At 44.4% G+C, this 72,089-nt stretch overlaps 1 pseudogene across 1 annotated transcript; it reads right to left on the bottom strand.

Annotated features, from left to right (window-relative positions):
- Nucleotides 1-28,541: 28,541 nt before the first annotated feature.
- LOC147736843 (uncharacterized) lies at nucleotides 28,542-71,353 on the bottom strand (annotated as a pseudogene). Its single transcript, XR_015307583.1, has 2 exons — nucleotides 71,219-71,353; nucleotides 28,542-32,936 (listed from the first exon to the last, which is right to left on the bottom strand). The product of XR_015307583.1 is annotated as an uncharacterized LOC147736843 (transcript).
- Between the last annotated feature and the right edge of the window lie 736 nt (nucleotides 71,354-72,089).

The following is a 72,089-nucleotide window of genomic DNA, read 5'->3' as shown; positions in this document are numbered from 1 at the left end:
GACACGAGTGAAGAGTAAGAACACTGAAGTACCATTAGATGCCAGAAATCCAAAACAAATTTACTACATACTACCGAGAGGAACACCACACAGTAAAGGACTAATCCTGGACGGTTCAGGACTAACCCAGAATCAGACCATCTACAGGAGATAAATAGCGATGACTCCTGATGATGGAACAGAAGTGGGTGTACAGACTAAAAAGCCACGTGGTGGGATTGACTGATGATATTCCTTGGAACACCCTGAATATATAAAGTTGACCACTATATAGACTTCAGTTTTGATTAGTGGCCCCCTTGTCCCTTGAGCATCTATCTGTGAATAAAACTAAATAAAATATGCGAAATACAAACAACTGAACATGCTAGGCGGCCATAGAAAAAACTTGATGAAGGAAAACGTAGGAGAGATACCCGTTAATGTGAACCTTAGGTGTAAGGTTCCCTACATTTAACATTATCTATATATTGTATTGGTTTAAACATGAATAGGAAATATCCCCTTGTTTGTTTAACTAATAGACTTAATTACACACCAGGTACTGTTCTTATAATTTATAACACTACGATGGGTGACCCCCTGCCAGAAACAACATTCCTCCCGAAGGGAATCTGTATATTACATGCACGCTTCCAGCTGATCATAATTTATAGACAATGAGCTGGGGTGCATATATGTTGATATATCGCCATGCAACCTTGAGGAATAGATAAGCATTCAATAAAGTTATCTTTCAAATAACCTGTAAAAAAAAATAATCACAGTATAGATCTGACGATCGGATGCATGACGCCATAAACGTTGAGATCATGTGACGCCTACGTCCCACACGTGACTGGAACTTCTCCCGTCTTAGGGTAGGAGGAGGACAGAAACTCGCCACCTACATGGCAAGAGTTGGAGAATTTCCAGGAAGTGTACCCACCTTGACGAATTAAGGAGCTAGGGGTGGGGTTCTGTGGGATGGAACATCTACAGTATGTTCACAAAGATTACGGTACTGGGTGTGCACATACCCAGACAAAGTAAATTCGTGATCGCTTACTTTAATTATGACTATATGTGGTGGTATACGCATGTGTATCGTGAACTGGAGCATTTCCAATGTAATCTAGGTCTTTTTTCAGCGTCATGACCCTTACGACTGTGTGAAATTACACTATGAGTTGCTTCCGAATTGATTTATTTTCCACATTTATACTGGGTGTGCAGTTATACCGACAAAGTTTACAAGTGATCGCTTACTTTAATTTTGACTATGTGTGGTGGTATACACATTTATATTGTGAAATGGAGCATTTCCACTCTAATTTAGGCATTTTTTCCTGAGCCATGACCCTTAGAACTGTGTCAAATGGCACTACGAGTTGCTTCCAAATTTATTGATTTCCCCCATTTAAACATATCAAATAATCATGCCTATTTATAACACCATTATTTATATGTTTTATCTCCTTATAGAGTTTGACTATAGAGGGTCCCTCCCAACCCCTCGCTAATTCTAGCGATTCACTTGGTGAAACTCAGTGAGTGAGATTTCCTTGCTCAGCCTTAGTGGGTGCATTTGATTGAAATGGATTCTGGTGATGGTAAAAGTGTTTCCTGAGTGTTATGTGGTGTGGACACTGTTCCATGATGAATGTTTAGACCGATTTGGACGCGATGCTTGAAATATTATTCCAGTAGGGTACTGTGAGCTTTGAGGTGGTGCGTGGATGTGGTGCAAAGAGGGAAGAAGCACCCAGGGGTTTGGATTTTCCACTCCCTGATACTTTGCAGAGGATCAAATGAAATCTAGTAATAATTCCCTCCCCTCCGTGTGCTTTTCCCACAGATTACGAAGTGTGTGTGAAATAGGGAACCCCATGTTGGAAGTAATGCATTCAATAGATACCTAAGACTGGATCAGAGGGTACTACATTTTGGGATCTGGAGGGTCCTGATGAATGCCGGAGTGACCTGACAGTGTGGGCACGATTTAAATGCCAGGAACATGTTGACGCTTTGGCAGTAAGGAGGGGTGAAGGAATCTTAATCTTCTCCTGTCATCACCATATTTCATGTTTTAAAAACAAGCCATACGACCCAGGAATAAAGTTTCGAGTGGGCACACATCCAAACTACTTTTAACATTCACTAGCTGCTCTTTTCTTCAGTGTTCCCAAATTTGTATTGTTTGTATTGCTTTCCCCTCCCCTTGGCTCCACACCAGGCGTTGGTCTGCGCAGGGGCGTTAGTAAGCAAGCCCAATGATGAAGCACTTCACAATTTTGTGAGTGAGGGCATTTTTTTCTCACTGAGCACGTGCCACCTTTTATTATCCACTTCCCCACTCCTTTGTGTGTGTTGCAGTCATAAATTGGGGAGGTCGGAGTAGGGATGTCACCTCTCCCCCTTCCGGTTGTGTTAAAGTGAGTGCTGTCACCATCGGAGTGTGTACAGTGGCTCAGGACCATGAATCATGCAGGGTGGTGTTGGATGCACCACAGGCCCGGGAGTCCACGGCGAGTTGTTGCAGGCTGGCCATGCAGGGGTCCGCCTGTTGCAGCAGCGCCAGTGTTCTGTTGTAGAAGTAAGTACCTGAGAGCGAGCCAGTATTCATCCGTCTTCATATAACCTTGTGCCACATCTGTTATTTACTTTTAAAAGACTATCCATACATAGCTACCAAGGTTTCAGGTTGCTATGTGTGACATTTTCATAATATCAGTGTAATTATAAGAGACATTTCAATGACTACGAGTGACACTATCTCTGTCACCACTGACCAGAGTCACCCGACGTCACTGGCACGGCCAAAGACACTTCTGATGCAGACAGATAAAAAATTAGCATTTGAACGTGGCATTTCTTGAGACCAGTTGTGAATAGCCCCGTAGCTCGTCTGTAAAGATGTCGTAATCAAGGTGTATGAATAAAAGTAGTCTTTATTGGATAACAAGCAGGTACATCTTCTCCATGTCAGAGACGTCACAGTTCGGGGATGGAGTTGGGTCCACGGCGTTCTCAGCGCGGAGCCCAGCAAGAGAACACTCGCTCCATTTTAAGAAGGCACCAAGTAAACGAACACTGTACAGGTACAGTTGTAAATGACCCGTTGGATCCTTATCTCGATCACCAGGTTTTAATTAAAGCAGCATCCACTTCATTTACCATGCTCCAAGATTCATTCAAGGATGTTAAAAGTGACACTTTAAATTAAATACTGCACACTATTCCAGATATATCGGAAGAAATGAAAAGAACCACTTAATCCTTTTTTCGATCATAAGGTTCGTAATGCAGCACCAACCAGCTCTTTTTGCTCTCCACGTTTCATTCAGGAATGTTCAACAGATTATTGCTCAAATATCCGACTTATCCACAGAAATTTCCGTTTAAAAATCAAAAGCTACACGAGGTTCACTGTATATTATGTCAGATATATTCATTAAAAATCAGACGCAATCCAAATTCCATGCGCTTCTCATATTAAACGCTTCGCTTGTAAGTCTGTTATGTTTTAAGCACTCCAACGCACAATTTAAACGTTCCTAATTACTTGAGGAAATCAATGCTAGGAGTTCTGACTTCAACGCGGTTTAAAATTTGAAGAGAAGGTTTCTTAAATTCCTTGACTAGAGAAGACGAATGAACGAATGAAGGTAAATGTGTCCATGTAAAATAATTATGATTAAAAATTGCCAGTCCACGTGGGTTCTTAATTCATCTGCTTGTTATCTTCGTATCCCATCCTAAGTCCCCAAAATGTAAAGATGTCGTAATCAAGGTGTATGAATAAAAGAAGTCTTTATTGGATAACAAGCAGGTACATCTTCTCCATGTCAGTTTCTCCCTTCAACTAACTTCCAACCAATTCTAGAATCTCGCAGCAATGCATCATCCTGTTACCATGGAACCAGGCAACTAGAAGGATGCATTACGCAAGACACCACATTGTCCCATTTATCCTCAGTGAAATGTTTGCTCTATGTTTCCTCCCATGTTCTACATTTGTATCACCTGTTATAATTTAGTCACAGCGTTACATCCAGTGACGAACCTGCAGGTGGGCTTACTGCTGGGCTTTTAGTAGGGTATTTGTGACACATAAAATAAAGGCATTTTTTACTTAGAAAAATCATGAGTATCCCACCAGAATCAGGTCTGTCGATATGTATGTTTCTGTTCATTAGTCAGCGCATTCTGCCATGTTGACTTCCGTTAATTTCAACCTTCCCTCAAGCATGCCATGGTACTTGTGTGTCCTTCCACTGTTTGGGTTGTGGGATCTACTTTTCCCTGCTACCTTGACGTCTGCTTATAAACACTTTTAGCCTCACAGGGATACTCTATGTGAATGTATTTCGTTAGCAGAGGCTTTTTTTCTCTTTTTAAAACTTAATTTAATAGTTTTCTTTTAATGACATTCACATATATATTTTAAACTTGCCTTGTAACTATGCCCTTAACAGATGCACATCCAGACCACATTCTTTAAATACTTTTCTCAACATGCTTTGTTTATTTCTTAATTTCAATCACACTTACACTATAAACTCTCCCTGTGAATGTATGTCACTAACAGATGCACATCCCGGACGCATACAGTTCTGTCAACCATTTAAAAACAATTTTCATATAATATATTTTTATAGACTTTAATTGCAACAGATTTTTACTTTTAAATATATATACATACACAGCTAACTAGACTTATAAAGATACATCTTACCCCCACACCCATACTACCAACCTGACGTAAGAAAATAAAGAGCTATGACGCAGCCAGTGCTTGACACGTCAGAGCGCTTTTTTCCAAACTGTACTATTTGGTTTAGTTTTTCGTGAAATCGGTTGATGTTTGCACACTTTCTAGACAACAGTGTTGCGTAATAAAAGTGGTTTTCATAAACTGATATATGGTTTCATTGGCTGCTATACGATAACTTACGTTTGTTTAACGGACTCAATATATTTTCAAAAGCTCACAAAGTATTGCAATCTGTTCTTTCATTATCTTTTCCTTTCATCATTTTAACTGACCTTACTGCTGCAAAGAACCTGAAATATAAGTAAAAGCATTAGTTAGAGACTCCTACGGTGAGCGGGCCTGAGCCAGCTTTATGAAACTGAAAAGAACTCAACTTGTTGTGCAGACAGGCCATGACTGCAGAGCTCTGAGCTGTGTCACTTTCACAATTGCTTTAGGGGCTCCCAGCTGTGAAGTTACTTTGTGCAGCTGGGTGCATATAGGGAGAGGCAGAGCAGCCTCTCAGCTAACCTAACAGTTACGGGCTGAATGAAGACGTGCGTTTGGCGTCCGTGCTGCAGGAGCCAGTCACTGGATGTAACGCTGTGACTGAATTATACCAGGTGATACAAACGTTGAAGATGCGGTCCCTCCTCCTGCCCCAGCAGACAACAGGTCTCCTTGGATTTATAGTCCCTTTACCAGGCAGCTGCAGTGGTGTGGCGTCCAGCGCTGCATTTGAGAGTCCGACACTATATAGCGTGTAGAAGATGTGGCCCCTCCTCCTCCATCAGCAGACAAACAGTTCTCCTGGGACTAATAGTCCCTTTAGCAGGCAGTCTGTTGACAGTGCGCATGGCTCTTTGTTGATAATTAATGCTTGGCACAATGGGGTGCTCTCCAGACCAGGCCGAACAGGGCTTTTGGGGTGATCAGTCATAGCTCCGATCCTGTGCTTTCCTGTCTCCTCTGATTCCGTACTCTTGCATGGACACGTACTGACTGAGCTGTTACTACTTTGGCCTTTTACCATAGGAGAGCAGAGCCACAGAAAGCACAGTCCTTAGAGACTGCCCTTCCTTAGGGGCGAAAGCCAAGCTAAGGTGTCAAGCACAGGAAATACATGCCTACTAAGAAAAACTTTGCTTCGGGGGCGTTCCCACCACTGGTCCAAGGGTTCCTTTGCTATCAGTCCACTCTCTCAAACTCAGTTGCCTTTTGCAGCACCTTTAGTACTACAGCTGCCTCCAGGCCTCCTCCCTGTCATGCTGGTTCTCTCTCTTCCTACAATGTAGGGTACGGAGTTGGTATACATAATACCCCACCAAGTGTCTTTTCAGACACTGAAAGCCTCAACCCTATTAAATACAGCATTACTCCTCCACCCCTGTGATTTATAGTCATAATGCGGTCCTTGTTGTTCAGAAATAAAGACTTGATAATAATTATGTGTTTGTCGAAGACTGAGGACGTTATCCTGACAATATATGTGTACATTAATTAAAGGTATACTTATCTACACTAATCGTAGGTTGAGACATTTTGCAATGATTAATGATACACAATATAAGTTTGAGACTCTTACATTGATTCAGCACAAGTATTGTCAATTAAATGAACCTATAAGAAACAGGTATAGGAAATATCCCCTTGTTAGGATTTCTCTTTTAGCAGAGTTAATATTTTTTTACTAGAAGTTAGGAGAAGGAATCAATTTTTAAGATTCAAAGACCTCTTTTTTTTTTAATTTGTTTTTATTGATGCATCAAGACAAACAAAGTGACAGTAGTGTACATTCGTCGGTGCAGCGTCAACATTCAGCCACATCCGACCGTTATCGCAACTTTTCCTTTTATTACATAACTTTCAACTTTTAGGTTCCTAGATTGGAAAATTAGAAGCAATCAAGATATAAATCACCATCTTTAGTTGTATTAGTATAGCGGTCAAGGCCTTGTATCCCACAGGTCGCATATCTATTGTCCATGCCAGGAGGGCACGGGAGTTCCTGGAATCTTCCTGCTGTTGTGTATCCCCATCCCCCTTCCCACACCTACTCCATATCATCTTCCTCCTGTGAACTATCCATATCTTCCTCCTCTGGCAGTGGTTCACAAAGCTCCCCCCTATATAGGTTCCATGGCGACCATATTTTATTCCATTTACGTGGATTAGCTCTTTGTTGATATACCGCCCGCTCCACCACCATGAGCATGTCCATGTTTCTGCACCACTGCGCTAAGGTCGGTGCCGCTGACGCCCCCCATTTTTGCGCTATGTCCCGTTTTGCTAACATCATTCCGATAACCACCCATTGCCGTCCGTGTGGTGTCAGGTTGTTCGGGCCCCATACATTCAGCAGACATACTCTAGGGTCAGGCGTGATGGGGAGCTGCAGAGTCTGGGCGACAGTGCCCGTTACGCGCCTCCAGTACTCTACCATGCTGGGACAGGACCACAGTGTATGGAACAGTGTGCCTTCTTCTCCACAATTTCTCAAACAGGGTGATCTGCCCTTTGGATTTTATGTAGGGTAGTGCAAGTGTAGTACACCCGGTGTAGTATTTTAAATTGTACTAGTCGGAATCTTGCCGAGATTCCAGCTTCTCTAGGCGACGCCATTGCAGCATTCCAATTCGTCTCATCCAACTCCCCGATCTCGTCCTCCCATTTTTCTTTTAGTTTCTGCAATGGGTCAGGCAGGTTGTTTACCAGTTTGCGATATGTGAGGGAAGTAGCGCTGGCTTCCATGTAGTGAGTAGTCGGTCTTCTAAAGGAGCCGACTCCGGGATCTTAGTGCCCGGTTCAATTGCAGCCATTAATGCATGTCTAATCTGTATGTAGCGGTATGTCTCGGTAATACCCAGCTCGTATTGCTCTTTCAGGGTCTCGAACGGAACCACCCTATCCCTTGTCCACATATCACCCACCGTGGAAATCCCGATGTTGTCCCATTAGATTACCTAGGGATTTGGAATCCCACAAGGATGTAAGCCGTGTGATCACACCCCCCATTTCAGTCGCGTTTGAGCTTTGTGCCATAGTGTCACTGTGTGTTTAGTTGCTATCAATCCTTTGTTGTAGAGCGGGGCCAGAAGGGTGTTAGTGCCTAGCTGCCGTCTGTCTGCTAGATATGCCGGGTCATCCTGCGGTGCATGTACCCATTGGTTAATCCCCTTGAGGTGTGCCGCCCAATAGTACAATTCTAAGTTTGGGAGCGCAATCCCTCCACTGTACCAGTCTCTCACCATTTTCACCTGCGCGACCCTAGCCGGCCGGTTTCCCCATAATAGGCCTGATAGCTGTCCTGATATCTGTCTAAAAAAGGACAGTGGGACCATTGCCGGTGTGTTTTCCAAGACATAGAGGAAATGGGGCAACGCCATCATCTTGAAAAGCGCCGCTCTGCCCAATAATGTTAACGGGAGGGTCTTCCAGTGTCGCACATCTGCTCTTAATCTGTCAAGCAGCGGCCTCAGATTCAGATCCTGAAAGGCCACGTGGTCTTGTGGGATTTGGATCCCTAAGTATCTGAAGGAGACAGCCTCCAATAGTAAAGGGCAGTCCCCGCTTAAGTGTGGCGGTGTCCCATGCAGCATGTAAAGCACCGATTTCGTCCAATTGATTTTATAACCTGAAGCTACACCGTGTCGTTCACACAGCGCCAATAATACTGGAATTCCCTCTGCTGGGTCTGTTAGGTATATTAACATATCGTCAGGGTATAGTGACACTCTGTCCTCCCAGTCGTCCCCCCATTTTATGCCCCGCAGTAGCTGAGTGGTCCTAATGATAGTGGCCAAAGGCTCCAGTACTAAGGCGAACAGTAGCGGCGAGAGCGGGCAACCTTGTCTCGTGCCCCGCGCTAGCCGAATGTCTCTCGAGATGTGGCCATTTGCCGTCACTCGGGCCACAGGGTTTTTATACAGTAGCCTAATCCAAGCTATGAATTTTGGGCCGAAACCCATATGCTGTAGGACCGCGAAGAGGTACCGCCATTCTACCAAATCAAACGCCATTTTGGCGTCCAGCGAGAGGATTGCTGCAGATTCTGTCAATAATGGGGGCCTTGCCATCACACCATGCAGTCGTCTAAGATTCATCGCCGTACTTCTGTGTGGCATAAATCCCGACTGATCCGGATGTATTAGGTGTGTGAGGTGAGGCAGTAACCTGTTGGCCAGTAGTTTCGCTAAGATTTTGCTTTCGGCATTGTATGTGTGTATGTATGTATTTGAGCTTATATAGCGCACAGCTACCCACAAAGGGTTTCCCGGCGCTTGCTTAGGGAACCCGTCCTGGTATTCCCCTGTGAGATAACCCCGGCAGGGTATCCACAAGGGGAAAGCCAGGCATCCCGCCGCGAGGGGCCGTTGTGGAGATTAAGCAAGCTATTGCCCAGAGTCGCAGAGTGTGAACCCATGAGTCGAGTAGGCACCGGCGCGAGAATTATCGAGTCCGTGGAATTTTTGAGCCCAAGACCCGCCGAGGCGGGGAATTGAACCCTGGTCCAGGGCCGATCTCAGCTTCCGGGTCTGCCGCCACTAACCCCTGAGCCACACTTCTCCACATTAAGGAGGGAAATCGGCCGGTAGGAGCCGCAATCCTCAGGTGGTTTGCCCTTTTTCGGGATTGCTACAATGGTAGCCATACGTTGGTCAGGCGGCAATTGTCCCTGTTCCAGACTTTCCACAAACATGTTAAGTAGGGGTGTAGTAAGCGTCTCTGACATGGTTTTGTACCACTCGATTGGTATCCCATTGGGGCCCAATGCTTTCCCTGAATTCAGCGCTGCTATAGCCGACTGCACCTCCTCAGCCGTTAGGTCTGCTTCTAGTTCTTCCACCTTGTCCTGCGACAGAGTGCGGGTGGGCACTCCCATGAGAGCTGTCTCTGCCATTTCCTGCGTAACTTCTAATTCAGGGGCATACACTGTTTGGTAGTGATCAGCCAGTAGTTCGACTATCAGAGAAGGGCGGGTTTGCATCACCCCCGTAGAGTCCTTCAGTTGTAGAATAGTCCTCTGCCCCTCCTGTTTCTTCTCTAGCCAGGCTAGGAGCTTGCTAGCCTTGTCCCCTACATCGTATATCCTGTGCGCCGTGGCCGCTATATTTTCAACCACTCTACGGCGTATAAGATCGGTATGACGTTGCTGACACAGCTGGAGCGTGTGCAGCGTGCCCCTCGTCGGATTAGCCATATGGTCGTCGTTGGCCTTAGCGAGTTTGTCCTCTAAGTCTAGTAGTTCCTGTTTCTGGGTGCGCTTATACCTCGTTATAGTGGAAATGGCTTGTCCTAGAAAAGAACCGTTTTGTAGGCTTCCCACAGGACAGAGGGGGATGACACTGAACCTTCGTTCTCAGCGAGGTAGCACCTCGTTGCTTTTTTAAGTGTTTTGGCCACTTGTGGTACCTTAAGGTACCCCGGGTAGATCGGGTAGATGCGCTTTTGGGATCGTTCTGGGTTGGAGAGAGTCAGCGTCAATGGGGAATGATCCGAGATACCCCTCGGCCAACCTGTACGTCGTCGACTGTGAGGAGCCTGTGGCCCAATGTCAGGAAATAGTCGATCCGTGATAGACTAACATGGACCGCTGAGTGGTATGTGTATTGTTGGTCGGTCGGGTGGAGGCTTCTCCAAAGGTCTATCAAACCCTGCGCTTCTAGGAAGTCATTCAGCCGGGAAGGCCCGGGAGTCTGTGTTCGTACCGGGAATCTGTCTAGGGTATTGTGTGCCACCGCATTAAAATCCCCTCCTACTATGAGATCTCCTTCCGGGAGCTCTAACAGAAATTTCCCCAATTCTGGGAGAGCGACTGTGTGCAGTGCCGGCGGAATATACACCGAGACCACATTCAGCGGCCTCCCTTCCCACTGTCCAAGTGCCGCTGCAAAACGCCCCTGCGTGTCTATTTTCGTGGATTGAAGTATGTACCTGGAGGATTGATGCATTAGGATCCCTGTACCACGGGACCCCCTAGTAAATTCTGAATGAGCAATCATACGGTAACCTTTTCTGTCTAGGGCACGTATTGCTGTGCCTGTTAGGTGCGTTTCCTGTAGTAGGACCAGGGCCGGATTGAATCTCCTTATACTTTGTAATACTAAGCCTCATTTGACCTTGTCTCCCAGGCCCCTCACATTCCAAGACAAAAGTTGTAGAGGTGTCACTGGCCCCATCCTAGGTTCCCCCCTCCCTATGTCATTCCGTGTGGTGTGTGTCATAGCTTCTGTGGTTGAAAGTACCTATGTACCATATTGAATGCGCTCTAGTAAATTGCCAGGAGCTCGCTATACTTTGTACGTGTGCCTCAAGAGTCCAATCTTGACCTGTGAAACAGTCTGAAAAATGCAAAAACCCCCAACCCCCAACTCCCCCCCTCCCTGCCCCCCTGCTAAACGGACTTAGAACTGCCCGCCCCCCCAACTCAGCAGAGTGCCTGACCCAAACCCAAAACACAGTACTTGCTCGCTGGGGTGAAGGACTCTCCGTAGTCAGCTGCCCCTCTCCTTGTCCACGGAGGACCTCCGCCCAGTGTCCTTGGCGGCCCGTCATTTGGTCTATCATAATAAGCACGGGAAGTCATTGTTCTTCGTTATCTTCATTTTCTTGAACCTCGCTCAGGGGTGAATGTAGATCCATCTCTCCACCGGATGCCTGGGAGCTCGGTCGAAATTCATTAGTGCGGTGCTTGTTCTGTGGTAAATTCTAATTACCCATGCTTAATTTATGCGGAAAAGTCAAGAAGAATAACTCAGATAAATAAGAGGCAAAATCCGTGATATTTGAGGTTACTCAAAAAGGGTTTTATTCCTTAGAAAGGAATTGGGTATTTGGCTCGAGCCAAGGTGGCATACCGTTCCGTCACCACATAGGTTCGGGAAGGGACTGACAGACAACATTTTATTGACAGTTATTCATATATATAGTCAATGCATTACAGTAGAGGCATATGCAGAAGGCGTAACAGCTGAGAAGAGAGATAAAATGTTCATACGTAACAGAAAAGGTGTTGCAATAGGCGTGCATGAAGGCGTGTACTAGAAACGTCATTTATCATGAGGTCACAAGTAGGTGGATCCATAAGAGAATCCTGCAATGTCAGCAGATATACATGGCAGAGATGCGCGCGCAGCAGCATGACGTGTGATTGACGTGTAACTGAAGGGTGGAGGGGACTTGACACTTAGCCCTACAAGTGTAGACATAAGTCTGGGATGTCAGATCAACCTAATCCCAAATCGTATCTGATATCTTATGTTTAAGGAACTGTATTATCTGGAAGGGAAAGGTCTCTCGGACGGAGGCTATTCTATACTGGTTGCGAGTGCGTGTATAAGCGTTTATGTGTCTGCATGAGAGGCGAGGGGGGCATGGGCCTACCATGGCAACAGAGTCTATGAATTACATGCACGGAGACAGAAAGGCCGGGCCCGTTGCTCCTGCAGCTGGGAGGATGTTTACCTGAACTACGAGACAGGAATGTATTTTCGAGGAGTGGAGTAGATAATTCGAAGGTTGAATACAGTCTTGGCAGGCAGAAGGCTGAGCTAAGCGCCGTGAGCCGCGCAAGGAGTAAGGCAGGGGTCACTGGTACAGAGGCAGCCTGGGCTGAGGCTTTCAGAGTCAGAAGGCAGGAAAAAAAGAGGCTCGATCGCAAAATCAGGGCCTACTTCGCCAGAGCTGAAAAACGTGTAAAGTATACCACAAAAAGACGTTGGCATAGCATAGGTAGAAACTGAATATTCAACTCGTTCATAGCGGATCTGAAAAAGGACATGTTAAAGTTGGACGCAAATGTATTTGCGTCTTCATAGCAGGCACAGGAGGGAAGTTACATGCACTTCAAGCTAGTACATGGAGACGGTGGGGTACGCGTTAGGGAACACTACTTGACCAAAAATGTATATTTCCTCATTCCCTCCTTGTTCCCTACGGACCCTTCATGATACATCGATCCTCATTAATCGATCAATCTGTTCACGTAACATCATTTGCTCTTTTTTCTTCTTTTCGCGGTTTGAATGGGAATTTGAATGCGGCATGCATGATGTGACGCACAGGCCACAAATCGCCGGCCCACATTGTAGACACAGGCAGCAACTAAATACTATGAGAAGGGCGATGCCTAGGAAGGATAGGATCTTCCATCCCCAAGCGGTCAACGTTGTCCAAAACCAACCGGACCAAGTCCAGGTGCCTGGATTCTGGTGTATCAAACTTGCAATTTTATGAAGACGTGTGATAGCTTTATATACAGTTGGCACGTTATCTGGAATGAAAACACAACAACTTGACCCGATGACCTTACAAGCTCCACCCCTATCTGCCAAGATGACGTCAATAACAAGACGATTTTGAAGAACAACAACCCGCATGGCGGACTGCTCCTCTGTTAAGTTGCCTAGAGCTGAAGTAGTCTCATTCACTACTGCTTCGAGGGTTCTGGTTAATCTGCGTATCAGTTTACTATTAAAAACAGTACCTAGATAGGGGAAGAAACCTTTATTGAAGTCAGTATATTGCTCCCATGCCGTTTCAGTGTAATCGACAAGCGGGAGATCTCTTCGGAGTCAATGGTTCACTAGATTAGTATTCCTATGGTAGTCAGGAGGGGCTAGGAAAACAGGTGGCAAAAGGAATGCAATGTAACATGTACCATCCCAATCTAGAGGTAAACGGATGTATGCGGTATGGCCGCAAACAAAATAGGAATGACGTGAAGCTCTAAATGTAGATTTACCTTGGTCACTGAAATCGACCACAGTAGTGCATTTACTATGACCTAAGTGTACGGAACCCCTTTTTCGGACACATAATTCGCCTGTGACTGGTAATACTGTCATAGCGGGTAAAACTGGTGCAGCTTCAGATTCGACAGTTAGAATCATGAAATTAACTGTGTAATTACCTAACCCATGCACTTCATTTTCTAGATCAGTGCCTGTCTCAACGGGAAGTCCCTCCTTGTCAGGGTAGCAGGCTTTAAGCAAGACTAAGTTCAGGTCTCCCCAAACCCAGCTTCCTTCATATACAGCAGTATCAGGATCTAGGGAATTAATCAATTTAAACCATGCACCACATGTACCATTGTGAGTGAACGGGTACGGAAAGAGGGGCAGAACTCCCTTGTTTTTCTGGTAGGGAGGGAGTCGGCCACATATCCAACAATTGGTAGCGTTAGTAGTCTGATGGGAGTGATGTAACATACTAATGAAAGTGTTGTTGCGCAGCGCAAGTCTGTAAGACAATTCATGAGGAGGTAATTCACTAAAAGAATGTTCAGCAGTGACGTTATAAGCAGATTGTGCACGCTTGAAAATAGGGTAATAGATGTGCAGTAAAATACTAGCAGCAATAATCAGAAGACTTAGAAAAAACATAACCAATAGCGTCACTATACAGTGACTACGAAGTGATTTACGATATGCACGTTTCTTGAGTTGTCTCTGTCTATCTCTCTCTCTATCTCGATCTAGGGGATACATGTCAGAAACTAATTTAACCGATTCACCTAGGGGAGGACTTAAACAATTAAACTGTCTGACTTGCTAGATCGTAATTTTAGTCTATATTCTTCAGAGGCGGATTTCTCAACCAAAGGGAGTTTTGAATCAGTTTGTGTAGGAGGGCAGGGCTTAGAGTCCAAGTCCGAAGGGAGTCCGTGGAATTTCTTGACGTGGCTGGAATGCAGCCACCCCTTCCTGCCCTCAACTTTAACAGCTGTCCTCGTTGTTAGAAGAACCAATTTCGGGGTTTGCCAGCGGGGCTCCAACGGACTTCTCCGATCGAAGTTGCGCACGAAGACAAAATCCCCCGGGACCACCTCGTGGGGCTTCACCTCGGTGTTGTCGGGAAAAGCTGCAGCTACCTGTGAACGACAAGATTGTAGTGCAGACATCAAGGAGGCAAGGTAATCTGTCAGCATAATACAGTCAACATCTGTAATTTTACGGGGGATAGGCGTCCCCCACATATTCGGCGGCCTACCAAAAACCACTTCATACGGGGATAGCCCGGTTCGAGAATGTGCCACCATCCTCATATAGAAGAGGGCAACCGGCAAAGCAACTATCCAGTCAACACCCTTCTCTCTACAGATTTTGGAAAGTCGGATTTTTAGGGTCTGATTATGGCGCTCCACGAGACCTGCTGCCTCGGGATGTCGGACACAGTGGAACTTCCACTGATAGCCTAACAGGAGTGTAATGTGTTTCACAAGTTCGGATGAGAATGGCTGACCGTTATCTGAGTACACGATACGGGGCAAACCATACCGTGGGAAGAATTCCCGAACCAACTGCTTGGCAGTGGTCGGAGCAGTGTAATCTGGGACTGGATATGCTTCTGTCCATCGGGAAAGAGCACATACGACTACGAGGACATATTTGAAACCTCGACAACGTTCCATCTGGATATAATCCATCTGGAGGACTTCAAAAGGGTGCTCGGGAGGCTGAAATCCACCTTGCTCTACGGGGATGCTTTTACCTGGATTAAACTGACAACAAATCATGCAAGTACGCACTTTTTGTTTGGCTGCTGCTCGTAAGTTCTTATTGTACCATATGTGTTGAATGCTGTCTAGCATAGCTTTTTCTCCTAGGTGCGCTGGACTATGTATCGTGTTAATGATGACCTGAACCATAGAGTCGGGGAGAAACCATGTAGATTTTCCCTTCGTCATCCATCCCTGATCTGTTCGGATCCCTCCTAGTTCAGTCCACTTCTTGATTTCATCTGGTGTGGCATGTGTCTGTATGTCAATTACATCATGGGCGGGATCCCTGACTGTCATGCAGTGTGTCGGTACTACTATTTGTGTCTGGTCAGTTACATGAGTTCGGTTTTGAGCGGTTTGCTTTGCTGTTCGGTCTGCCAGGTCGTTACCCCGGGAGACTGTATCGGTAACTTTTGTATGTGCCTTACATTTCATGATAGAAATTGCAGTAGGTAGATGTATTGCATCTAACAAAGCTTGAATGAGGGGACCGTGTTGGATGTTGGCACCGTGAGAAGTTAAGTAACCTCTCTCTCACCAGAGAACTCCAAAGTCGTGAACGACTCCGAATGCATAACGTGAATCAGTGTATATGTTGACTTTCTTATTCTTGGCTTGAATACATGCTTGTGTCAGAGCGATGAGCTCTGCTGCTTGAGCTGACAAGGTATTGATACAATTGGTTTCAATAACTTCGGTGTCTGTCGTGACTGCGTAGGCTGCCACTAATTCACCTGTACTTGTTCTCATACATGAACCGTCCACATAAAGTGTCAGGTCTGGATCTGATAATGGAACATCTGTCAAGTCTTGTCTGGGTTTTGTTGTAATAGTAATGACTTCAATACAATCATGCGCCAATGGATCTACTCCATTTAATGGCAATAGCGTGGCAGGATTTAATGTGCTACAGCGTCTGATTTCTATGTGTGGTTGAAACAATGTCAGTTCATAACCTGTCAGTCTTGCTATGGTCAGGTGTTGGGTCTGTGTTCGATTCAAAAGGACTTCCACGGAATGTGGAACCTGTACTGTCAATGGATGTCCTAACACTATGGAATCACTCTGTCTGATTGCTAAAGCTGTTGCTGCAACTGATTTCAGACACGCCGGGAGGGCCTGGGCTACTGGATCTAATGTGCTAGAAAAGTAAGCACACGGTTTGTGTGAACCTGCCTGTTCCTGAGTGAGGACTGACAAGGCAGTACCTTCACGTTCTGTGACAAAAAGTGTAAAAGGTTTACTATAACATGGTGTTGCTAAAACAGGTGCTTGACATAAGGCTTTCTTTAAGTCTTCAAAAGCTTGTGTATGTTCCTGAGTCCAAGGGAGGACAGTCGAAGTCGCTGCCTCCTGTGTTGTCAACTGAATGAGTGGTTTTGCTAGAAATGCATATTGGGGAATCCATTGTCTGCAGTACAAAGTGAGGCCTATGAAAGCCCGCACCTCCTTTTGTGTTCTGGGCGGTGACATGTTTACAATTAACTGAATGCGGTCAGGAGTGAGCTGTCTCCCCACTTTGGACAGCAAGTGACCCAGGTACACAACTTGCTGAACACAGAATTGCAGCTTCGAAGGGGACACATTGTGCCCCTTGTCGGCCAGGAAATTCAGAACTGTCAGTGAGGCAGTTTCACATTCAGGTTCACTTCGAGCGGTGATCAGCAGATCATCGACATACTGAAGTAGGGCAGTGTTAACTGGCATGTGGATACTGTCGAGTTGCTTTTTCAATGCTTGACTATAAATGCTGGGGCTTTCTGTGAATCCTTGAGGTGCGCGTGCAAATTTGAAAGATCGTCCATTTAAACTGAATCCGAACAGATATTGGCTTTCCGGATCAATCGGGACACTGAAGAAGGCGTTCTTGAGGTCAATTACAGTAAAGAACGTCGCTTCTGAATCAATGGCTGTCAGTAATGAAGAGATATCTGGGACCACGGGATACTGTGGTACAATGCATTTGTTCAATTCACGCAGATCAATAACTAATCGATAAACAGGTGATGCATTTGGGTCAGTACGTTTAAGGACTGGAATGATAGGAGAATTACATACATTGGAGTCAGTTTCCACAACCACTCCTTGTGCAATGAGCTCGTCAATGATTCTCAGTAAAGCCACGACAGCATCTGGGGGTAACTTGTATTGTCGAATCCGTGGTAATACCACTCCTGCTTTGAGTGTAACTCGATATGGTGTAATGTGCATACAACCTACATCAGTGGGGCCTTGTGCCCACAAATGTGCAGGGACATTCTGTAACCGGTGATCCATGTCTCTCAATACATAATGGCCTTTAAAGTCTCGCAAAAACAATCGTACTCCTTCCGGAGAACAGCATATAATAGCTCCTAGAGCTTTCAATGTCTTTATGCCTAGCAGGTTTTCTGGGCATGATTTCGTAAGCAATAAATCTGTAGTCCGTGTCAAAGGACCGACTGCAAGAGGAAGGGGTTGTGATACTTCATTAATTATGGGTTTTCCTGAAAATCCAAGGGACACGTTCTGTGAGCCTGAGAGGGGTGCCCCTGGAACCTCATGGTGGCTGATCGTAGTTCTGCTTGCCCCTGTATCGATGAGAAACTTTCTGTCTTTACCTAATACTTGACTGTGTACATAAGGACCCTCTTGATCTACAGGAACCTCAATAAGAGGCAAGCCAAACTCCCTCTCTAGGCTGTTTCATGTGTATCGTTGATAATCGGGGTAATCATTTTGTGCATACTGGTACATCTGCTGCGTCGTGTTTTGTGTTGCGGTGATAGGCTGTTGTTGGGGTACTGCTACGGTCTGTGATGAAGCTGGCATAGGCGGAATATGTTGTATATTCTGGGGTACTTGTTGTTGAATCTGATCTTGTCTAGGTGGACGCGGTCTCTCCTTAGTCTTACCCGTGGAGATATTATGTTTCAGAACTGCACAATCGTTTATATAATGACCTGGCTGTTTACAATAGTTACATACTCCCTTAACAGGAGCTGTCGAATTACTGGGCTGGGTCACACCCTTCTTGTGACCGTCTGCGGGAACCGACTGGGCAACTAACATTTTCATTTTTGTATCTTTCATACGTCTTTGTTCGTGTTCTTGTTCTTCTCTAAGTCTATTCTGATGGTACTGTAGCATTTGTAACATTTGTGAAGGAGTATTAGCTTGCCAAGTACTTTCTACTTCCAGTACTCTGTTCTTAACCTGGGGCAGGGAATTCTCGACTAATTTCGTTACAAAAAGATGTGGATATGACTCGCTACTTGCTTTCAGACCGCTATTAATACCAAAACATTTCTCAAATCTGGTATAGAAATCACTAGTGTCTTCATCAGGTTTCTGTTTGCAGGCTGATATTGCACCCCAATCTTCCTTTTTCGTACTCAATAAACGCGGCAATACTTGTACTAACAATCCTGGTAACGCCTTGACTTTATCTCCAAGCCCTAAGCCTGGAACTCGAGTATTTTCTTCATTTTCTAATACAGCTCATTCAATCTTTGCGTCTCCCACCTCCCACTCTTTTTCTTTGAGTTTCTCGTATATACCGGGAGGCAGTAATACTTTCAATATTTTCATAAGGTCTGGATAAGTGTAATCGCCCATTAATAACATATCTTTTATTTCACGGTGAAAACCTGCGGGATCTTTGTCATGACTAGGTACTAATTTTTTCATTTCCAATAATTCTATTTTAGTTATGGGTGTGTACACAAACACGCGTCTAAGCGTATTGTCTGCGTTCTGGACTGGGTGCACTTCTCGCAACGGATTCTGTCTGTCCATGTAATACATTTTTCTTTCCATGACATGTGCTGAGTCGGTCTGTGGACACAAGAAGGCACTATATCTGTGTCGATGTTCTAGAATTACCTTAATTAGATCGGTACCTAGACCTCTCCATTTGTTCATGAGCAGTTCTACTAATATATCAGGCAGGGGGCCTGGATCTGAATGTTGGCTTCTATACAATAAGAGTAGGTGTTGTATCATGTATGTACCAGCTAAACGCTGTTCATTCGGTGTCAGGTTCAAAAACGTATGCACTAACGCATCATCACCATATTTCTCAGAATTGTCAGCCCATTGCACGGCTGACCTGGCCAATTCTTGTTCGTCCATAGAATCGAGCACGTGGTACCCCATTCGTTCTCGGAGCCTGTTGTCAGTGGCTTGGAATAAGTGTTCAGGAGTTCTCGGGTTGCACATAGCTTCCTGGAAAAGCCTTTTGCTTTCTGGACGCACTGGACGCATTGAATTATTACAAGGTCTTCCTTTACCTACGTAAGCTATTATTTCTCTAGCTGGTAACTGTGTGTGCTCTGGTGTCTCTTCTTGTTCGGTCTCTCCTCTGAGGATTCAAGTTTATCTGACTCTATTTCCTGTAGTGGCTGTCTTTTTTCATGCATCTTTATTATTGCACTTCTGATTCTTCGGTACATATTATCTATACAGGCCTGTTTATCGTGATTCCCATCTGCTATATTCTGGCCCCACCTGTGGAGTGCTTTTACGTCATCCGGGTTCATACCCGGCCTATCCACTTCTCTTATTAAACAGTTTATCAGAAACCGTAATATCTTGGCTTGAGTATCTACTTTCTGGTAGGCCATGGCCTCCTTAATACTTTCAGGCCCTACCCCTGTTTGGACAAAATGATATATTCGATCTAGATGATCTACCATTCCAGGTAGTGTTAATAAAAAGTTCGTAACTCGACGCAATCGTACTGATGCGAGCAACATTCTTTCGTCATTCTTCTTTCCAGGTACTGGATCATATCTATAGTCCGCAAGACGATCTCCATAGATTGTAATATCACCTGTTCTAGGTGTACGTTGCTGTGCTAGGTCTCTATAGGTCAACCGATGGGCGGATGGCGGGGTCTGGAAACCTGTCGCTCCTCCGGACGCGCCTCCTGAGGCGCCGGCTCCGAAGGGGTTCGTTGGGTGCAAAGCAGGGGGAGCAGGTCCAGGAAGAGGTGGAAGGACAGCTGGAAGACCAGGAGGAACTGGGGGAGGAGTAGCTTGTCGGGGAGGTAGGAGCTGACCATCTTGGCCGCCAGGAGGAGGTGTGCGTGGCGGTGCGGTATTAGCATAATCGGGAGCTACATCATCTAGATAGGAAGAAAGGAAAATGTCCTTTGCTGTTTTCTGGTGGATTTTAGTTGGGAGCAGTGGGGGTGGTAGGTTTTTCGGTACTTCCGGGGTGGCCTTAGGCAAACCCTCAGTCAAGAGGGGATACATGCCATTCATGAGTGTATTTCGCTGTCTGTCTACTTGTTCTAATTTTACTCGGGTACCTTCCTCAACTAATACGTTCTCTCGGGCCTTTTCAGACTCCTCCTTACTTTTCTCTTCTAGTCTATGTGCCTTTTCTGTACGCCTATGCCATTCTTTACGCCATAGTTCAATGGCATCTTTCTGTGACTGTCTAGCTTTCTTTTTCCATAATGCTTCTTCTACTCTCATGATGCAATCTGCATCCCATGTCCCAGCAGCGGGCCATCTCTGATTCTCTGATAGTTCTTTAGTGTAGTCCACCCATAAGTCGAGAAATAAAACGGCATCTAGGCCATGTTTGTGGTACATAAAGTACCCTGGAGTGTCTCTAGGTGGAATGGGAACGGCTTCTTCTAGTACCCCTTTTCTGGTTTTTATTTGTCTTAATTTGGAGAATAACGGCATCCTGAAATCGGGCTACTTGGTTCTTACTCAGATATGAACACACTGAACACAATAATCACATGAAAGAAGATCGAACACTCACTCATACCACGACATTTGAATGACACATTAAAACATTTCAAAACGAACAACAATAATTATAAAAAAACCTACTAACTGCGTGAAACTGGATATACTGCTAAACAGTACAGATACACTGCTAAACAGTGCAAACAAGATATACTGCTAAACAGTACAGATACACTGCTAAACAGTGCAGACCAGGCTTGTGTACCCAAACCCGTCTTGACCGGCACAAACTAATGCGCACGTCTAGATGCGTCCCTAGCAACGGTACTCACCGGGAAGCACGGAAACAGAAGGCCTCGGAAACTCTGGACCGGACTGGACTCGGACTCGACTCGTGACGCAGATACTTCGGAACTTCGGAACCTGGTGGGCCTCCGTATACCTCGGATCTTGCGCTCTCAGCTAGGCTCTGGTCGGGATCCTCCGCACTCCTCACCGCCTCGTCTGGGTGTCGATCGCAGCCTCAGTCACCTCCGTAGGCCTGAGGGAGATACAGGAAATCCTGCTGGTACGCGTAGTTGTCCGTCCGGCTGTGGCAGGGGGCCAGGCCTGCAACGCACCGCCGGCGCGTGAGATGGGGGAGGGGTTCCTATTCGGGCGCCAGTTATGTGGTAAATTCTAATTACCCATGCTTAATTTATGCGGAAAAGTCAAGAAGAATAACTCAGATAAATAAGAGGCAAAATCCGTGATATTTGAGGTTACTCAAAAAGGGTTTTATTCCTTAGAAAGGAATTGGGTATTTGGCTCGAGCCAAGGTGGCATACCGTTCCGTCACCACATAGGTTCGGGAAGGGACTGACAGACAACATTTTATTGACAGTTATTCATATATATAGTCAATGCATTACAGTAGAGGCATATGCAGAAGGCGTAACAGCTGAGAAGAGAGATAAAATGTTCATACGTAACAGAAAAGGCGTTGCAATAGGCGTGCATGAAGGCGTGTACTAGAAACGTCATTTATCATGAGGTCACAAGTAGGTGGATCCATAAGAGAATCCTGCAATGTCAGCAGATATACATGGCAGAGATGCGCGCGCAGCAGCATGACGTGTGATTGACGTGTAACTGAAGGGTGGAGGGGACTTGACACTTAGCCCTACAAGTGTAGACATAAGTCTGGGATGTCAGATCAACCTAATCCCAAATCGTATCTGATATCTTATGTTTAAGGAACTGTATTATCTGGAAGGGAAAGGTCTCTCGGACGGAGGCTATTCTATACTGGTTGCGAGTGCGTGTATAAGCGTTTATGTGTCTGCATGAGAGGCGAGGGGGGCATGGGCCTACCATGGCAACAGAGTCTATGAATTACATGCACGGAGACAGAAAGGCCGGGCCCGTTGCTCCTGCAGCTGGGAGGATGTTTACCTGAACTACGAGACAGGAATGTATTTTCGAGGAGTGGAGTAGATAATTCGAAGGTTGAATACAGTCTTGGCAGGCAGAAGGCTGAGCTAAGCGCCGTGAGCCGCGCAAGGAGTAAGGCAGGGGTCACTGGTACAGAGGCAGCCTGGGCTGAGGCTTTCAGAGTCAGAAGGCAGGAAAAAAAGAGGCTCGATGGCAAAATCAGGGCCTACTTCGCCAGAGCTGAAAAACGTGTAAAGTATACCACAAAAAGACGTTGGCATAGCATAGGTAGAAACTGAATATTCAACTCGTTCATAGCGGATCTGAAAAAGGACATGTTAAAGTTGGACGCAAATGTATTTGCGTCTTCATAGCAGGCACAGGAGGGAAGTTACATGCACTTCAAGCTAGTACATGGAGACGGTGGGGTACGCGTTAGGGAACACTACTTGACCAAAAATGTATATTTCCGAGTTCGGTCTGTTGGAGCGGCGAGGTAGGCCCGCCGGTCTCCAGCCCTCCAGCCAGTCATGTGCAGCCTCCGGAGTGTCGAAGAACCATGTTTTATTGTCCGCCACTATCCTCAATTTGGCTGGGAAGAGCATCGCATAAGGAATCTCTCTCGCCCTAAGTTCTTTTTTAACTTCAAAGAATGTCCTCCTCCTGCGTGCGACCTCCGCCGTATAGTCTGGAAAGACCGCCAATGTCGAGTTTTGGATTTTAATTGGGGGTGAGTTTCTTGCCGCTTGTAAGATCGCATCCCTGTCTCTGAAATTGAAGAGCCGAGCAATGATCGGCCGTGAGGTTGCGCCTGGTTTCGGGCGTCCCCCCAGGACCCGGTGCGCTCTTTCCACTGAGAAAAAGGCGGAAAGACCCTTGGGCTTAAGTTCTTGTTTGATCAGCTCTTCCACATATAGGTCCATCACCCTCGTGTCTTCCGATTCCGGAACCCCTATTATGTGGATGTTGTTTCGTCTCGAGCGCCCTTCCTGCTTATCCAGCTTTTCACGCAGGTCTTTATTTTCTTTCGAGATCCATTCCATACTGATTTGCAGCTCTGATACATCCTCCACTAAGGATTTGGTCACTATCTCCATCGAGTTTACTTTTTCCGACATTTTGTGGAAGTCTGCTCTTATTAGTGTTATTTCCGCTGAGATCGACCCCACCGTCGCCTGCACTTGTGTCAGGGCCCGCATCACGTCCTCCAGGGTCGCTTTCTTACCTCCCGTCGTGTCGGCTGTTTTGTTTGCCTGCATTTTAGCGTCTGTTGGGAAGGAGGTCGTTTTATCATATGCGTATCTCTCGAGTCGTGACTGTGGGTTTCCTCCCTTCGGCCCTTTTCCCGCCATTTTGGCGATCGCTGCAGTGGCGACCCGCAACAGAATATTCGCTGCGAATAGTGTTCTTAGGGAGCTGAGTCTGTCGGGAAGTAACCCCGGTGGAGGCTCGCGGCTTATGGATGTGTTTGGGCCTAGCAGATGTACTGACCACCAGTCGATGTCGTCCCCTCTTCCTTCTAGCAGGCCACCGATGGGCGCGACCTGCACTGTGTGTCGCTCTCAAGGTGCAGAGTGCTGGCGAGTCGTGCGGTTAGGGTTATGTCGCCGTATGATCTGCCGGGTACACACACCTTCGTTGCTGTGTTGGTGTAGGTTATCCGTGGCAGAGGCGTTATGGGCGACACAGTCCTTTGGATGTCGCCCTCACCGTGCCCCCTTTAGTCCACTGATGGTTGGTGCATCCCCCGGTATCTTCTGGTTTCAGCCGGGTCCACTCTGGCCGCCGCAGGGATGCACCCACGGTCCGCTAATGTAAGTGGGAATGTAGTGTTTCCCCACAGCCGCGCTCAGTGGTGCCGTCGCCAGCGATGTAAACCGCCCCTCTGCAGTGTAGGACAGTGGGGTTGACTGCGCCGCGCCCCAGTAGTAATGTGGTGTGGAGCCCTGGATGATTGGGTCCGTGCTGGGATACAGCGTCCGTGTAGCGGCGACTGCGCCGGAGTCGTGTGTCGGTGCGCTAATGGTCGCCCCTGCGCCACTGTCCAAGTTGTCGGCGAACCCCCTCGCCAGGCATCCCGTGGTCCGGTCAAGGACACCCTCCGACCCCTGTGCCTCAATCAGTGTGCCGTGTCGAGTTCTGTGGCCCTTCCGCAATCCTGTGCCTCGGGCCCTTCGGTGATCGGGGGTCAAGATGGCGGCTCCGGACCCGGATTTGGTAGTTCCATCCGCCGCCGTATGATGGCCTGGGTCGTTCCCGCTACTCTCCGGGCAGTCGTCGACGATGGTCGGTCTCTCGGCCACGGGTACCTGGATTCTGGCGTCTGCGCTGGTCCACGGTCACCTTTTGCACTCGGAGCTCCTCCACGAGCGGTCGTTTCCGGTGCCTCTTCGCCCAGTCCGCAGCACTTCCTGTCGGCTCTCCGAGTCAGTCAGCTCCCCGGCTCTGTGGCCTGAGTGGGCTGCGCGATGAACTCCACTTCCCGCCGTCAGATTTTCGTTCTACCTTCTGCCGATTGTGCCGCCCGGTCCTGGGCCTCAGTACCTTCCCGCAGGGTGATTTTTATTATCGGATTAATAATCGGATCTGCAAGGAGGCCGCGTCAACCACGGAGCTCGCCTTCTATGCTGCCGCCATCTTCGGCTGCTAGCCACGCCCCCAAAGACCTCTTTTTTTAATGAGATAAAGTAACAAAAGGAAACTGTTCCGTTTAATAGAACCAGTATCTCTACTCTACAGAGTTAGTGGATGTTTAGGGATTGAGCAAAATATATTATTGTTTAAGTCAATTGCTTTATGGAGAAATATTAAATATGAATGGTTATTTATTTACCAGAGACAAATCCTGTGACATAACCTTTAGTGTCATATTGTACTGAGAAAATAATTAAATGAAATGTGCACAGGTTTAAAAGAATATCATTTAAGTGATCAATATAATCGTGTGGAAATGTACTATGAATGTATACTATATATTTGCGATGTTATTCTCATTTACAATTGTTTTGATATCTTGAATGGTTTTCATGTTCTCTTTTTGAGTGATAATTGACATCTTAATTATAAAATGTTATGTGAAGCAAAGTAAAATATATGATAACTGTTCGTCTATCTGTCTTTTTTTGGATAGAAAATATTGTTTATGATAACCCAATAATCATGTAAACAATATTGTTGTGTTGCATAAACTAGGGCTCTGGCCAAGCTGAATAGGCTTTGGCTTTCCCACCCATGGGTGCCTGGCCGAAGTTCAGTGCTCCATTGCTTAAACTTAAACAGAATTTCAAGTTATTGAACGCCCATACAACCTCATTGGGCATACGTGCCGGTGTGGTGTCTGTGCTTTCTTGGTTACTAACAGTTCTGTGAAGAGTTCAGGGAGGCAGTGGTAATTCGAACCCAATTTTGTTCTTTAGCATAGCACTCACAAGTACTGTACTAAGAAAAGACACTATATATGTTTTAAAGTGTTTATTTCGACTGTCTAAGCCTGTTGCTTAGTACATGAGTAATAACGACACAGAATATAATTAGAACAGCACTCATGTATGTTACTAGCAGCATGAATAATATGAACATTTGTAACAAGAGTAGAACGTTCATAGGAGCTTAGCAACTGGAAGACTACTTCTATGTGCTACACTACGAGAGTTTGGCATAGCTAACTTGCCAGTAGAGTTTCTTCGGACTCAGCAAACTGCATACCTGCTCACATTGGAGAAGCTGTGACTATAAGACTGAAGTTGAGAAAGAGTGTTCCCTAGGAAGGAAAACACACATCAGCTGGGCTTAGCTCTGCTCCTCTCTGATTGGCTCTCAGCATAGGACCGGAGGCTGCAGTCGTCTGGCAGGAGCTCTTGCCATAACCCGGGATAAAGATCTCTCTAATTCAGTGCTCAATTCATGAGTGTTAAACACTGAATTTTACTCTACATTGGGGGACTTCCCATTAATCCGAGACGTAACTGCTATGAACCAGCATGATAAAAATATGTAAAACAAGACAACATATATATTTTTCACATTCACTGTCAGACCTTGTAAGGCAGATATCATGGAGCTGGTAGCATACTTGTGTCGCCTTGTGTGGTAGCAAAGTTATTGTTTGGATAAATTGAAACAGTCATGAGTTCCCCGAAAGATAATGACATGCTGCATACCGACCAAACACAGACAGGATAACGTGTTGGGAGTTTACAACAGTTGTGTGTCTAGTTATCTATTTGGAAAACTAATATTGTCTGTAATAACCATATAATCATGTAAACAATGTTTAGGTAATATATATATTTGTAGTTTTGTGATTGAAGATTGTTGTAATGAATATATATGTGCTTTCAGAATGTTATAGATTAAATGTTCTCTGAAAACTGGACCTTACATTGTGAAGCATGTAAATAAAACAAAATGCACTCCCGAAAAATACTTTATAACCTCTTTTAAGGCTCTAACAGTAGATGTATTACTGTTTGAAACAAGACGGTAGGGTCATACTGGCTGGGCTGGTTGAAGTACATGCAGGGTCACTGGCTCTCGCAGTCTGTTTCTTTCATTTCCCTAAATAGCCTGTTTTAAGATTCAAATGTTAAAGACACAATACATTCGAGCAGCGGTTCTTAATCTTTTCAATTCTGAAGCCCCCCACTGATTCATTACTGTAATCCAGTAATTATTGGATGCCGGGACCTTCGGCCTAAGCTATTTCTTGACAATACTCAAAAATATAGACACATGAATACATGAAACACGATCTCAAATATTGAAATCTTTTGTTTAATTCACAATCAAATATTGAAAAAGGTTCACAATTTTCAGTTTTGCTTCTTCATTCAAACCTACTTTATTAATTTGTATTCATTAATTTTAATAATATTTAATTTTGTAAAAACGTTTGCAGACCCACTGTGTAGGTCCCTTGGATCACAGGTTGTGAACCACTGCATCACAGAACTAATTAGTGAGGCACAATACATATAAAAGGGAGGCAAACCACTATCCACAAAATTAAAGATAGCCAACTGAGTCTATTTAGGGAATGTTACCATATCATAACATTTGATATTTCGGCAAAGGAGGTCTAATTTTTTAATAGGCAAATTACTAGATGCTCCTCCACAGTTTTCCCATCAACAAAGTGTGGTGTATACAATGGTCGATCTACGTGTGTTCACCATTCTGTACGACTTACAAGAAGACGCTAGGTAGCTTAATATATTTGCTACAATAGTGACAGCAGCCAGCAGAAAATAGATAGGATCCCAGGTGGCTCTGCAGTCGGCAATAAACAGATAGGATCTCAGGTAGAAGGTGGACACTATAACACCGCAGCCAGCAGCAAACCAATAGGATCTCAGGTAGAAGGTGGTCACTATGATGCCGCAGTCGGCAGCAACCTTATAGTTTACATACGTCTTTATGCAGACGAAGAAGGCTGTACACTACTTCTACACATAATCTGATTCAACAGCACAGCCACGGAGGATGGCACACTGCTTTTATGAGCAAAAAACACAGTTGATGGACAGAATAAAGAACAATGTCATACATTCACCCCAGTACAAGGATCTGGGCCTAAATCCATCGTTTTTTTGCACTCCACACCACCCTGGGTTAGACACTGGCTATATGCCAATCAGCTCTGACCCTGTGCCTCATGGGAACAGTCCAGTCTGAACTACTAAGCCATGTCTGCTTTTATACAACATTTAATGCAACAGTACAGCCTTGGAGGACGGCACACTGGTTTTGCACAACATCGGACACAATGTTGCAAACTTCCAACAAAGGTGTCTAAGGAAGAATGAATTATAAAAATAAATTGGAGAATTTTGGAAGTTGGTTATTCCCCTCTGTTTGAATTGAGGTCAGAACCTCAGGAACCCTCACAACAATGACCGACATAGCTGGGGCCGTTGGTGTACGTACATTAGACCATTTGTCCTACTTATGGTAGACATTCTGACCTACTTGCTTCTCCTCAGGAACATTATGTAAAGACTGGCTGTCTGAAACAGAAAAAAACTAGGAAAAAATGACCCAGACTCCCTTGTAAAAGCTCTCAGTGTATCAAGTACAGAATTTATTGATTTTACAAAAAGCAAAAGCAAACTCTCACTTTAGGAGTAAAACAAAAAAGTCTGCTGGGCACCCGTAATAAACATGTCACTCAGCAAACTTTAGGTGCTTTTTTAATTTAGGGAATAAATCACATTTAAGATCTCCTATACAATCAGCAGTCTAATACCATGAATTCAAATACATTTGTTGTTTTATTACATACATTTCATATTAATATGTAAATTCTAGTTATCATTGTGTACATTTCATAGCCTCATGATTGTTCTTGCTGTATCATAATTTGGTTCATGTTAATTTCAAAGTAAACTGAGTTTGATCCTGGTACACACGTCTGTAGTGTGGATTTTAAAGGCTTTTGGATGTCCATACATAGGTGGCGTTTGAATGTATGGTTATGTATCATTAATACAGATTTCTAAAGTATTGGGTTTCAAATTTCTTATTCCACTAATGGCCATGCAAACCACTTGTTCAGTTTAGAACGTGTTGCTGATAACGTGAAAGTAAAGTGTGTTTGGCCCTGGAGCAAACCCCTGTAGTGTGTTATGTATAAGGATGGGTGTGCTGAAGAGCAGTCTCGTTCCTGTTCCCGAGTGGCTGTGTAGTGATGATGATGATGGTCGGCAGCAGGAAGAACATCCTAGACTCTACCATTTGTTAAAATGAACTCAGTGGAAAGCATTTGTTTCTACTATCTTTGGCTACTGAAGATGTATCTTTCTTCTGATGTGCATATTATATCGGTGAACTCCTTCCTCTAAGCAAGGCTGGGCCATGAGATCACTGTTTATTTGGCAGCTCCAGCAACACAGAAGCACACTACAGATGATTCAGAACGCTACGGTCTATCTTATTTGTGGTCGGAGGACGTCCCAACTGCATCACAAAGTTTCACTGCTTGCGCACGAGGCACCACATACTTTTTATGTCCATTCATTCACTTGCAGTTTATATAACAAGAGTTTCTTTTTACTTGTAAAAACAAACCTGAATATCATTTGTGTCAAAAATCTGTATCTTTTGTGTTCCTTTACTTCTAAATCCATTTTTTTTTCCAGAGACAAGGTTCAAGAAATGTAAAGTAGGGAGTCTATAGTTCTGGACTGTAAGAGCTGGAATTCTTTACTGCTCAAGATTCTTTACTTAACTGTCAAGCTTTTAGAAATGTATTAAGAACTAAACTTTTCGTCAGCTCTCTCTGGGATCATTACTTTCGTCATCATGCACGGATTCTGTCCTTTGACCAGTTAGGAGTTGGTTGGTTGATTCTCTGTAAATATGAAAGGTCTAAAATATATTCATATCAAATGAATCTGGCCGTGAATCACTTACAGTCAGTGGTGAGCCAGCAAATTTCTCAAGGGTCCAGCTTGATATTGGACATCTCTGGGGAAGTGCCACTATGGTGGGTGCATTAACAGATGCATGTGATGAGTGAAATTAGCATCATGTATCCCAACTCAGTGCTTCGGAGGTAAATGTTGTGCGCTGCAAGCATTAACTCTCAGAGTTACAGGTCACAATTTCCTACTTTGACTTCTTGTGCCCTTGGGCGTTGTTCTCTAGCCGCTGTCATTGAACCAGTTATTGCACAAAATGTCCAAACACCAAAATCAGCTAGAAATATTCTCCAGTCTGTGCTTGGTAAACTTATTCATGTGTGTTGTGTTTATAGGTTTTATCACTAATCCCTGTAGTTAGCTGAAAACCCTTCCGTCAAACACTTCCACATCCTCCACAATGGTATGGTTTCTCTCCTGTTTGTGTTTGTGTGGTGCACTTGAATGGCATTTCCCCTAACTGGGTTCACTGGAGATTTCCTAATGTTGAAGGGGCACTAAAACTACTTCCTCATTCACTGCAGTGGTAGAGTTTTCACCTGTGTGTGTATGCTGAGGGTTCCTTAATGCTGAGTAAAAACTAAAAATACTTCCACATTCACTGCAGTGGTAGGGGTTTTTCACCTGTGTGTGTTTGTTGATGTCTTTGTATTTCTGATAATTGACTAAAGCACTTAACACACTCACTACACTTGAAAGTTTTTTACCCAGTGAGTGTTCGCTGATTATTCTTAAATTTTGAGGAACGACTAAACTATTTCCACATTCATTGCAATCAGATGGTTTATACCCTGTGTGTGTTCGCTGATGTCTCTGCAGAATTGATAACAGACTAATGCTCTTCATACATTCATGGCACTGTAATGGCTTTTCCCCTGTCTGTGTTCGCTGATGACTTCTGAGATTTGAGGAATCACTAAAACTACTTCCACAATCATTGCAATGGTATGTTTTTTCCCCAGTGTGTGTTCGTTTATGTTTTTGTAGGCCAATAACTGACTGAAGCTCTTCACACATTTACTGCAATGCTATGGTATTTTTCCTGTGTGTTCGTTGATGTCTTCGAAGATTTGATACATCAATGAATCTCTTGACACATTTATTGCAATGGTATGGTTTTTCCCCAGTGTGTGTTATCTGATGTGTTTGGAGTTTTGATAACCGACTGAAGCTCTTCACACATTCAGTGCAATGGTATGGTTTTTCCCCAGTATGTGTTCGCTGATGAATCCTGAGATTTGAGGAATCACTAAAACTACTTCCACATTCACTGCAATGGTATGGTTTTTCCCCAGTATGTGTTCGCTGATGTCTTTGTAGGTGTGATAACCGACAGAAGCTCTTCACACATTCAGTGCAATGGTATGGTTTTTCCCCAGTATGTGTTCGCTGATGGCTTTGTAGGTGTGATAACCGCCAGAAGCTCTTCACACATTCAGTGCAATGGTATGGTTTTCCCCTGTGTGTGTTTGCTGATGACTTTGAAGAATTGATAACTGACTGAATATCTTCAGACATTCACAGCAATGGTATGGTTTTTCCCCAGTATGTGTTTGCTGATTGCTTTGTAGGTGTGATAAACGACAGAAGCTCTTCACACATTCATTGCAATGGTATGGTTTTTCCCCAGTGTGTGTTCGCTGATGAACTTGGAGTTGTGATAAATAACTGAAGCTCTTCACACATTCATTGCAATGGTATGGTTTTTCCCCAGTGTGTGTTCGCTGATGGCTTTGTAGGTGGGATAACCGACAGAAGTTCTTCACACATTCAGTGCAATGGTATGGTTTTTCTCCTGTGTGTGTTTGCTGATGTCTTTGAAGATTTGATAACTGACTGAATGCCTTCCCACATTCATTGCAATGGTATGGTTTTTCCCCTGTGTGTGTTCGCTGATGAATCCTGAGATTTGAGGAATCACTAAAACTACTTCCACATTCATTGCAATGGTATGGTTTTTCCCCAATGTGCGTTCGCTGATGTATGTTGAGGTGTGATAACCGACTGAAGCTCTTCACACATTCACTGCAATGGTATGATTTTTCCCCTGTGTGTGTTCGCTGATGAATCCTGAGATTTGAGGAATCACTAAAACTACTTCCACATTCATTGCAATGGTATGGTTTTTCCCCAGTGTGCGTTCGCTGATGTATGTTGAGGTGTGATAACCGACTGAAGCTCTTCACACATTCACTGCAATGGTATGGTTTTTCCCCTGTGTGAGTTCGCTGATTATCTTTTAGGAGTGTTAACTGATTAAAGTTCTTCACACATTCATTGCAATTGCACATTGCTTTTCCTTTGTGAGTTTGCTGATGGTTCTTTAGTAGCGATGACAAACTAAAGCTCTTGCTGCTTTTGAATGATTTTTCTTTCTTGGTTAGTGTCTCTGGGTCAGGTTTATATTTGTCTGCATCCCATGACTGCGTTTCCTGAGGAGCTAACATGGCTGATAGAGCACATGTGTTATTTTCACATTCCATGTATGTGTGTGGTATTTTGGATGGTTGATTTCAGATTTCACAATGAAATACAAGACTCTCTAACTACATATATTATAATTGTTGCAAGTAAAGCTTCTTTGTAGGTGGTTTATTTATTTCTTTATTTATCAAATGTCTTTAGATTGCGGAATGGTTTTGCATATTTATGAGTGAAGATCAGTCTTCCTTCTGGTCGAAGCAAATTAGGACAGTCTGTTGTAGATCAGAGAACCTCTCTTTCCTTTACCGTTCATTTGTCAGGCTCCACTCCCTTGTGGTTTTCTCTTGTTCCAGTGGTTTGGCCAGAAAGAGTTCACAATACACCTAGCGTTCTGAATGGTGGTCTGCCATCATTACAGGAAGCAGAGCAATGCTGTATCTACCTCATACCGAACACCTATATCAAAGCTGGTGGTGGACGCTTGTTTATACAAGAAGTGGTTTGTCATTGTTGTTTCCTTAATTTTCGAGAGGTCATTTCTTAGTCCTGTTGCGTGGAGGTGCACAGCTCAGACTCTTGCATCCACTGAACTGCTCTGGACTGCCTCTTCCAGGATATATCAGTTTATCTTCAGGTTCCTCAGTCTCTCTGCAGATCTTTTTCTAAATATTGGAGCTCATTATTTCTAACCAATTTTTTTCAGATTTGAACGATTATTGACATTATTCACGGTCATTTGTGCATTCAAGGCTGGTTTCCTGTTGGATGTAAAGAGATTTAAAATCACTAAATGGAAATGTAAGAGAATGTGAATACACAATATTTAACTAGTTGTAAAAGACATCTGGTCATTACCATTTATGAAAGTTACCGAGAGACATTTCACCATACACAGATATTTAACTAAATGTTCTATAGAACATGTCACATTTTACTTATTTCAGAAAAGGAGGTGATTTTCTAGTGTTAACACAGTAACTTAGTACAGAAAGAGCACACAAGGAGTGCCCACTTACTAGAGGTACAGCTTTACAAGACGCACATGCAAAGATTTCATTTAAATAAGAAGGGTTTGTGTAAGAAGAGATGGATCAGAATGTGTTGCTGTCACTTCAGTTTTAGAAATTGTATAACAGCAGCAACCCTTTCAAGACTACATGACAAAGAAAACTCTTCAGGAAGTATATAATGAAGGTAACGCTCCGGGAAGTATATAATAATGGCAAAGCTCCAGGAAGTATATAACAAATGTAGCTCCATTCACACTCTTCTTGACAGTACTTTCCAGTTCACTCCTGTCTTTACTTTTCTATTTGTTAAGTTATCTTTGCCACATTCCTAGGGATGGTTCAAGAATTTGTTGGAATATTGAAGCATTTATTGTAGAGATTCCATCACAACCAGTAATATACATGCAATATCTCTGCTGCCAATACGTGTCTGCTTTTTGTCTTTTTCTACCTTACCAGGGTATTGGACTTAATGTCTTCCGTTTGGTGCCAGCATGCTTCTCAGTCGGGGGATGGAGCATTGGCAGAGTGGGACAAGATGTCCATTGCTTTCAGGTGAGTGCAGCATTACACCGTTGGGAATTTCTTAAAATCAGCTTTACCATATCACTGTTCATCTCCTTCAATACTCCCTTATGTCTCTGTGCTCGCTCTGCAGGGTTCATTGACAGCTAAAGCAGGGGTGTGACTCGATAAACACATATGATAGACAAACGCCATAGTTGGCAGTAGAAGGATCAAAAGCGTCTTTAGAGAAGCTCGCCGGGACATAAAAACGGAGGAAGTGCACAGGTAGATACAGAGGAGGCGAACATGTAGATAGATGCTCCATTTCGGGTCTATTTCAGGCTTTTACTGGGCTGGGAATTGGTGTGCACTGTATCTTAATCCTGCAAAACACACAAGATGATGGACGGAATGTTGCAAAATGGCAAAACATTCACCCCCAGTCACAGATCTGGGTTTGATCCATCGTTATTTTGCTCACCAAGCCACCCCAGTTCAGACATGGCCATCTGCAAATCAGTCTTGACCTTGTGCCTCATGGGAACAGTATGCTCAATAAGCCACTGGAGTCAAGCTATCCTGGCTGAAGACGGCTGATAGCCAGAAACTGGTCCTAGGATGCTTGATTCCATGTCTGAACTGGGGTGGCTTGGTGAGCAAAACAACGATGGATTAAACCCAGATCTGTGACTGGGGGTGAATGTTCATCAAGGGACATAAAATGATCCCTTGAAACACAGCGGCAGAGAGGCGAAATCGTCAACCCAGATGGAGAAGAGCCGGGTATTCCACTGTTTCTGGATCAGTAAGTGGTATTGAACCTTTCTAAGGTTAGGAGGCATAGAATTCCATCGGGTCGGAGCTAAGACATGGAAGGAGAAACCTCCCGGTCTGGCTCTGCTGTGACATGGGATGTGGGCCAGGTTTAGATTGGTGGAGTGAAGTGTTCTGGAGGGCATGTAAAATCGCATCCCGGCAGCTAGGCTGAGACTGGGTACTCCTTGGATCTCTGTTTTTTATTAGTTAAGTCCTTAAACAGTTGTCGTGTATCCATTTGGCCAACGCTGATACACATTTTTTAGATTTGCCACAAAAGCCAGTCGACTCTGCCGACAGGGAAATAATTAGCGTGTCAAATTCAAAATTAACTTTATTCGGATTTCAATATGAAAGCCACAAAAGTACAAGTTTATACAGTAAAAAACACTAATTAAAAAAGACGTTTAAAAGTTCATGATATGTGTTAAAAATTTAGATCTCTATATACTGTACAATACATTTACTAGAGACTATGTTAAGACGGGTTTTCAGAATGATCATAAGTTCGTACGGTGTTTAAGGCACACTCTGAGGTAGTGTGCCACGGATCTTGAGACTAGAGGATTATCCAAGAACTGTAATGCCAGGAATGCTGGGCGACATCTTCTGACCTTCATTGCTTTTAAGATTGGTAATATCCATCTCTTTCGGAATGGAGTGTAAAAGGTACAGAAGAAGAGAACATGGATTGTGGACTGGGAAGAATTAGAGTCACAGGGGCACGCTGTTGTAATATGTGTCCAGTTGTTTTGGGTGGGGAATGAAACCATGATGTGGAAAAGATTGAACCTGAAACGGGTTAGCAGTAACTTTTCAAAATGTGTCAGGTCTTCCTGTAGATATGGTTGTATGGATGGAACAGTTTGTATCATGAGGCTATGTTGTACTGACGATTTACCTATTTCTGTCATCAGTCTTAGTTGGTTTAAGTGAGACAGACATATCTTTTTTAGTTCCTTTTTTGCTATGTCTGTGACTGACTGTGGGTCGTTGAAAAACCTCGGAAGACCAATATCTGTGAGGAAGGTTTTTACGTAGTGAAGCCACTTAATCTTTTCCATGTGCTCTAGGTTCATACAGTCCTCAATAATTGCTCTTGTAAGTGTGCATTCTTCCGTTGCCCATATTCTGCGCCATAACATTATGGGTTGGATCTTGATGAGATCTGAGATATATTCAAGTCCAAGTTCTAGATGGCATCCAAAGGTGGTCGTGCTCTTAGGGACTGCTAGTAAAAATTTGAGGAAGGTGTTTTCGATCTTTTGGATTTGTTCAGTATTTGCCGTTCCCCAAACTCCTCCTCCAAAGATGGCCATGGTAATGCATTTTGCATTATAAATCTTTAACATCTCTGCCAGGGTTTTTTTCCCTAGGCGGAGAGAGAAGGCTTTTAGTGCGCCGACTGTTCGTTTGAGCGATAGCTTGCGGGAGTTAATTGCATCTTTCCATTTGAACTCCTCGTCGATGGTGATTCCAAGATATGGGTAGGTTTTTGTTTTTTCGAGTGGTAAGTTGTCTACTAAGATTGTTTTCGTCCTTTTCCCTTTACTGCCGACATGCATCACAAAAGTTTTCTTTATATTAACTTTCAAATTGAGATTGGTCATGAAGGTACAGTAATTGTTTACAGCTTTTTGTAACTGTATTGAAGTTCGGGCAAGAATCACCGCATCGTCGGCGTATAGCAATGCTGGGATTGCTCGCCGTCCAGCTGTAGGAAAGTCTTTTGTACCCTGCAGCATTGCTGCCTCTAGTCCGTTAGTGTACAGCGTGAATAAGAAGGGGGCCAGTACACACCCCTGCCTGACCCCCTTCTGTATTGGGAAGCTGTCTGTAAGTTGTCCTTCCAGCCCGTATCTTACCTTGCCTGTGGCATCAGAATATAACTCACGTAAAAAATCCACAATTGCAGGGTCAATCCCCATTTCCAGCATGATTAGCCAAAGTTTTGTATGTACCACACAGTCAAACGCTGCCGTGAGGTCAACGTAGACCAGGTGGAGACTAGTTTTTTTGACAGTTGTGTATTTTGCGGCCAGTAGGGTTAAGTTCAGAACTTGGTCCACGGTGCTCAGGCCAGCCCTGAACCCGTATTGAAGGTCTGAAATGACCCCGTGTTCCCTAGACCACTCCTGGAGACGATCGAGAAGGATCCTTCCTGCCATCTTACCCACAGAGTCCAGAAGTGAGATGGGTCGGTAGCAAGAAGGACTGTCTCTATTACCTTTCTTGAAGATGGGAATCAAGATTGATGTTGACCATGATTTAGGGAGATTGCTTTCCTTAGCTGCATTCAGTACTTTTGTTAAAAGTGGGGACCAGAGGTCGGGGAGAAATTTGTAAAGGTCCATTGGAACGGAGTCTGGACCTGGCGCTTTACCGTTTTTTGCCGAGTTAATGGCTTTCTGTATCTCGTTGACAGTAAAGTGTATATCTAACGGGTACTTCACCGCTGGGAGCACAGGTCCGGAGGTTGGGACTCCGGTTTTTGCCTCTCCAAAGACTCCTGAAAAATACATCACCCAGTCCTCCGCGTTAATTGCGATGTCTAAGGATGGACCCTCCTTGTTCCCGGCTAGGAAAGGAGTCTTGACTATACTCCAGAATGCTATATTGTCTTTTTGCAAACTACTATCTAAAAGCTGAGTCCAGAGATTGAGTTGTATCTCTTTTTTCCGTTCTTTAAGTGCTTGCGCATAAGTTTTCCGTAGTTTGGCTATCTCTTCCCTGTTTCGTTCTTTCTTTGCTAGGGCTTTCTTTAGGGTAGAGTAGGCTTTTGTACACTTGGTGTTAAACCATCCTTTTCTTTGTGTGTTGTTTTGTTTTCTGGGCTTGGTTAATTCATTTCCTATGGTTTTCACTATTCTGTCATAGTCGTTCAGGATTTCGTCAGCACCAGCTGAAGGATTTAGACAGTTTTCAATAAGTGACCTGCATTTGTCCACTATTCTTTTGGTAGTTAGTTCTTGATCTAGGATACCCCATTTTAGGGTGAGGCCATTCAACCTGTTTAGCGTGAGATTATCTTGTTGTAATAGAGTAAGGTGGTCCTTTACTGGATTCTTGTGGTGATCAGGTTCAAGGTATGTTAATTTGAGGGGATAGTGGTCGCTAAGTACGTTGTTAATCACTTCAAAGTGCTTTATACAATCTGCATTGATGGTAGAAACCAGGATATAGTCAATTAATGTTTGGGCCCCTCTTCCGTGAAAGGTTGACGTAAATGGGATTGTTGGTGACATTATCATATTCGCAAACCCTAATTCTAACTCGAACATAGTGGCTTGTGTATTAGTTCCTTCTTCCGTATGTAAAAAATGAGTTAGAGGGTTATCATGTTCATCAGTGATCCCACAGGTGGGTGTGTTACTTTGGCCGCAGATGTGTAAATTAAAGTCTCCTCCCCAGATTATTGAGTGTGTGATTTTTGCGAATTTGATTTTTTGCATGTTTATTACTTCAGTGATTTCGCTTAGTGTTTTGATTAGGTCCTCTAAGCTCATGTTGTTGTAGAAATTTATTATTGTATAGGATATATGGATAGTTACTTTGATGTTGATTATTTGATAGTTCTGATGAAGAACTATAGGTGTTATTTCCTGACAGGGCCAAAGATTCGAGATGTATGTTATTAGGCCTCCTTTGCTTCTCCCTGATTGTGATTTTGTTGCTTTCGAGAAGTATGTTCTGTATCCCGCTAGGTGAACTGGGTCATTCAGCCATGTCTCCTGCAGACATATTAAATCATTTGTATGGGCCAGGTCCAAGAAGGCTTTTTCTTGGTGCTTGGTTGCGAGACCCGCCACATTCCAGAACAACAGGTTCCGCTCGACTTTGTTTATATTGTCTATGAGATGGTTCTTGGGGGGGGCGGATTTTTCATGTGCCATTGAGTTTGGTTCATCAACAATCTGATTTATTTCAGGCAGACGCTTTTTTAAAGGAGATAATGACAGTTTCTGCAGACCCGGGACCAGATTACCATATTGTTGTCTGGTTTCAGTCTGACGGGCTCCATTTGGGTTTCCCTCGGGTTGGCTCCAGGACCAATTTGATGGCCAAGTGGGGTCCTCGGAGCGATGGGTTTGTCGGGGGTAGAAAAAGGATAGGCGTTTGACATTTATTCCTTCGTTGTATTCTGGAGTATCCCAGGAACAGGTGTAATCGACTGCCCGTGGATTTTCGAAGTTTACGATTATGCAGTCTCCAGGGATTGTTTTTGGCTGGTGGCCAATCCACGAAACCCTTCTTACCGTGGTTATTCTGGAAATGTTGTTCGGGTGATTGGGCCTGTTGATATTTAACCAGTATCGTACTTTGTTTAGTAGAGACCAGGTAGGTTCGTCTGATTCTCTGCCTAGTTCGGGGACACCCGTTAGTATGGCTACAAAAGGAGCTGCCTCTGGAGGGAGATTTACTACTTTTCTCCATCTCTTATTAGGTTGTCCTGTTTTGCTATTGTGGGTCTGCGTTTGTTCAAGTCTTGGAGTATTTGCAGTAGGTGGATTTGAAGTTTTTTTTATCTGGTTGTCATTTGTTGAAGTGGAATCTGTGATTGGTTGGTTTTGAGTACCTGAAGTGAGTATTAGGTTATTTTGATCAGTCTTTGTTTTTACGGAGTTGGTTTGATTAGTAGATTTGTTTTCTGGTTCTTTCACTGTTTTCATTGTGGTTTTTGTGGTATTGGTGATGACTGGTTTGTTGACTGTTTGTTTTGAAGGGTTAATTGCATTTCTTTTTCCTGAGTCGATGGCGGCGCCTAGAGGAACAGGAAGATCGTTTTTCCTTAAGTTGGTGGTTGTTTTTGCAGAGGCTATTAATATGGCCACTTGTTTTTCTATTACTTCGAGACTTTTTTGTAAAGGTTGTAGTTGGTGTTTTATTATTTCCGAGATTTTGTTTAACAGAGAAGTGTCTACTTTAGAGTGATTTGTGCTTTTTTCCGCACAAGGAATCGGTTTGTCTTGACGGTTCTTGTTGGAACTAGGTCTGTTTGCGTGGTCTTCGACTATAAGGACATCGGATAAGATGTTCTTAGAGGAATCTGTGATAACGATGTTCTGTTGATTTTGTTGGTTAGCATGTCGAACGATATCTGAGTTAGTGGCACTTATGTGTTCTGGACTGTTAGATCGTAATTGTAAGGGGTTCTGTTTTGGGATTGCTCCTTCCCTTATGCCTCTGAATTCTGGCTGCGTTGAGTCGTTGTTTGTTGGTTGTAGACTAGCAAAGATATCGGGGGTCAGTTCGAGATCCTGTGATGATTGTGAGTTTGACAGTTGTGACAGTTGTGTGGTTACTGATAGGTCGACAGTATTAGGTAATGCGTGTATTTCGACATTTGTATCTATGGTTGATTTATTTAAGGGTATCGCATTTGGAGTTTGAGCCTGTGCCAAAATACCTATCGATGAGCGCCGTGCTTGGTCTAACTCATATGAGACGCGGCGGTCGATCAACAGTACTGTTTGATCTATGGTTTCATTTACTTTATGTAAGAATTGTTCAATTGGACCGACAGTAGTTGTTATGTTTTTTTTCATGGTTTTGCTTCTGGAGCCTCTCGTGGTCATTGTATGTTCGTTGACCAGGTATAGTACAGAGGGTGGAACTTGAGTTAGTATTGAATCGATAGGAGGAGTGCTTATACTTTTATTTTATTTTCTTATTGAGGAGCCTTTCCTCGGTGTTTTACCTTTGCTTAGTTGTTAGGGGGGTGCGCCCTGCCCGGTCTCCTCCGGTCTGTGACGGGCTTAGACGGGCCCACCCTTGGCCCAGGCTTCGCCCAGCGTCCCGCTCGCGTCCCGCGAGAGGGGGCGGTGACGCCCTTTATGCGCCTCCTAGCGCGTCGTGAAGGGGGTGTGGCTGGAGACCTCGAGGGCTGCCGGGAGTTGTAGGCAGCCCCTCGCCTCGCTCCACTCGGCGGCCCCGCTGTCAGATGGAAACGAACAGCAGGACGGCGGAAGGGAGGCGGTGGGGGGTCTCTACAGCGCGGGAATCCGAAGCAATGGCAGAGCCTTCCTCGCTCTACTGGAATACAGGTCAGGCCAAGAATACTGCTGGGCTAATGTGGCAAAACAGCGAGTGTCATCAGCTTACAACACTATTGAGATGTGAATATTAATAAGGGTAGAACTGAGCTCCGAACCCAGAGGGATGTCAGGAGTCAGTCCTCTTTGTGATGAGGCAAAAGGGGGGTATAACTTTAAAAGACCACTCCTTTAAAAAGGTAAACCAGGCCAGAACTTTGCGCTGTACCCCCAGGTCAGTGAGGCAAGTTAATATTATTGCATGTGAGACAGTGTCGAAGGCCGAACTTAAATCTAGGAGTATCAGAGCCTGGGATTTGCCAGCATCTGCAGTACTGCAAAGGGATTCAGCAACTGTTAAAAGAACAGTTTCGTTGCTGTATAATCTAAATCTATTTTGGGAATATTCTAATATTTTATATTGTTCAAATATTTTGGTTAGGAGGTTGTTCATATGTTTCTCCCCATCCTTGGACTGAAACGACAGAAGAGAAATGGGTTGATAGTTTTTGGCTAAGTGGCATTTAGCAAAGGCTTTTTTAGAAGACGGACAATTCTAGAAATATGGGTGTGACGCTCTCTTGAAATTCTAAAATATAATCAGGTTTAAATGGGTCATCCGGAGATCCAGATTTCACTTGAAGCATAAAGGTGGAAATAGAATCTGTGTCAAGTAGAGCCAATTGGTCCAAGGGAGCCCATTGAGAGTGGTAGGTCCCTGTGTCAAGAGAGAAAAGTTTGACTGTTTTCTCACCCCTGTTAAAGTAAAGATAAAGATAACTGACCAATCTTGCTGCAGTGGCTGTTAGAAGCTTCCGCTAATCCAGGAGTGGTGGTGGGTTTAATCAGGTTGTTCACAATAGAGAAGATTTCCTTTGAAATCTTGCTTCTGTTTTTGATTTGTCTGTAAATAATTCGACACAGGCTGTTTTATTCAGTGTCTTGTAGCATTTAATCGCTCTCAAGTATTGCATTCATACTGCAGCATCATAGGATTTGTGCCAAGCGCAATCTAGTTTTTTGAATTGTTTCTTTTATGAGCAATGCTTCATTGAACCAAACAACTGGGGGACTGCTTCCTACTTTTATAGAGCTTGGCAGGAATAAAATGATCCAAGGCAGAATTGAGCCATGCTTTGGTGGAAGTCTATGCCCGTTCTATATCGGGGTCTATTAAAGGGCACACTCCTTTCGATGAACCTTGAAAAGGTGAATGGTTCCAGTTTACGCCACTACTTTCTCATTGTGGGGTTACCAGTAATGTTTTTTTCAATGCTAGGTGTATCAATGGTTATTGCCACCAAATAATGGTTTGACAAGGCCACTGGAATCGGGGGAGCAGTTTGAAGGGTGGCCAGGTAGGAAAAAACAGGGTCCGGCAGATGGCCATCATCACAGCTGAATGTTTTACTAACTGAGCTAATTGGAAAGTGGCCAGGTCATTAGTAAAGTTCTTGATTTCTTTATTGTTGATTACATAAAGATGAAGATTCAAGTCTTCAAATATGCTCAAATTGGACAATTGAAGTGAGTGCAAGGTACAGCACTCTGTTAGAGAATACCTGGGGAAGTATCGGAGAAGGGCCTGGGCACTGACTACAGTCCCTAGGCTCCCCCACACAATGCATCACTCTTCCCGCACCCGGAGGCGCATAAAGGCAGCAGTGAAGTCCCACTGTGGAGGACGCATCGGAGCAGAGCCAGGGCACTGACTACAGCCCCCAGGCTCCACCACACACCACATCACTCTTCCTGCACCCAGAGGTGCTTAAAGGCAGCAGCGAGGTCCCGCTGTGGCGGGGGCATCGGAGCAGAGCCGGGGCACGGACTACAGCCCCCAGGCTCCACTGCACAAAGCATCACTCTTCTGGCACCTGGAGATGCTTAAAGGCAGCAACATGGTACCTCTGCACGAGACTCGCCCGGGCTAAGGGCGGGCTCAACCACACACGTCGGAGCCCAGAGGAGGCTGGGCCCTCACTCTTACTTCTATACTCCCCCGTTACATGCCCACCACGGGCAAGAAAAAGCTGAGAGCAACAGAGGAGGTTACTGTTACCTCTTTAGATACCTTTCTGGCCAAGGCAACATCGGCATTAGAAAAAAAATCGCAGTTACAGAAAAAAGACTTTTGTAGGGGTCAGGGGCAGGGCAGTCATCTAATCTAGTTGTTTCTCCAAATAAGGGGGGTGTAACAAAACTATATGGGGCTTCTCTTCCAGAATTGCCGGCAGTCTCTGCACCAACCTCTGAACATTCACAGCCTGCCTCTGCATTTAGTGGGAAACCTACTGACTCTACATCTGTAAATGGTAAATGAAAAAGAGGTTATGAGATACTGCCCTCCAACTGACCTGCCAAGAAGATCAGAAAGGTCGCTATGCCAGCGAGTTCCACATGTATGAATGGGCACCAACAATCAGAGACTACATTTCCCTCATATTGGTATGATCTTCATGATAACTTTAAACAACTTTTGCAACCGATCTATGCCCGTTTAGATTCTTTAGATCGCACATAAGGTCATCCCCTCTGATGTCTGTAAAACTTTTAAAAACTATAACTGTGAAAGTCATAATTTGTGTTTTAATTGTGAAAACATGATCCTTGGTCATGAGTTAGTTAAATTGCCCTTAACATCTATTGGTCATCCTTGTGTTGAAAACAGGGATCCTGTAGGTCCAGACCATGTAGATTTGGTCCCTAGGTGTTGCCCACCGCAGGTGCACATGCAAGATTCTATGGGTAAGGGGCAATCACGTGACTTATCAAGACCACAGGTTAAGGTAAATCCCTGTCTACTCGGGCCCACAGCAGACCAAATCAGCAATTCATGGACGTTTCTTCTGCAGCCTGTCACTATATTCAAATTTTAGTCAACGTGCCTTTATTAAATCTTATAAAATCTTCACTTCAGCTGATGGCCAAGGCTCGACACTAGATGACTCAAAACTCTAATAAAGGTCATCTCATCCAAAATCATTTGATAATGGCCAGAAGAATGCAGTGAATTGGGTCTGATGTAAAAACAACCAATAATGACTGGTTATTTTAAACTTTGATGATGAATGGCTAGTGAGAGACCCATTAGGGAGTTTACTGGTTGCCCCTTCACTCCATTCTCAGATTTATGCAGTCTCGTTGGGCTTTTTTATAGGTCCGCACCAGTACGTAGTTCCACCCTACTCATTCAGGTCCTTTCTTTAGTGAGAATTGGTCATAAGCTTGCCCAGGTGGATTTGATGCCCTTGCTCTATCAAATAGGTACTCATTGTTGGAAGATATGGAGGCATGTGATTGACTGATCTCTCCACTAAATCATTTGCCTCCTCAGTCTGTTCTTTAAAATGATTATCAAATGGTTTCTTGTTTGGTACCCGTGGAGATAGTTCAGTTGGTTGTTTTAAGTTCACTAAGCAGTATTACATCCTTACCAATTGACCCTACATCATCCTTCTCACCAGTACCGACAGCGATTCGGTCGCAGGAGTCGCTAAGTGATATAAAGTTTCTCTCTAGGACCATAGCGGATTATGAAAACAAAAAAGATAATCAAAATTAGCATAAAGAGTTTACGAATTCTGATATCTGCTTTCAGGAAAATTGGGCAGAGCAGTCTGTCTAAGTAAATGGCTACAGCTCCTTTGATACGCCAGCAGTTCCATCAGCAACAGGTAGATCTAAGGAGGGCTTACTCAGAATTGTAGCAAACACGATCATCCTAGGTAAGGAGACCTTTATCAATTACTCGCCCCTTTTTCATGATGTCGTGGCTGAAGCTTCTGGGAAAATTGATGTGTTACAGATTAATTTTTATAATAAAATTTTAAGAATCCTACACAGGTGACAGATGAGTTGGCGGGAATATTGGAATCTCTGTTAACATACCACACCCGTTCAATTTTTTCAATTTGAGCTGGGGATTTTCATGTGTACTGTAGCCCAATTCGGGCCAATCTATTTGTGGGGTAACAGACACTAATGATTCATTGCTAGTCGATTTTATGCATCATAACTACGCAAACATTTCAAACAGTTTTTCATTAACTTAGGACCTAGTTGTAAAAAACCTGTGCCACCCCATGACTGGTCAACCCCTTCCCACTTTTCAACATACTGGAGTTACCTCAACATCTGATTTTACAATTATTCAGACTAATTTTAAGAGATGTATTAAGTCCTCCATAGCCGAGTTGACAGAGTTCAGTGATTATACTTTCCTTCTTTTTTTGTTTTCTTTGGCCTCTTTCTGCTAAGTCAAGCTCTATATTTACCCCAGAACCGATTCGGAGTAGGAAAAACTGATCTACTCTTAAATGGGAGAAAATTAAAACTATTTCCTTCCTCCCAAAGGTTGTAAAGGAGGTGTTACCGGACATTGAATCCTGCTTAGACACCAACACTGATAGCATTCAAGTAGTAATAGCATTTAGTAAAGTTTTAACATCAATAAATTCTAATCTTTTACATCCAACTACAAGAAACACTCCATTGACGATAAGGGGGTTTGAGACAAGTTGCTCAAAGGAATCCAAAGATCTTCGCAATGCTCTTAAAAGAAGTTCCAGAAACAAAGATTTGATAAGGAAGCTACGAGCTGAATATAAGACAGCTAGGGCGGTGAGAAAAAAGGAGTTACGGAATGAAGCATGGTAGTGAGGCTTCGAAGGGTAAAGAATTTGCAAGGCATTTTGGAGGGTGGTAATTGCCCCTTTTCTGTAGGATCAGGGCGGCCCCTCTCTTGATATCGATATAGATCAATCGACCTGGGTGTCTCACTTCCAGAGGATTTTTTATGTAGAGATGGATAGCGCTACAAAAAAAACTGGGGATGGAATTCTCATTAGAGGAAATTGAGCTTGCACTCTCTCAATCGCCTGCCCTAAAGGCAGAAGGGTCAGATGGGGTTCCTCTGGATATCTCTTTGTACATAAAAATTCATGGGCCCCACTCTTGACCCAAGTTTTTAATAATGTTTCCAAAGTGAGACCCCCGGTATATTGGAAACAATCCGTAATTATCCCCATATATAAGAAGGGGGATCCCTCGAATCCGGCAAATTACCGCCAAATTTCCATCCTGCATAGCGCTGCCAAACTAATGGGGAGATTGCTCCCAAATAGACTGGAGGAGTGGGCATTCGTTAATAATATTTTAGCTGAGACACAATACGGGTTCAGAAAGGGGAGGGGTACGATGGACCACGGACAAAATTCACCCTTACTTGCAGCAAAATATGTTTGTGCTAAAAAGGGCCAGTTTTATATGGCTTTTATGGACTTGTCAGCGGCCTTCAACTGTGTAAACTACTCAAAATTGTGGGTTCTTTTGGAGTGGATGGGCGTGGACAACTCCATAATTCTTTTTATTAGGGAGACGTATAGAGAGGCAGGGGCAGCAGTCAGGTTTGGTAAACAGGGTGTGCCACAAGGGTGTGTCCTTGCCCTCTTTCTTTTTTCCTTGTACACCAATAAATGTAATGAAGTTTTGACCCCACAGTGCAGAGATGCTCCATCAGCAGGTGGCTTATCGCTGCTTGCTCTCTTCTATGCAGATGATGAAGTTTTGATGGCCAGGATACCCCTGGCCCTACAGCTCTTGATTGGCTCTTATTCAACTTTCATAACTGAGCTGGGTCTGCTTGTTAACAAATCAAAAACCTTTGTTATGATAGTGGGACTGGGAAGGAAAAAGTATTTTTCTTTCTATCTAGATGGGTGTTCTCTGGAACGGCTAGAGTCCTTTATTAGGTCGATCCTGATCCAGCGTGCAGGGGCTGCTCTGCGATGATCTGTGGTAGTTCCATACGGTTCGGAGAGAAGCTTCGCTCCCAACCCCGCCCTTATTTTTGAATGGCTTGTGTCTTTGTCCTTCGTAAATGCTGGCGTCTGATTCATTATGAGGCTTATTAGTCCCTCCTTAGTATGGGCATGTCGCCATTTGTATACTCCCATGGCTACTAGCACCTTTACTTGGTTGTTACATGGTGCGTGCTCTATTTTCTGTAATGAGTTTTTCTTAATGCAGGTAACATGACATGCCCATCTGGGACAATGGCGCCGCCGATTTTCCAAGCACTGCACTTTAATTTTATTTGCAGCTTCAAAGCTGCATCTGCTCTCCTCCAGCCCCACCCACATCTTTATCAGCAACAAAAGCCTGTTCCGGCCATAGTGATCAGCCGCTGAGCTGGGCTCCGACTGACCCGCACCCCCTACTACCCTGCAACAGCTGACAAGCAGCCCATGTGACTGCCAGGAACCAGATGCATGCGAGTACTGATTTTGTGAAATTTAAAATATCAGCTTGCTCACTTACTTACATAGACACGCAAATGGTACACTTATGCCGTCTACACTGCGTGTATATGTTAGTTCATCGAAATGCTCCCTACATGCTGAAAGTGTTACTATGGAACAGAGCATTAGGACATACGATTTTTTTCTTTACTAAAACGCTTCCAAGTTGGACATAAAAGCCTAATTAGAACGCTACCGTTTTCAATAAAGGTTGTTGAAAACCAGCCACACCCGGGTCCGCTGTCAGCAGCCTGGGGACAGCCACACCTCAGCCCTCTCTCAACACCTCGGGCTGTTACCTGCCTGTGTGCAGGTGGACACCTGGATTCTAGTGTTTGTAGTTCCTTCAGATTGGTCTAGTGATATGGGAGAAAAGGCGTAATATTTGTGGGTACATAGACGGGGTGCAAAGAGAAGGGCATCTAGAGAGGTCAGGGGAATAGAGAGACTGAAGAATAGATATAAAAGGGGTATGAAGCGCAATGAAGAAGGTGTACGAAAATCAAGACGGGAAGACGGACAAGTGCATGTATCTTCTATACTTTAACTGTATGATAATGCACACACCAGGACAGGTCTCATGGAATTTCTTTTTTTTTTTAAGAGTTTTATGTAGCGCAAACTTGACCCAAGGGTATCAGAGCTCTTAACACAAGCACAAGCAACGTTAAATGAGGCACATACATGTTTATTAGACACAGGGAGATTAAGCGATTTGCCCAAAATCACAGGATGTTGCGCGTCCTTGCAGAGATGTGTTAATTCCTGCTGTGTGTAATTCAGCGGGTGGTTACAATGATCAACATTCTGTAAACACGGCTCATTCTGTGAGCCTGAGGCTGCGGCAGAGCAGTCTGGATTTGTTGATCGCGCCAAGATGCACACATGAATGAACAGATGAGCCCATGGGTTGACAGTCACACTGCCGGCACAAGCTAGATCCTCAAAGAGATTAACACACACACAGATGAAGACAGGTAATCAGTGTGAAGGTGCGACTCACGAAAGCAGACACAATAAACAGAGAATTTTCTAGACGTGAAAAGGAAACAAAGAGACACATGGAGGCACGCACAACACATGGGCAAACAGCTATGTGTAAGTGTGAGTGACAGAGAAATGCCGCTGCAAATGGACCCAGAGACACAGAGATGTACATTGAGCACACAGCAGACAATACAAGTAAAAGCCAGTGCGCACTGACAGACAAATTTAAACAGACACAGTGACGAACAGCGATACGCACAGACACCAAGACTGGAGAAGCTTGGCTACGGATGAGATTGTTTACGGGAGGTCTTTAATTAAAGTCGCTGTCCCTTGGGTTCGCTCTGCCTGTGATGCACACACACCACTTGTTACACACGAGGCGCAGCTTTACCAAGAGTGGAGGGTGAGGAGAAGGTGGTGTAATACAGCTGTAGCAGTGCCACATCAGCATGTACATGTGTGCAGAGAACCCTAAAGCTGTGTTTGTGCTTGGAGGGTGGGAGGAGGGCTCCTAACGTGGAGCGGAAAAGACAAAATTAAAAAGAAACAGCAACGGAAGGGAAATGTTGTGTTTGTACTATTTGTACTTGCAACCATTCTAAAAAAAAATTACATACGCTCCCTGATGTCTGTGCTGTAGGAGATTAGAGCCCACATCCGCCAGTAAGCATCGCAGCGGGCGACTGAGCACCGTGAAAGTGATCTGAGGCGGCGTGGGTGCCCGGGCATTTTGCTGCCTAACTTGATGCACTCGGAAAGGTTGGGGGAGGGGGGTCGCGGGAGCGTTAGCCTTTGAAGTCGGAAGCGTCAAAAACAGAGCTATGGGGGGGACACATTGCAGTAAGCACAAAGAGACGGGGGAGTAAATGGGAGCGAGGCATTGCGCAGAGAGGCGGGGGAGAGCATTCCTTTGAAGTGTGAAGCTCTCGGTATTGCTGTGGCGGGTCTGATGCGATGATGCGAGGCGGCTCGGGGAGCAAATGGCAAGCACGTGCACAGGCACAGGCACTCTGCGTAATCCGCCTGCCAAAGCCTCTTGATCAGCTTTCCTGATCCACCTCTAAATGTCTCGACATCTGCAATGCGCAAGCTTTGTATTGGGACAAAGATTGCAATGACATTACGCAATACCACACTGCACACTCAAATCATGGAGATGGCAAGAAATAGCCCCTTACTCTTCCTCCTGAGCCACAGAAGTGTAATCACAGATCGAAAGGTGTTGGAGCGCCTTGTTAGTGTTTATAACTCGGATCATATGCAACTCTCACTTCACAATTCATGTCTGGGTAATTTACAATACTTACACATCTTCTTCACTGCACTATTTATCGCTACTTTGAAGACGGGTCTCATCCTCCGATATTTACAATCTAACAAGCTGTTGAAAAGGCCCTATATTGCAATGCAATGGGTCTTGCATTTGGTAGAGCTTTAGCTATTTGTATTGTAAATGACAATGCCTTTTATTTCAGTTTTAAAATCCAAAACATAAATAAAAGGCATTGTCATTTTACAGTGCCAATAGCTCAGACTTGACTGAATGCAAAACCTTTTGCATTGCACATGCTTGTTTTTCTAGCCCTCTTTTTCGATTCTAAACTTAATCGGTCTGCTATGGTAGAAAACAGAATTAATTTGTTGCCAAGAAGCATAGCTGCTCTATGGAAATTTGCCTCTGAACTGGGTAGAAAAACAATTAAAGAAATGGTAGAAGTTTAATTGGCAAAATCCATAGCTTCTTAAGGAGCAGAAATATGGGGCACAGCTGAATTGGGTGCTCTGCAGAAAGTGGAGGATAAGTTCATTAAAAAACTGGCCCCACTCCTCTTATGGTTGTGTATTTGGAAAAGGGACTTGGGTATGTTGAATCAAGCAATAATAAAAGATATAATCAACCCAGACCAAGACATTAGCATTCCTAGACTAGCATTTGTTAAGTAGTCTTTCACAGATTTGGGCCTAGCTTTTCAGTACACAACACCCTCTAAATGCTTATCTTTCTCCAAAACTCATTTAAGAGAGGCTTTTGTTAATAATTGTGAGTTAGAAAGATGGCAATGTAATCAAAGTAAAGTCATGGTTATATTCTACCAGACGCTGCCCAGGGTGCCCACACAACATGATTTATATCGCTCCTTTGTCTCTAACAACATGCATCAATATATTTTAACAAGGATGAGATTGAATTTTAAGAACATTAACTAAATAATCTATTGCCATGTCCTTGTGATGGCTTGTCTACTCAAACAATGTCTCATATTTTATTCTTCTGTTTTTTTATAAAAAAGGAAAGAAAATAAATCATTCTCCCAAAGTTAACAAAACTGAGTCTATTTTCTTACTCTTCAGCCCGTACAGTAATTAATTCCCTGGAAAGCCCTTTCATCTGTTTTGTGACTGCAAATTTGCTATACTCAGTCATTCGGACTAGGAGAAGTTCATTAGAGAGGGGGGTTGTTTTATTTGTTTCTTTTCATTAGCCTGTCGTTAATTGCCCAATTACTGATAATGAATTGTTGTATGGCTTTAAACATGTTAACTAGAATTCAACACAGGATTAGGAAGTGTTTACATACATGTGGCATCCTTTTAAATTGCTTGTCGTAATAATTTGTTCTTATTACTTTTATACATCCATAATGAATTGTTGTTAGTTTTAGTGGCGAGGATTCTTGTAAATATTTGTATTTTAAAAAATAATTAATTAACTACTGATTCTTAATGCTTTTCAAACAATTTGCATTTTGATATTTCTTTCTACTTATATGCGTTCACCAAATGCAAATACAGTTATTTGATTGATTGATTGCAATGTTACGCGCTCCATTAGAGATTCCCTGTACTATTTAGAGGTGCCTGGTGGTCTATAAATCAGGAAGCCTAAAAATGTTAAAGGTTTGCTAAAATGCAGTTTAATGGCATGCTTTCACAGGTCTAAATATGGCCAGGGGACAGAATGCACTTAATATAGGTTCTGTGAATGATTGTGATACCAACCCCTCTCTCCACAGGGTCCTTCGCATCTTTGAATGAGATATCTTAGAGGGGGAGCCCAAACAGGTTCAACATATGCAGATTGAGTGAGCCATGTTTCGGTGAGGAATAAGACGCTGAGCTTGTGATCCAGGAGACAGCCGCGGATATCAGAATAGTGGCCGATCGGTGGCTGCAGATCATCAGGTGGGAACTGCTGAAAATGATGAACACCACTGAAACTGGCCAAAAGCAAAGAAGAAATGTGTACCATCTGCCTCATTGTGATGAAGCACCGATATGTGTTGGACTTAATACCACAATGGAAGGGTGCGTATGCGCCAAGATAGGTACAGTGTGCTGAACCTTCATCCCCATGAAAGACCAGGACAATGACACACTGTCAATCGCCTTCCAAATACTGTAAAACCTACAGCAGATCATGATTAAAGAAGGAGGTGCCCCAAACATAGAATGGTTTACAGGTTTGTTTACCTGGGTACCAAAGTGGATCGCAGGCCTATGCAAGGCCTCGTTAACCAGTGTTTGCAATCTTCCTCTTGCTGTGCAGCACCCTGAAACTAATATAGGCCTGCTGCGTGAAGAAAGCTACCCTGAAAATAGGGGGAATACACATGATTAGGACACACAATGCCAAGGGAAACACTCACACCACAAGCCAGAAACAGGAACCATCCATGCTCAAGACACGGACACAAACAGCCAGGGTAGTAGATAACTCAGTTAGGGAGGGGGAATGTTAGATTCGGATTAATTTATAGAAAGGGCCCGCTCTTAGGAGTCCAGCACACCAGAGAACAACTGTTGCCTGCACTACCTAAATCTAGGCCTGGGAGGTAAATAACGTTCCGCTCGCGGAATTTGGGGAATTTGGGTAATTTCACATTCCGCGAAGAATGCGAAATTGCCCGAAATTCTGCGTTCCGCGACTTTGCGAAATATTTTGCTTTTTCGCGTTCTCAAATGCGTGTTCGCAAGATATTTCCCCCCGAGCACGCAAACAGTGATTGCAAACAGTAAAAAAGCATCACGAACAAGCAATTCTGCTTGTTCGCATTTCTGCATGTTCACAGAGATTTTTTACCGTTCCGCGGAGATTTGCGTAACGCAATTACGCAAATTCCACCCACCACTACCTATATCATCATAAAAGACTTGTTACGGTTACAGAGTGACACTTTATCAGATCAACAGAGTTGTCATCTGTATTCCTAGCACTTACCGTGATGGAAACACCAGACATGGAACAAGCTTCAAACACACCAGGAAGATTGCAACAGAAAAATCATCATGAGGTCCCAGGATCCAATACCTAAAGAAACAAGTCACATGCACACACTCAAACACAAATAAATGTCGGGTTAAGCCTGGTATAAGCGAGATTCCACAGGAGCGAAGAGGAATTTCCCCCAACTTCCAGAAAACAGCACCCGGAATGCAAATATTAAACACACTCACAGAAGGCTGTTCCCTAAAAGTATGGAAATAAACCATAGAGTGTCCACCACTCTTTCCCAGAAGATGATGATAGAGAATTCTGTAATGGGATGACTGGAGAGACTGGCACTGTAAACAAAAGAATATCTTTTATAGAAAAGAATCCATGAATTATAACAAAACCTTTTAAACATTAATGTATGTTCAAATCAGTGCTCCACTTACCCCAGTGTGTCCCCGAAGGTCTTGGAAAACAGCAGAGAAGAGCCTCCACAATGAATGAGTGAAAGTTGAGGGCGTCTTCAAATGTTTAATACATTCTGTTGTTGGGACTTGGTGGAATAAGATACTCTCATACAGCCATTCATACAAAATAGAATAAAGGAATCAAATGGTGGGTAAAAAAACTATTGAGGGAGTAGATCCAAAATACTGAAAATGTGGAAGTGGAATGAATGCCAAAGCTTAGGAGTTGTCGCTGTGTGAGATACTGCTCAAGAGAGAAATAGAGCATCAATCACATTAAAGGACTCCTTAAGTGTTCCACATAAAAAAAGAGCTGCATGCCTCAAAATAGTGAAGGGATAATTAATAGCTATTATGTTTATCTGGCTCTGTAGGGAATATGGAGCAGAACAATCAAGAGTAGTAAAAGGGTGAGGCGGGTAGAGGCGAGTCGTCCGGCTCCGTGGACCTGGAAGAGCGGAACAAACTCACACTCGGAAGGCAGGGGTGAGGTACACTGTCCAGCTCCAGGGTCACTGAGAGCGGAACAGCTACACAGTCGGAAGGAGGCGTGAGGTGCGCCATCTGGCTCCAGGGGGCAGCGAGAGCAGACCAGCCACACACTCGGGAGGAAGGGGAGGTGTGCCGTCCGGCTCCAGGAGTCAGCAGGAGCGGAACAGCCACACACTAGGGGGGGAAGAAGTGAGAAGCGCCGTCCGGCTCCGGAAGGGCAACAGGAGCGGAACACGCGACTGACTCACTGGGGAAAAGAAAATCTTCAGAGGCGAGAAAGATCCGGTAATCAAAACGATACTGCTGGAATCTCCTAATATGAGGTAATAGAAATTTTCAGGTAGCTAATGTGTCCCCCACTCGCACCCTATCCATGCGGCTTTGACCCCTTCTATAGCCGCGACGGAAACCGTGCACGCCTGCGGGTTTTCCTGCTATCTTTCCTCGGGCCCACGGGGGAGACGGAGACTGCGGTCCGGCATCCAGACGAGGCGGTGAGGAATGCAGAGGATCCCGACCAGAGCCCTAAGTCGAGAGAGCAAGGTCCGAGGTATCCGGAGGCCCACCTGTTCCGAAGCGCATGCGTGGTAGCGTGATGCGTAGCAGCCAGATGTCGTAGCAGTCCAGTCCAGTCCAGTCCAGTTTCCGAGGCCTTCAGTTTCTTGCTTCCCGGTGAGTACCGTTGTTGGGAACGCATCTAGACGGGTTCATTAATTTGTGCCCGGTCAAGACAGGTCTGGGTACACAGACCTGGTCCAGACGTGTTCACTTAGGTGAATACGGTCCGACGTGTCTCTTTATGGGACCGGTATTGTCTGTACTGTTTTAGCAGTGCATCTAGTAATCCAGTATTCTAGTATTGTATCTCGAGATTTTCAGAATTTGTGTTTTCTATGTACCAGGTAATTTCAGTCTGACATGTTTCAATGTGTTTTAATGTCGTGGTATGAATGATTGTTTGCTGTTCATTACTGTGTTTATTGTGTTCACGTCCGAATCACTCCAATCATGCCACTGTTCTCGAAATTACGTCAGATAGGAACTAGGAAAGGGATACTCGAAGAAGCTGTTCCCGTCCCTCCTAGGGACACTCCAGGATATTTTATGTACCACAAGCACGGCTTAGATGCCGTACTGTATCTAGATTTATGGGTGGACTACACTAAGGACCTGGAAGAGAAGTATAGATGGCCTGTCTCAGGGACATGGGTTGCTGAATGCATCATGAGAGTAGAAGAAGCATTGTGGAAAAAGAAAGCCAGACAATCCCAGAAAGATGCCATAGAATTGTGGCGTAAAGAATCGCATAGAAGAACAGAAAAAGCAATCAGAAAAGCAGAGAAAAGTAGAGAAGAATCTGAAAAAGCCAGAGAAAAGGAGTTACTAGAAGAAGGAGAACAAGTCAGATTAGAACAATTAGACCGTAAAAGAAACGCACTCATTACAGGCATGTATCCTGTTCTTGCCGAGGGCTTGCCCAAGGCGACCCCGGAAGTACCCCGTAACTTGCCACCACCATTGGTTCCGACTAAACTTCGTCACAAACAGACCGCAGCAGACATTTTCCTTTCTTCCTATTTAGATGATGTAGCTCCAGCATATACCAATGTACACGTACCACCAGATAATAATGTACAGCAACCTCTCCCACCTGTTCAAAACGTACAGCAGTCTGCTCAGCCCGTTCAGTCTGTTCAAGACACTTTACCCCCACCCGCTCAAGACTCGACTTCTTCATCCATTGCCACTTCTCATCCTGTCACCACTGTCCCGGTTACAACTATTCCTGTCACTACTACTACTGTTCTTCCTGCTGTCAGTCCTTACAATGCTTTCGCTATACCGACAACCCAGAGTCAGCCTACTTTACTTGCACCTACTTTTCAATTTATGACACCAACAACACAGCTAGTTGATAGTTACGCTTCCGCTTCAGGAGGCGCCGTAGGAGGTCAGCCTGTCACCCCGCCTCAAACAAAACGAATGACATACAGAGAAGCAGCATTACAACGCACACCGAAAGCTGCGCCTTTCGCGAATCTTAGACAGTACATTACAGATTGCAGATATGACCCAGTACCCGGCGAGGGAGACATGATGTTAATTTCGTTACGTTTACGTCGTGTTGCAAATTATTTGATGCTATTACCTGAAATGACAAACCACCTAGACAATATATATCATTTTATTAGAACAGGGGAGAGACCAGAATGTATTCGCGAGGCCATGGCACATCAGAAGGTTGAGACACAAAGTATGATCTTACGATTCCTGATTAATTGTTTGATAAGGGAACGAGATCGGCCAGGTGCTGTTAAAGAAGAGATGGATGTACTGATGAAATGGAGTAATAATATAGCAGATTGTAAACATGATAAACAAAATTGCATAGATGCCATGTACAGAAAGATCCGTAAAGAAATCGTAACAATGCATGACAGAAAGAAGGCTGAAAGGGAAACCGAGTCCGACAAGAATGAATCCTCAGAGGAGGAGAATTTAGATGATACAACAGAAAATCAAGGCACAATAGCGTACGTAGGTAGAGTGAAACTCCCTAAACAGTATTCCTTTGACAGACCTTTTGACAGACCCATTCGTCTAGAAAACAAGAAACGTTTCCTTTCTCCCATACCAGAACAATGTTCTCTTGAACATGTATTTCAAGACACTGATAAAATATTGAAAGAAAGAATAGGTTACCATGAACTTAGTACCATGCGTGATCAGGAACTAGCACGGTCAGCAGTCCAATGGGCTGGAAATGACAGTATATATAAAGATGATTCAGTAGCGCAAACATTTTTGAGTCTTACTCCAGACGAACAGCGACTAGCTGGTATATACATGATCCAACATCTCATTACACTATATGAAAATCAGCAATCCGATCCAGGTCCATTGTATAATATATTGCAAGACTTACTCCTGAGAAGGTGGAGAGGCCTAGGTACCGATTTAATTAGTACCATTCTAGAACAACGTCACAAATACAGAACTTTCCTGACTCCACATTTTGTTTCTGTTCCACCCCCAGTAAGACAGCCATATCACCTAGACAGACAGAATCCCTTACGAGAAGTTCATCCCGTCCAGATTCCAGGGGGTACGCTTCAACGCGTATTCGTATACACTCCATTGACCAAAATGGAATTATTAGAAATGAAGAAAATAGTACCTTGTCACGATAAAGATCCGGCAGGTTTTCACCGTGAATTAAAACACATGTTACTCATGGGAGACTATACGTATCCCGACATTCTTAAAATGCTAAAGGTATTGTTGCCAGCAGGAATTTACGAAAAACTGAAAGAAAAAGAATGGGAGGTGGGAGATAAAAAGATTATTTGGACTGAATTAGAAGACGAAGAAAATACACGAACTCCAGGTATAGGTCTTGGGGACAAAACTAAAGCATTACCAGGATTATTAGTACAAGTCTTGCCTAGATTATTGTCAGTTAAAAAGGAAGACTGGGATGCAATCTCAGCCTGCAAACAGAAACAAGACGAAGACACTAGTGATTTTTATTCTAGATTCGAGAAATGTTTCATTATTAATAGTGGCCTGAAAACAAGTAGCGAATCATATCCACATCTTTTTGTGACCAAATTAGTTGAGAATTCCTTACCACAGGTTAAAAACAGAGTATTGAAAGTCGAAAGCACATGGTAAGCAAATACGCCTTCCCAAATGTTACAAATGTTACAGTATCACCAGAACAGGATTAGAGAGGAACACGATCATGAACAGAGACGTATGAAAGACACAAAAATGAAAGTACTAGTTGCCCAGTCCGTCCCAGCAGATGGTCAGAAGAGGGGTAACACACAGACTAATCATTCTGCAGCGCCTGTTAAAGGGAATTGCAATTATTGTAAACAGCCAGGTCACTTCATAAATGAATGTGCCGTTCTAAAATACAATATTGCTACAGGCAAAACGAAAGAAAGACCGCGTCCGCCTAGACCAGAACACGTTCCACAGAATACGACACAGAATACGCAACCTCCACAGAATGTACAACAACAGACAGTAGCTGTACCCCAACCCCAACCCATTGCCGCAACGCAACATGTCACACAGCAAATGTACCAGTATGCACAGTCAGATTACCCCGATTATCAGCAGTATACATGAAACAGCCTAGAGAGGGAGGTTGGCTTGCCTCTTATCGAGGTTCCTGTAGATCAAGATGGTCCCTATGTACATAGTCAGGTATTAGGGAAAGACAGAAAATTTTTGATTGACACAGGGGCGAGCAGAACTATCATTAGTCATGACGAGGTTCCAGGGGCACCCCTCTCAGGCTCACAGAATGTTTCCCTTGGATTTTCAGGAAAGCCTATTGTTAACGAAGTATCAAAGCCAGTTCCCCTTGCAGTTGGTCCATTGTCCCGTACTACTGATTTATTACTTACGAAATCATGTCCAGAAAACTTGCTTGGTATTAAAACGCTGAAAGCTCTAGGAGCGGTAATATGTTGTTCTCCGGAAGGAGTGAGATTATTTTTACGTGACTTTAAGGGTCATTATGTGTTGAGAGATTTTGATCCAAGATTGAAAAATGTTCCACAGCATTTATGGGCGCAAGGTCCAACTGATGTAGGTTGTATGCACATTACTCCCTATCGTGTCACACTCAAGCAAGGTGTTGTACTGCCCCGAATCCGACAATATAAATTGCCACCTGAGGCTGTAGCAGCCTTACTGAAAATTATTGACGAACTCATTGCCCAAGGAGTAGTTGTTGAAACTGACTCCAATGTATGTAATTCTCCAATCATTCCGATTCTTAAACGAACTGACCCAAATGCACCTCTAGTCTACAGATTGGTGATCGATCTTCGAGAACTCAATAAATGCATCGTACCACAGTACCCAGTAGTCCCAGATATTTCATCACTATTGACTGCCATTGATTCCGAAGCTGCGTTCTTTACTGTAATCGATCTTAAGAACGCCTTCTTTAGTGTCCCCATTCATCCCGAAAGCCAATACCTTTTCGGGTTCTGTTTAAATGGCCGAAGCTTCAAATTTGCACGTGCACCTCAAGGGTTCACGGAAAGTCCTAGTATTTACAGCCAAGCACTGAAAAGACAACTAGACAGTATTCACATGCCTACTGACACTGCTCTACTGCAGTATGTTGATGATCTGTTAATCACAGCACGGACCGAACGTGATTGCGAGCGCGCGTCACTGACAGTCTTGTATTTTCTGGCCGAAAAGGGGCATAAAGTGTCCCCTTCGAAGCTACAATTCTGTGCCCAGCAAGTGGTATACCTTGGACACTTGCTGTCCAAGAGGGGTAGACAGTTGACACCAGATCGTATCCAGTTAATTGCACATCTGCCACAACCCAAGACACAAAAGGAAGTACGGGCTTTTATTGGCCTCACTTCGTACTGCAGACAATGGATTCCCCAATATGCATTTCTAGCCAAGCCACTCATACAGTTGACAACACAGGAGGCAGCGACTTCGACTGTCCTCCCTTGGACTCAGGAACATACGCAAGCTTTTAATGACTTGAAGAAAGCTTTATGTCAAGCACCAGTTTTAGCGACACCATGTTACAGCAAACCCTTTACACTTTTTGTCACAGAACGCGATGGCACAGCATTATCTGTTCTCACACAAGATCAAGCAGGACACCATAAGCCTTGTGCTTATTTTTCTAGTACATTGGATCCAGTAGCCCAGGCCTTGCCTGCGTGCTTAAAATCAGTTGCAGCAACAGCTCTAGCTATCAGACAAAGCGATTCAATAGTGTTAGGACATCCCTTGACAGTACAGGTCCCACACTCCGTACAAGTTCTTCTGAACCGAACCCAGACTCAACACTTGACCATAGCACGACTGACAGGTTATGAACTGACACTGTTCCAGCCACACATAGAAATCAGACGCTGCAACATACTCAATCCTGCCACATTGTTACCCTCGAGTACAATTGATCCAGCACCACATGACTGTGTAGAAGTCATTAATACAGTGACAAAGCCCCGACAAGACTTGACAGACATTGCATTGCCCGACCCAGACCTGACACTTTACGTGGATGGTTCATGCATGCGAACAAGCACAGGAGCGTTAGTGGCCGCATATGCAGTGACCACTGAAACTGAAGTCATAGAAACTCATCGTATTGACACATTATCTGCCCAAGCTGCAGAGCTCATCGCTCTGACCCAAGCCTGTATACTAGCCAAGAACAAGAAAGTAAACATATACACAGATTCACAGTATGCATTCGGAGTCGTTCACGACTTCGGTGTTCTTTGGGAAGAGAGAGGTTTTTTAACTTCTCACGGTACCAAGATCCAGCATGGTCCCCTCATTCAAGCCCTGCTAGAAGCAATACACTTGCCTACAGCCATAGCCATTATGAAGTGCAAAGCACATACTAAAGTCACCGACACTATTTCCCAGGGCAACGACCTGGCAGATCGAACAGCCAAACTTACAGCTCAGACAGACCTACCGATTAACATGACAAAGACTGAAGTAACTTCACTGACACATTGCCTGACAGTTAAGGATCCCACACTAGATGTACTCGACATACAGACACATGCAACCCCAGACGAAATCAAGAAATGGACTGAACAAGGAGGGATCCAGACAGATCAGGGATGGATGACGAAGGGAAAAGCCACATGGTTCCTCCCCGACTCTATGGTTCAAATCATCATTAACACAGCACATAGTCCAGCACACTTAGGAGAGAAAGCCATGTTAGACAGTTTACAGAATCTTTGGTTTAATAAACATTTACGAGCAGCAGCGAAACAGAAAGTGCGTACCTGCATGATCTGTTGTCAGTTCAATCCAGGCAAAGGTGTTCCCGTGGAACAAGGTGGATTCCATCCTCCTGACCATCCTTTTGAAGTCCTCCAGATGGATTATATCCAGATGGACAGATGCCGAGGATTCAAGTATGTCCTCGTAGTCGTATGTGCTCTTTCCCGATGGACAGAAGCATATCCAGTCCCCGATTACACTGCTGTAACAACTGCCAAACAGCTGGTCCGTGAGTTTTTCCCACGATATGGTTTGCCCCGTGTCGTGTACTCTGATAATGGACAGCCATTCTCGTCCGAGCTTATGAAACAGGTATCACTCCTGTTAGGCTAGCAGTGGAAGTTCCACTGCGTCCGACATCCCGAAGCCGCAGGTCTCGTTGAGAGACATAATCAAACCCTGAAAACACGCTTAGCAAAAGTCTGTGCAGAAAAAGGCGTAGATTGGATAGTAGCCCTGCCAGTTGCCCTCTTTTACATGCGAATGGTAGCTCATTCTAGAACAGGATTGTCCTCGTATGAGATTGTTTTTGGTCGTCCCCCGAATATGTGGGGTACGCCTATGCCCAGACGAATTACAGATGTTGAAAGTACTATGCTGACAGATTACTTGGCCTCCTTGATGTCTGCACTACAATCTTGTCGTTCACAGGTCGCGGCTGCCTTCCCAGACAACACCCAAGTAAAACCGCATGAAGTCGTCCCCGGCGAGTTTGTTTATGTGAGAAATTTCGACAGGAAATGTCCGCTGGAACCCAGATGGAAGCAGCCAAAGTTGGTGTTGATGTCAACGAGGACCGCAGTCAAGCTGGAAGGTCGCAAGGGATGGCTGCACTCCAGCCACATTAAGAAATTTCACGGACTGTGTCCAGAGACTCCGATTAAGGAATGCCCACTTTTAGATACTGACTCTAAACTCCCCCTGCTAGAGAAAACTCCCCAACAGGAGTATCGTTCCAGGTTGAGGTCTAGTAAGTCAGACAGCGTTTAATTGTTTAAGTCCCCTTCGGGTGAAGCGGTTAGACAGGTTTCTGACATAAATAAGATAGACCCAAGTAGTCAGAGAGATAGGCGTAGCGAAAAGAGGAAACAGTACTGTAAAGTTTTGCACAGCAGATGCATTATCGCATTAATTTTCATGTTTCTTCTGAGTCTTACGATCATATGCATAAGTTTAATGCTACATGTTTTCTTTCCTCTTGATTCTCATGTACATGCTTCCTCTAATGATACTGTAGAGCACACTTTTAGTGACCTGCCTCCCCATGAATTATCCTATCGTTTAGCAATGCGCAACAATACATTCATCCGTATGTTACACCATTCTCACCAGACCAGCAATGCCACCAATTGCTGGGTATGTGGCCGACTCCCTCCCTATCAGAAATACAAGGGAGCTCTGCCCCTCTTTCCTTATCCGTTCACACAAAATGGTTCGTGTGGTGCATGGTTTACTTTAATGTCTTCCCTAGATAGTAAGTCCAAGGTTTCCCAAGGCAATTGGATATGGGGGAACCTGAATACAGTTATGAATAAAATATGTTTCCCAGACAAGGAAGGTCTTCCCCAAAGGACAGGGACCGATCTAGAAAATGAAGTGTATGGATTAGGTAATTTTACACTTAACCTCATGATCCTGAATGTGCAGTCTGAGACTAATTCGGACTTGCCGTTTATTACAGTTTTGCCAGTAAAAGGTGAATTATGCGTCAGAAAGAATGGTTCAGTACATCTAGGACACAGTGATTGTAATACTGTGGTCGAATTCAGTGATAAAGGAAAGTCTACTTTCAAAGCTTCCCGCCATTCCTATTTCATATGTGGTCAAACAGCTTATGTACGTCTGCCATTAGATTGGGATGGGACGTGTTATATTGCGTTCCTATTGCCACCTGTTTTCCTAGCCCCGCCTGATTATCATAGAAATCCACATCTTGTGCATGTAAGACAGAAGAGAGATCTTCCTCCCGTTATTGATTATTCTGAATCATCATGGGATCAGTATAAGGATTATATTAAAGGATACTTTTGGTTCATAGGTCCTGTTCAAAACAGTAAGATAATTCGAAGATTAACTAGAACATTGGAAGGAGTAGTGAACGAGACTACTTTTGCTTTAGGTAACCTGACCGAAGAGCAGTCTGCTATGAGACTTGTTGTCCTTCAAAATCGCCTTGTCCTTGACGTCATCCTGGCCGATAGGGGCGGGGCTTGTAGAATCATCGGATCCAGTTGTTGCGTGTTTATTCCTAATAACGCGCCATCCGTGTATAAGGCCATAGCAAGGCTCCATACCATAGCTCATCAGATACACCAGAATCCAGACACCTGGACTTGGTCCGGTTGGCTATGGAGTGTGATATCCGCCTGGGGATGGAAATTGTTATTATTCCTAGGAATAATATTGGTCATAGTATTCAGTTGTTGTCTCGGTCTGCAATGTGGGCCAGCGATTTGCGGCTTGTGCGCCACAGCTTGTATTCCCCGTCCAAATACACGTTCCAGAATAAAGAAAGAAGAACAAATGATGCTTTACGAACACATAGATGGTCTGATGAATATAGATGTATCCTAAAGGGTGTTGTAGGGTCCAAGGAGGGAATGAGGTAGTAGAAATTTTCAAGTAGCTAATGTGTCCCCCACTCGCACCCTATCCATGCACCCATGTTCCTTGTATGTCGTGTAACTTCTGTTCCGTACATGCTAGAAAGACGCATATACTTTTGCGTCTATCCTTAACATGTCAGCTATCCAGTCATGCAAGAAAATCCCGTTAATTAGGCTTCTAGGCCTATGGTGCCAACGTCTTTACATGGTGCACTTCTGAATCTCGCACACGCTTTCTCCATGTTTCCTGGCCCAGTCGAGCTAGGCCCTTAAACGAGGCCCCGAGCCTCATCTCTCCTGTATCCGAAAGCTGTATGCATCCCTGACCCCTGCCTTTCTTCCTGCCAGCGAAGCGGTGCCCGGCTCGGCCTGCTTGCCTGCCAAAATCGTATCTTGCCTACAGTTATCTGCTCAGCCTCCTCGAAAACACATTCCAGTCTAGTGAAATAGGTAAACATATTCTCGGCTGCAGAGCAAAGGGCCCGGCCTTCCTGTCCTCCTTGCAAGTGATTTACTGAACCCGTTACCACGGTAGGCCCATGGCTCCGCACATTACACCAAGACACGTATGCACGCACTAGCATTCAGTATTGAACGGCCTCTGCCCGAGAGACCTTTTACTTCAGACACTACATCCTCCAAACATGAGATACCAGATATGTTATAGGTACAGGTTGCCCTGACACCCCAGACACCAGTCTCCTCCACTAGTGCTAAAGTCAAAGCCCCCAGTTCTCCCCAGTTACACGTCATGCTCAGTTGCGCGCGCATCCAGGTCATAGGTTTCTGCTGATCCTGCAACTTTCTCTATGCATCCACCCACATGTGACGTTTCTTGTGACGTTTCTCTGACATGTACAGTGCACGCCCATGTGTACGCCTTTTTACACGCCTCCTGTTACGCACATGTGTTCTTATCTCTCTCTTTTCACCTGTTACGCCTACTGTATTGGTTTCAATTGTACCATTTTACTATATATAATGTGTAATGCTAATAAAACGTTGATTGTCCCTTCCTGAACCTTAGTGGTGATGGAACATGATATCCGACCCTCGAGGATCTTTCATTAAAGCCCGTATGACTCAGATCCCACGGACTCTGCCTCTCATTTGATGAGCTTCCTTATTGCTATTTAATTGTATGGAAAAATGATACGGTAAAATTAATTTACCACAAATACAGGGCGCTAGGCAGGACTCGAAGAGGAACTCGGAAGCAAAGAAAGGGGGCGTGGTCACGTCCAAAGAACAGTAAGCCAAGCAGCGGCTTACATTGGAGACAGCTTTTTACGTCGACTGGGGATCGTCTGTAAATTACCAAAAGGTTAGATCATACATCCTATCCCCTAACTATCGTCTATTCCTAACAATAAATGCACAGCTGAGAGCATGCACTCCAGCGAAGGACGATGCCAGAGCAGCTGGTGCGTTGCACTCATCAGATAAACAATGCATAGCAGTAGCCGTTATCCTATATAACACACACAACACACCTGGACCCCCTCAGAATGTGCCATCCAATTGGAATTTATAGTCCCTTCTATAAGAATAGGATAAGGTATCTAAACACAATGGGCCAGATTCACATAATTAACATAAGTCAAAATCCTAAACTTACTACCGTTTTGGTATTCACAGAAGGCACTTACTCATTTTGGTTTTCACAGAAGGCACTTACTCATTTCAGTATTCACAGAAGTCATTTAGGAGTCTTATAGTTAGTATTCCTAACTTTACTACTCCTTAACTGAGAAAAATCCTAACTTTAACACTTTCGGTATTCACAGAAGGCATTTAGGAGTCCTAAAGTTATGACTCCTAACTTTAGGACCGTAATGACTGAAATTCAAATACCGTCCTCAAAAGCGTTACGAACCCCAACTTTACTCAGCACATCACTAGACCCACCCACACCGCCAAACACTTCCTGGCCTCTCTCTTCTCCACACTAAACAACATCAGAGTCAACAAACCAATGCCTATCACCTGAACTGACAGCGCCCTTTTGAGTTTCAAGCTCACCATCCTAGATTACAGGAGATCCACCACCTCTGGACAGGCGGCCGCGGCTAGAAGAACATCTCGGAGAAGGACTGGGCATCGGCCCTCTCAATACGTCTCCCCAAGCACACCAGCAACCTAACGGAAGACATCAAGAACTTCAATGAATAGATCACCACCTGCACCAACAACCTGGCCCCCCTCAAGCACATAAAAATCAAGATCACAAAAGCAAACCAGCTGGTCCACAGAAGAACTGTAGATTGTGATGCAGCACTGTAAGCACCTGGAAAGCAAGTGGAGAATGATCCAAGACACCGCAGACAATGACGTCTTCTAATCTGTCCAGACATGCCTCCACCTGCATGTCTGAAATGATAAGTGAACAGCCCACACCAAACGCATCGAAGCCAGCAACAACAGCACCAAATAAATCTTCTTCATAGTCAGCCACCACCAGCAACATCTCCCCTTAAAAGACCCAATGCAACAAACTCTGTAACTTCTTTTGGAAGACGATCACATCCACCTTCACCAACTTCAACCGGCAAACTGACTCCAGCAACTTCGCAGCAAGTCTTCTAATCTCAGCTGAAGAATGGAACTTGACCATGTAGAACGCCATCTCCATAAAAGAGACTGCTGCAACCAGGAATACCATCTACTGTGGGGCACCCTAGAGCCTTGCCCCCACCACACTTTCAACAAAGGTCTAACCACCGTCAGTGACGTCCTCACTACCATCCTGAAAGACTCCATCAATGCGGTCTTCTTCCCAGAAACCCGGAATCAGGCAGCTGTCACAGCCCTGCTGAGTAAACCCTCTGGGGACCTCACCAAACTCTCCAACTACTGACTAATCGCCCCCCTATCATACATGGCCAAAGTCCTAGAGAAAACCATCAAGAAGTGTCTGACCAGCTACTTCGTGAACCACCAGCTCCTCAAGGCCACCCAGAGCACGGAAACAGAGCTCATTGAACCTACCTACACCATTTGCATGATCCTAGACAGAGGAGAGGGTAAGGCCGTCATACTATTGAACCTCTTGGAGGTGTGTCACATGATACCACATCTCATCCTCTTCAGGTGCCTTCACAAGGAGGAGATTCAAGGACCTGCATGCAATTGATCTGCTCCTTCCAGATAAAAAGAACTTCGACAGTTAACCTGGCATCATACTCCTTGGAAACCGGAAATCTCATCTGCAGAGCACCTCAAGGTTCACTCCTCAGCAGAACACTATTCATCACTTAAATACCCCACCAGCCAACGCCATCCATATCCACAACATCAATATCCTCTCCTTCACTGACCACACACAACTAATACGGTCCCTCTCTGACTAAATCCACAACACAAGAAACAAGTTCACTTCCCGCATGATAGAAGTAGCCAGAACGATGTCCATGGGACTCCACCATTCAACCTACGACCTACTCCCACCTCCAGCTTGTGCACCAGCAACCTAGAGATCATCATCAACAAAAAGGTGGATATGTTCGCCCAGGTCAATGCCGTCACTGCTTCCACACCCTAAAGAACATTTTCAAATAGCTCCCGAGAATCACCAAAAGACCATCATCCACACACTCATCAACAGTAGTTTGGACTACAGGAACTCTCTCTATGCAGGAATCATCCAATAGCTCACCAGAAGGCTGCAAACCACCCAAAATGCAGCAGCCAGGCACATCCTCAATCTCACACTCAAAACACATATCACACCTCACTAGCTCCAGATACAGAGGCGCCCACAGTTCAAACTCCTTACCCACACATTCAAGACACTACCCAACAAATCCCTGCCTACATTAACAACTGCATATCCATCCATCAACCCCCTATGCACCTCTGTTCAGCCAGAATCATACTCAGACACATCTCATGCATACACAGAAACAGATCCAGGTCAACTCTTCTCATACATCACTCCTACAATGTGGAACGACTTCCCTCAACACATCAGAGCCTCCTCCTCATTTCTTGAACTAAGCAAGAAGTTGAAGACATGGCTCTTCAAAAACATGTCTAGAGCTGGGACAGATTGAGGTGGTCTTGGGTGCAAAATTAATGCAGCTTAAATCTTTTTTCAATGTATTATTATTAGGAATTTGTTAGACCCAGCGGTTGGTGTGCATCTAAGCCAGGCAGAATCCACTGTCCTAGATAGGATGAGGATGATACACTTGTCTGATAACCTGCGCTCGCCCTTGGATAGCTTGGCACAGAGCAGTCAGGCTTATCCTCAGGGTCAAAGTGTAAAGTGTTGGAACAACCCTCAACCTCGCAACACTCTGTGGACGCTACAAAAAGACTCCATACAGTATGTATACAACACTGGTCTTTGCATTCCACGCACATTGAAATCACAACAACATACACATTGCATATATATTTTACAGTTATATCAAATGTTCAAACTCTTCCATTAGCAGCAGAACGGCATTAACATATATATAATTGTCCAAAGCGTTCGCTTGCACCATTATCCCTTCAGCCTTGTAAGCAACATACACACAATACAAGCAATCCCTTCCACATTAAAAGCAACAGAAACATATATCCAGGCTGTTCAGAGGTATTCCACTTTTCCGCTAACACATTTGCATAAACAACAACATTGCCATTATCGCGTACTCCGTATACTTGTAATGGTCAAGAAATCACAGCTTCTCTCTTCACCTTGCGACTTAGCCCCTCCGCCACTCAAACTACACCAGCCAACGATACAGATTGCCCCTGCTGTCGACACTTTGATTAGATTAAGGGACCACCTTAAGAGGAAGGAAAAAGTTACACGTTTTCGTCCATCCAGATTAGGTCCTCTGGCACCTAGTGGCACCTTCACGAGTGCAGGATCACTATCCTCCCCACAGGAAAAATACTGCAACACAAGAAGCTGGCACGCCCCCAATTTGGAGAATGATTTCACCTCCGGCAGAGGTGGGAGCTACAGTTGCTCCAGGGAGCAAGTCATGGGTGCACACAAGGCACGACAAGACCTTTCAGTCACGCTATCCTTAACAACATAGGGCCAGATGTAGGTAAATGAGATTTACCGATTTTTAATTACCGAATTTTACCGATTCGGTAATTAAAAATCAGTAAATCTGAGGGGTGGATATGTAGGAACATCCAGATGTTCCTTTTACCGAATAGGTAAATATCTGTATTTACCGATTCGGTAAATACCGATCGGTAATGCCCCATTCATTCCTATGGGCTTTGAAGCCCATAGGAATGAATGGGGCATTACCGGTCGGTATTTACCGAATCGGTAAATACCGATTCTGACAAGGGTGCAGGGGGTGTCACTTTGACACCCTCTAGCACCCCCAAAAAAAGGTTCGGGGGCCATGTGGCAGGCATACCTGCCCTAAGGGCAGGTCTGCCTGTCATATGGCACAGGTGTGCATGCACACATGTGCATGCACACCAGAATCGTTATTTTACCATCAAATAGTATTTGATGGTAAAATACCGATTCTGTAATGCTTGTGGGACTCAGAAGAGTCCCACCTACATATCAATTTTACCGAATCGAAAAAAATACCGATTCGGTATTTTACAGAATCGGTAAATTTACCGATCGGTAAATTTACCGATTCTGTAAAATACAGGGCCCTACATCTCAAATTGCATTTACTGGTCGGTAACGCCCGAATTCGGCCGTTACCGACCGGTAAATGCCTTCCTACATCTGGCCCCTAGTACCTTGTGGCGTGGGCCTGGAGAGAGGGAGCGAGTGACCTCAGACTGAGGCTGCGATGTCAGGCACTGTTGTCCTCTCAATCTGGTAGTCGGACACAGTCTATGCTGCCAGCTTGGCTATCGGTTGGCTATCGCAGACTGTGCAAACTTCTCACAACACTGCTCAGAAACCTAACGCCTAGTAATACTAAATAGCAGAGGTGTCCGGCTGAAAGCTTGAGCCTCTCAGACTCATTAAACGTCCCCTGCACTCATTGAACTTGTCACTCTATAGCCACCCCAGGTGTGCCACTGAACTTTACCAGCTCACTCTACGGCACAGTCTGATGACTGCACACGTCGGAAGGGTCCTTGTACCAACCGGTGATCATTTCCACATGTTTACCCCTCACCCTGCGCGGTCCTTACGAGCTTGTGGAAACAGGGAGACCTTTTCTATCCCTGGGAACTCGAGCCCTAGGAGAGTGGTTGGGGACCTGGGTCACAACAGTTGCCAATTAGCTGCAGGCCAGCAGCATCCAGGCAAAGTCCCATTCCTAGAGCACAACACAGATAATCCAGGTGCAGCCCCCGCCCCAATAGTTCTTCTTGTTGATGTCCCAGCATCAAACCAGCCTAGTATGTTTCCAATCCCCAAAGCGTCTCTAACTACTAAAGGCAGAGCCCCAGTGGTTATACCCACAATGACCTATGAAGATGAGATCAGTTGAAAAGGCCACCTTTCAAAAGCACGGGCCCTCTCTAAATGTTGTCATGTCTGACATCCTACCCTGGGAGGCTTGATCAGTATCTTTAGTGGGGCCACAACCCTGCCACTTGGAATGCAGGTGCCAATTCCAGCCCCTCTTAATCAACACAGGAAGACCCCTCAGAGTGAGAGGTCTACAGTATACCTTGAGCCCTTGGTTTACGGCTTTCTTATCAGAAATGCACAGATGTAGCCATCCCCCCCAGCAGCCACCTGTGAATTGGAGACAGGTGGATAGGAATACAGAGCCATGAGTACAGACATTCCCACTTTCCCAAAGTGGTATTTCCACCATCATAATGTTTAATTCCCTCACACCGCTGGAGCAGGTTCGCCATTACGAACTCATCGATATCAAACACTATACGGACACTCTTCAGCATACAGGAAATCCAGCTCAAAAGCCTTTCCACAGATCCCTCAGGTCAATCCAATACGAGGAGCAGGCCCTACTGTAACAAACACACTACTCTGTGCCATTCACTACCAGTGTATGTAGAGCACACACACACCTGCCCTACCCTTTACCAACATCGCACCCTGTCCCCAGGGAGTACTCAGATATAGCAAGAGACATGCAGAACCTTGGCAAGCGTCTTCTTAAATGCCAAGCCTAGTAACAGTAACCTACACACACAGGCCCCGTCATGGCCAATCTGTGGCACATTTGAAGAACTACCTCCGTGGGTGGCACAACCAGTTCTGCAGGCCCACGGAGGAGGTGTTGAGTTACATGCCCTAGGTATGTCTTACCTCTAGACAATGGACTTACAGCTAACACAATTTAGCCAATCATGTATACACTAATCATCAGTATGTATAGGACAAGCACATCAATTTGGCACTGAATGGCAGTGTAAAAAGCGATCAAAGTCCTTAGGCTATTACATAGATCAGCGGAAAAACCAGGAGGGACAAAAGCAAAAAAATTAAAAGTTGAGAGAAAGCACCCTAGAAAGGGCCACCTCCAACAGAATTTATTAAGATTGGTATGTTTCATACAAAGGTAACACAGATCTGTGCAGTATGTGCATAAACACATTTATAAAGGAGGACGGTTGGAACCTGGGACCTCTTAACTATCTCACTTGAGCTGAGATTGGTAACCCGAAAATACATTGATCCCTCCCTTTGGATCATTTACACCATTCGGTGATTGGGATTAAATCCCAGATCCAAAGCTATGAAGTTGGTTCAAGTATTGGTACCACTGAACAGCACATTCCTCCTATAACACTTGAAGACTCACATTCACGTCACACTTAAATCACATTTTTAGCTCCTAAAATGTAATTCAACTTTTGGCAATTATTGTTCCTTCTTTCTGTCTTTCTTTCACATTTTGGCCGATATCTATTAAGTACTTTTCTCCATCCTTCGTGTGTTTTCTCTCTCTATCCCTTTTATGTCTCTTCTCTGACCTCTTCTTGCGTTTTCTGCTTGCTCATCTTGTTCTCCCCTTCCTGCTGAAGTGACAACTAGAGCAGAATGACTATATGAGTCTCTTGGAATACTTCATGTAGACTCCTATATCATAGCACAATCCTCATCAACACACCGTTGATGAGAGTGTGAAGCATCCTCTTGCAGCATTGTCATACAAGTAGCCCAGGGTGCTTGCGGCAGTCACATATTTGAAAGTTGTGCTGAAGTCTCACTCAAAGCTGCCTAATTCTTCCAAACTATGGGGAAGAACTAGAACTTCACATGTGACTTTGCTTAGACGTCTACAGAGTGCCGAGAAGTCCCTGACTATTCTGCACCGAGCAGACCCTCTTACAACAAGTGATCATAAAGATTTTGGTACTGTGAGGAGAGGCCAAGAAGAGTGACTGACAGTCCCGCCAACGTCTGCTAAGACAGACACAATTGAAAAAGACACACTGTAGACTCGCCTCATACACACACACACACAGCCTGTAAAGACAACTCTACCCTGTTCAGATGCACACACATCCAACCTGCAGAGGTACATTAAAAACACAGACACGTACGTTCCACTGCTTGAAGATGCATTGTAGTGACACAGAGTGCTGTAAAGTGCAGTGTGAACAGATGTGTCACAGTCCAGTAATATGCAGTGCAGCATGCACAGATTTCTCATAGTGCAGTGAAATGCAGTGCAGTGTGCACATATTTCTCACAGTGTATTAAGATTCAGTGCAGTGCACATATCCTCTCTTTAAAACAAATGATGATGACAAACACCCCCAGGGCCAGATGGAAAGCCCCCCCCAGAGGTCCCTGAATAGAAGAGCCTGGCTACTGGCAGAGATTTCCTCCAGGATTATTCAGTCTACTTCTACAATCACAGCACAGGGTGCTGACATTCTCCTACCTGGGCAGAAACCTGTGCAGACATTTCCAGGCTCTCTCCTCCTCCTATGGCTGGGGTGGGGCAGGTGCAGATTTAGGATCAGGAGAGGTGGGGGGGCTGTGAGGGTCTGAAGATGAAGATAACTGCACAGACAGACAGGGCGTCCTTCCTCCTCTGCAGCAGGCTGGACACAGAGGGAGAGGCAGGAAGTGACGTCAACATCTGCTGCTTGTACTGTCTCTGCCACCGCTGACCTGGAACAGGAAACACTTCTCCCTTTCATACAATGTGCTCATTGTATTAATCTTAGCAGGCGAGGCGCGCCCTCTGCTGGCTACTTAAAGAACCATCACATCCGGTCGAGTGAATATACACAAAAAAGCATTTTGTGGCAGGAAATATCTGGGTGTTTAGAAGTCACAGAAATGAATGTTTTTAAGAGACACACAGTCCTTGTACAGGGTCTCACCCTTGGTTGATGCTGTAAAAAAGTATTTACAGCTTGTCTTCATATGACAATCTTCAAAAGAATGATGCAGAGGACTACAGAGTATTTACAGAGATTGTCAAGTGGAAGTGGCAGTTTATATTTCATTAAATATGAGAATATGTGTTAGTGGTGCAATTAAACTTGTCAGCTTATTCATTTTTAATTTTGTTTTTGAAACACTTTATTGAACGGGTTTTTCAAATGCACATCATGGTACATAGCAAAGTAAATAGAGAAAAATACCATGCAACTTTAAACACCAGACCAAATACTGTGTGGCATAAGTCATATGTCAAAGTGAAAATTAAAAGAACAGATTTTTCCTAATCTTTCTATGTTTTTGGGTTATTTCTTATCATAGCCGCCAAGGTTTCAGATTGCTATGATTGACATTTCAATGAC

This window comes from Lissotriton vulgaris, chromosome 1_2, assembly GCF_964263255.1.
Source record: "Lissotriton vulgaris chromosome 1_2, aLisVul1.2, whole genome shotgun sequence".
NCBI classification, from domain to species: domain Eukaryota; kingdom Metazoa; phylum Chordata; class Amphibia; order Caudata; family Salamandridae; genus Lissotriton; species Lissotriton vulgaris.
Note: the sequence above shows the minus strand (reverse complement) of the source record. Positions and strands in the feature narration are given on the sequence as shown.